The sequence below is a fragment of the Rhipicephalus sanguineus genome, chromosome 11 (genome assembly GCF_013339695.2).
Source record: "Rhipicephalus sanguineus isolate Rsan-2018 chromosome 11, BIME_Rsan_1.4, whole genome shotgun sequence".
NCBI lineage: Eukaryota > Metazoa > Arthropoda > Arachnida > Ixodida > Ixodidae > Rhipicephalus > Rhipicephalus sanguineus.
The window spans coordinates 112,534,183-112,606,271 of NC_051186.1; the positions used below are offsets into that span (position 1 = coordinate 112,534,183).

General features: G+C 47.5%; 1 protein-coding gene across 1 annotated transcript; it reads left to right on the forward strand.

Annotated features, from left to right (window-relative positions):
- The first annotated feature begins 32,847 nt into the window (after positions 1-32,847).
- LOC119375325 (translation initiation factor IF-2-like) lies at positions 32,848-39,992 on the forward strand. The gene is made up of 2 exons (XM_037645503.1): positions 32,848-33,107; positions 39,641-39,992. Exons 1-2 carry the CDS (start codon positions 32,848-32,850, stop codon positions 39,990-39,992), a joined length of 612 nt encoding a protein of 203 aa, XP_037501431.1.
- The last annotated feature ends 32,097 nt before the right edge of the window (positions 39,993-72,089 follow it).

Sequence of the window (72,089 nt, forward strand, 5' to 3'; positions counted from 1 at the left end):
GCCACAGATTACAGCACTCGGTATGCGATCACACGGGCTATCCCCACCAGTTGCGCAACCGACGTCGCTGACTTTCTCCTCGAAGACGTCATTCTTCGTCACGGCGCTCCTCGACAGCTCATTACAGACCGGGGCCGATACTTTCTATCCAAGGTAGTCCAAGACATCTTGCACTCTTGCGCTACAAAACACAAGTTCACCACTGCGTATCACCCTCAGACCAACGGCCTAACTGAGCGGCTGAACAGAACTATAACATGCTCGCCATGTATGTTTCTCCAGATCATCGTGACTGGGACGAAGCTCTGGCGTTCGTAACGTTTGCCTACAACACGTCTCGGCATGATTCCGCAGGTTTCTCTCCGTTTTTTCTCCTCTACGGACGAGAACCCACGCTGCCCTTCGACACGCTCCTTCCTCCCGTTCTTGATACGACATCAGAGTACGCTCGTGATGCCATCGCTAGAGCTGCAGAGGCACGCGAGGTTGCCCGCCTTCGTCTTAGCACTTCGCAGGAAAAACAACGACGGATCTACGACGCCCGCCACCGCGATATCCACTTCAATCCTGGTGACATGGTCCTTCTTTGGACGCCGTCACGGCGAGTTGGCCTGTGCGAGAAGTTGACTTCTCCTACTCTGGTCCGTACCGTGTCCTGCGCCAAGTCACCGACGTCACGTACGAAGTCAAACCTCTGGACACTACCATAGCGCGACCCCCTGAAATTGTTCACGTCACTCGACTCAAGCGGTATCACTCGGACCAATCAAGCACCGGGTCGGTGCCTTCGCCGCCGGGGGTGATGCTATGAAGCGCTACCGAAGATGAAGAGGGAGACGTGATGAAAGAGGACGACGTTCCCTGATTCCGCGCGGACTTGGCTCCATCTTGTGTGCCTGGCTTTGTCCTCTGTATATACCTTGTAAATATAACCTTCAACGCCTTTTTCTCCCCGTAACAATATCTTTTCGACCTGATAGCGCGATGAAGAATCACTAGAAAACTTGTACTCCCAACATCCACCTCTAAAGTAGAACTGATGAAGCACTCTTTTTTAACCTTGTGCCTTCAACGAACACATGATTTCAAAACCTTAGAAAAAATATATACTTCAGAGCCTGATGACAAACTTCTTAACAGGTGTTTTACAGACAAGATTCAGTTATGTTTCTAGAGCCAAAATTGTATCAGGGGGCATAAAAAAAAGAAAACGAAAAAAGGCCACACAGGGCCACGACACAATGTTTTAGCGCTCTTTTCAGCTCACTCAGTTGCCCCATAAGCTAATACTAACACTCTGCTCCCTCATGAAAGTTTTTTGTCTTAACACGACTCGGTATAGCTTCTGTGAAACGAAAAAAAAAACTGGTCATCAAATTATGCTGCATTAAAATATTTAGGGTACTCCGAACAATTCCAGTGTCTTTATACGATTTTGGACTATAGGACATTTATTCACAACTGCAAATAAATAACGGGTGCCAGTGCCTATCTTATTCCTAACATAAATTGTATGTCGAGCTTGTCATACAAAAAGCCTTAGGCATAGCTCACACCACAAAGGGCAAAAGAGTGACGCATACACAGTGTAGCATGCGTGTGGCCTGCATCGCTCTTTTGTACTGCTTCATTTGCACATCTGACAGCTAGTTGAATGCTAGTTATGCACTCTCGTGAGAATGTTGTCCTCCAATAAAGAACTAATATTCGTAAAATCAGACACTGCTTTGTGTAACACAGCACTAGAATGTCTAGATAAGGGAGTGGTCGGAACGGCCGCATTACAGAAAGTGAAGCCCAAACCGGGTCAATCCACTTGTGGCGCTGCAATCAGCGGCGTGCAACTCTTAAACGATGCATTGCAGACTACCGATCGCAATGGCACAAGCGGATGGACCCTGTTTGGGCTTCACTTTTAGAAGCTCGTTCCGAGCACTACCCTGTTCTAGTACACTCTAACAGCACCTTGATAGCGAACACTGAAAATGTAACAAGTTGCGCGTCCAGCTACACTTTAACTGACGCAAAATGTGCAGAAGCTTGCTGTTTGCCCAGCACTGGGGAAACCTGTCCGCCTTGACCACAACTCTGAAGCTGTCCTAGAGTTTGTCCAAATGCTGAGGGGTAGCTCAATGCGTCATCTGTTGTGGCAACTGCGGTTGACCTCGTGGAAGCCTCAGGTGTCTCAATACCAGTACTAGACCTTGCATCAGTTGTCAAGGTAGCTACAGATTGTATAGGTGAATTCCGTATCAGGTGCTTCACAGGGTCCTTGCAAGCTTTGTTCTGTGCCTGTCATTTGATGAACGGCGTCTCATGCGTGGTTAAAAGATCAGTAAGAACAGCCTGCGCTGCTGAATGTACCAGTGAAAAATGTGAACATCAAAACTGATTCGCAAACAGTGTACAGTACTCACGAATTCTAACACGAAATCAAATTTTATAGTATAACGACTGGTATGCGCAATTTTTCAACACGTCCTGTCGCGACGAATCTGGTCTAAAGATAACATGGGCTCTGATCAACGCATTCGAGTCAAAATTACGCCCAAACGACCTGGAATGAAAGACAGTGGGAACAAAAATGTGTGCGTTACTTAGCCCCAATTGTCCTGTTTCAATCCGTGAGTACTCTGCATGTTTGAGTGGTGGAGGCAAAAGTTTGTAATGGAACGTACGGCCTCAAACGGCTCACGCGCTTTGATTTGAGCAGGAGTGCTTATTTTCCTGCTGGAATTACAAGAACAATTGCTCTATACATTTATAGGCAGAGCACGGGGGTGATCAACAGTTTCGCGCATTGAGCGATTGCGGAGTGTTGTGAGCATGTCTTGCCATTCACTAGCATTAACTGATGTTGGATTTAAGAGCGCCTCTGCAGCCAGCATATCCATGATTGTATTCATGTTATGCGACCGCATCCGCTTAGCCTTAACTGCTGATACTGCTTCTTCCTCGATGCTGCTGTTATTACTGTTGCGAAGAAGGCTGATAAGTAGGGTAATGCGGGGCAGAACGCGACAAAAAATTGAAAATAGCGATTTTTTTTATTTCACTCGTTACCGTAAAATACCAACACAGGAACTTTTTTCTTTTGGGTACAAGGTATGTGCTACATAAATATGGCCATGCTGTGACGGTTCAAAATATTCTTTTAAAAAGAAAAAAAAATGCACCACATGTCTCATTTTGCCCCAACCTGCGGGGCAAAACGAGACGCTGCGTGAGGCAACACGAGACAGCGTGAAAAAATTTTATCCTTTCAGTTCTTGCAGTAGAAGCACTTCAAATTCACTCCGTGGGCCGCCACGCAGTCTTCATGTGCCCAGTATTTGTACTCCACGCATTGAATCCACACAGAACCCGGCGCTGTGCTGCTCCGATGCTCCTGAAAAGCATTCAGTCCTTTTTTCATGTAGTTTTCCTCCCAGGAAGCTCTATATGATATTCTCTTATACGTTTGCCCCATCCTTAAAAAATATCATATATAATGAGTGTAAATAAACGGTTCAATTAATAAGACGCTCTCTAAGGCAATTCAATGCCTTTTTGTCGCGTTTTGCTCCCTCTCACATGCCCGAATTAGAAAAATTTCCCTTTGGCCCACGGCATCAAATGAACTAAGCTTTTGCTTGCATGTAGCTAGTAGTTAAAATAACAACATAAATAATTGCGTTGTTTTACTGGTGCCGGAATAGCTTCATGCACGGATTCGAAAATTTGGCCGAGCAGAATTTCGCCCCTTTTTGGCGGGTCACGAACACACTGACATCAGCCGCGCAATTTTTCCCGGGCGAAAGCCCTGAGTGATCATCAACTTTTGCACATAAAATGTCGAAAACTACCGGCACCTATCGCTGAAATAGAGAAACAAAGAAAAGGTACTTTTTGTATTAGCTATAGAGGGCGGCAAAGACAAAATGTCGCGTTTTGCCCCGCGTCTCATTTTGCCCCGCCTTACCCTACATGCATGCGAGCCGCATTAAAATATGCATCCAACTGAGCAACAGATTCTCTCTTTTTTGCAAGCATAATGTTTGATTCATAGTACTTCACTATGCCATGAACAGACAATTGCTCGTCGTCCATGCGAGTCTTACAAAAGCTAAAAAGGTATTGCAAGTTCGCATGCAAGCTTTTGTCACAGTTTAAAGGTACAGTACTCGTCAAACCTACGCATTGCCCATATCGCCGCCAGAGCTTCTTTTGTCTGACTGTACCTGTGTTTCTTGGCCGTCGTGGAGCGAGAAGTAGTGGTGTGCGAATATTTGCTTCGAATCGAATAATAGCACCTAACCGAATATAGTCGAAACCGAGAATAACGAAATCGGTGGAGAAAGGAAAAATTTGCTTTTGCGAGAATTTCGTTGGCGCTAGAGTGAGACATAAGACACGAAACTGGCTAGAAAAAAAATTATTGCCAAAAGTCAGTGAGGCTACTCTAAGTAGCCTTTGCTTGTAGTTTCACAGCCCTGGGCTCGCACTACAAAAAGTGGTCCATTGCTACGTCGTCGTCGTGCTCGCCGAAGAACGAACGAATTGTCTCGAAGGCGTTCAATACATCCCGCGGGTTCGTGTTTTTTTTCTGGATGCTCCGTTTTTTTATCATCGGGATCGTCGCTTCGCGCACGTTGCTCATTGTCGCTTCGTCACTTATCTCTTCATGCATGACGTTTTCATCCACGCGAAGAAACTCTACGCTGAGGCCATTGGGAATTTTGTTTTCCACTGCGCAAACTTCATCCCATGCATTAGTCAGTAGTGCCGGCACTGTGCCGTCAACACCGCCGTTGCATTAGTGCACGATGGCTGCCGAGTGAGAATGAAGCCAGAGTGCTTGAAACAATTTGTGATTACAGCCGGGCCCGTTGCAGTCCAAGCGGCGGCCATCATTAGGTCTGTTTTCTCGGATCCGCCTCTGCTTTCACGCTCCGCGTTCGGTGTGAACGTTCCTTAAAGGGACACTAAAGAGAAACATTGAATCGGTCTAGATGGATAAATTGTGCTCCGAGAACTCTAATGTCGTTAATTTCGCCATCATAGGTTTATTAATAGAGGAGAAAATCATGTTCAAAGTTTCATTTTTAAATTTCGCACCGAAATCGCCCCGCGTGACCTCACAGATTTCAAAGTGTATTTATCGTATCTTGGTGCCATTGGCTCAACAAAATTACCCCAAACCTGGTATGTCAAGTCTATGGCCCCCTCAGAGGACAATGCACTTCATTTTTACCGATTAGAAACTATGCAGTCGCTAGTAGGCGCCGTCAAAACATGTGACATCCCGGCAAATTGTGCGCAAACTTCAAGGTGGCGTCGCCACCCACATTTTGTATTTGCGCTTTTTATCGCTCACTTAGCATCTTCTCGCAGCAAGGGTGGTGCTTTTGGTATCGTGAAAGAGTACTTTACTAATATGAGAAAAATCGTTTTGCTCTTTAGTGTCCCTTCAAAGAGGAGTGCGAGAGCACCGAGCCCTGTGGAGTGCTGATATTCCCCAGGCGCTTTCGGCCGCTGCAGACTTGCCCCATGCGGATGACGGCTGTTCTGCCCTTAAGGAACGCTTTGACGAGGTTGTGGAATTTAGATGAGAGGCTGAGGCTGGAGATTCGCGAAATGTTTGTGTTTAAGCTTGACGAAGGTTTTGGCGAGGTCTAGCGCTAGTATTGCCTTGGGTATCCTTTTGTTGTAAATGGCGTGTCTGTGAAGTAATGACGTGGTGTCGTGCGTGGACAGGGCCCGCTGCAAGCCTATGTGTGTCTGAAGAGCTTTGTCCTCGATGTGATCTGTGATACGGTTGTGTATGGTGTTTTGTGCAACTTTGCCTATGCACGAGGTGAGTGAGATGGATCCGAGGTTCTCGACACCGAGTGGCTTGCCAGGCTTTGGGATAAGGGAAACTTCGGCTGCGTGCCACTCTTGCGGCACTAATTCCTTTTCCCAGGCCTCGTTGATTTTGTTCGTAAGGATTTGGATGGCCTTCTCATCCAGATTGCACAGAAGCTTGTTGGATATTTCGTCCAGGCCAGGGGCAGACTGCTTGTTGTAGGGCGGCATAGTTGGTGCCAGCATAGTTAAAGGATCTATTGGCTTCAAATTTTCCACCCGGCATTTGTGTGAGTGCCTTCTCTAACTTTCCTGGACGCTGAGGAATGAAAGCCACGGAGCGGGAGGCTCGCATTGGCAGCCAGTTCAACCTAGCCTGGCGCGCGTGTTAGCCACGCCCCATCGTGACAGCGACGGGGCACAGTGATTCAGCCCACTACCATATACTGTGTTGTGGCGCGGCCACAGCGCGACTGTCCGGGATACTACTTCATCAAGCACTGGCGCCGCCGAACTGACCAGTGACATGGCCTTATGATTCGGGAAGGACCAGGCTGATCTGGACGTTTCTAAGTGAGCAGGCAGTGGAGGGGCACTAGCAGTTTGTACCAAATTCTCAACTGATTCTTGTGTGCCTGCCATAAAGTTTATCGTTTCAGCCTACGACAGGCACGGGAAAGTTTACAGGATGGAGCCCCCCCCCGGTGCCGAAGCCACACGAACCCCCTCCCGGTAGTCAGCCTGGAAGGGGTAGAGAGAAAAAAGAAAACTAATCTGTAGAAGGAAATTTCGAAAAGAAATTTCGGCCTCGCTGTCTTGGTTTTCCTGTTGGGGCCCTTCCCTATCGGAAAAAACAGCGTAGCCAGTGCTGCACAGTGCCTTTCAGCGCACTGGGTGGCACTGGAAACGCTGTACAGTGTGTCCCAGTGTACCACAGCGCGCTGGCAGGCACTGGGACAAACTGTGCAGCGTGGCCAGCGCGCTGAAAGACGCTGGGAATACTGTACAGTGTGGCCCAGTGTCTACAGCGCACTGGGAGGCACTGGCCACGCTGTACAGTGTCTGCCCGCGCACTGGGAACACTGGCAGCACATTGGAAAAAACTGGGCGCACTGGGTAGAATTCATATAAGGTTTGGTATTGGGTCGCGAGAAGTCGAAAGAAAAACTTATCGAATATCTTGAAAATATTATTCTATTCTGTGTCCAACACATATCTAGCTTTAGTTTTGTTAAACGATGGACGTACGTATACACTAAAGCAATCATCTGTCGAGCGCGCCCGCGCACGTTTTCTCTGAAGTGTGTGATCGAGAGTCGTAAATGTAGTTCATATAACTGCATCGAAAGAACTTATCATTCGCAACACAATATGACATTAGTATTTGTCTGATAATAACGTCAACCTACTCTAACAGCCAGTCCTTACATATGGGCTCGTACCGCTGAAAGCCGCACGTCACCGGCAACAGGGATCCAGCCAACGTGATGCTCAATCTCGGCGTTTTTAGGTTCTGATTCATGTAGTCGAAGGTGCTAATATGGCCTTGCTTGAGTCGGGTATGATCGAAACTACATTTGAGTGGTTATTAGATTCTTTGTAATTGAATATCCACGTTCTTCTCAGCGATCGTGGCGCACGGAGTGCAGCTCTAACCCTAATTCGGCTAGGATGAAGTACTGCGGATGTATGGTACGCGGAACGTAATCAAGACAGAAAATATGTTCAAACAGGTGACGAAAACTAGTGTTCAGTGTGCAGGTCAGATGCACATTGTTTTTACATAGGTATGACTAACTGCTTAGCGAGTCAGTGCGATTGCCGCAACACATCTGCGGTTACGCTAATATTTTTTTGCGGCAAAACGTGCCAGATAGACGTTCTGATCCTAGGCAGCACATAAAAAACAAATGAACTACCTTCTTTTAGGTTCTCGCGAGCACGAAGAGACTGAAATCTACGTTTCTGAACGAGAAAATTGAAAATACTGGCTACCGGAAGTAGGTATAACATGAAAAAAATGGCTGTCTCTCGTCTCCAGGTGTGGTGCAGCGGTAACGTGTCAGATTCGCAAGCATGGTACGTCGAGGTGGTGGGTGAAACTCCTGCTCGCTCGTGTTTTTTTATTCCCTTTGAGGGTTATTTTTGTCGCAGTGCTTGCGTATCAGCCCTAATTACGATCTGGGTATGACTACAGTTTTCAGAAACAATTTAAAAGCCCGATTTCGGCCCGTAACGGGTGGCCCATTTGCAGTGCCAGCATGCCTCGTGCAGCGTCTCAGTACCCAGCGCCACACTGGTCCAATAATCAGGTATCGCACTGGGACAATCCACTGCGTTTTCCAATAGGGTTGGTACGCGGGCTCCGGGCGAGCCAGTGGGACCGCCTTCGAGTGTTAGGTTGTTGATAGCGTATCAATAAGTCTTCACCCAATCGGACTCGCGCGCTTGCCGGTGCGCCAGTCCCTTCAGCACCAGCTGCGCACCGCTCCTGGAGGGCTGGTCGCTATCATCCCTGACGTGCTTTAGCAGTCCCACTTTCCTGCCTCTGCCTCTTAAGGGGTATTCACACGAGGGAGAAATCGGCGGGGGACACAGGGGGATGCGGATCACGTGACCGCGGCGTCAAGGACTAGAGTGGGCACCCCCCCCCCCCCGCAACTTCTCGGAGGAGACGGGGACCTTTTCCCTGACAGGACAAACGATCCCCCGGTGGTGGGGGATATGGCGGAATTTCGGGCTCTTGTTTGGCCACATTGTTGCACTTGCTCCTGTAGAGAGCGGCAGTGGGTGTCCAGTCTGCAGCTGCATGGTCGTCTGCAGCACGTCAAACGGGTGGTGCAAGCCACCAGAGTAGTCTAGTAACACTGGTCTCCCGCTCCGTTCGCCTCGTCCATGTGAGTGGGGGACATTTGTGAGGGATTCTCGCGAGCCGACGTCACTAGGCTCCGCCTTTATCCCCCGAAGATTTGTCGCCGGTTTGAATACCCCTTTACAGGCAAAAGTGGAGAATGTCCTGACCTCTGTCGTAAATTGGTCCCATCGTCAAAAAATTAAGGCAGCCCTCAAAGATCATTCTTTGTGTTTTTCACCAAAGATCATGTTGGCACTTCAAAACGGTCTCGAACGATGCGCTTGGATGGCGTTTTTCTCAACCGTAAGAGCACTATTCCATTATTAGGAATTTACATTCGGCATTCAGTTTTCGTTTGCAGACTGATTACAATAAAAAGAAGGCAGAGTTCGTGACCTCACGTTAATATTTCGTCAGACTGCATCACAATAGACAGCACCCTCATCCGACGGTTCCAAGTGCTTTCCCCATCCCTAACATACGCCTTCCCGGCGTAGTAACCAGCCTTCCCTACGCAATTCCTAAAATCCAGAGTCCTGTCAGTGCAACGTTCAATCCTCATAACCCCCAGAATGTTTTCCCTACAGGTTATAGCCAACATCCCTCCTTTAGATCTATACCTTGGCAAACTAAACGCCGAATTTTCGCTGTTCACACCTATGCAAACAACATATTATGGCGTCAACACTTACCACCCTGCCACAATCCTGTATCGTCCAGACCCGCTACACTCCCGCCCTCCGAAACAGTTTACATTTTTACACAAAATTAGACCCATGATCTGCATAACACCTTTCCACCATTGCAGCTACGCATATTTGTACTGATGGCTCTTCATAATTTCGCCTGTGTGGCTGATGTTGCGTTAACAGCAACAGTATCCATAACCAAGCTCGAAATATTTTGTCTCCTTAATGTAACTTGTGCTTATGATGCCGAAATTCTTTGCTTTGATGAGGGCTTGAATTTTGCCACATCACAGACGTCAGTCACACACCTACTTCTACACTTTTTCTAACTGCTCTTTCAAACGTCAGGGGCTCAGATCAAAGGATTACATACCTTAAAATGACATCGCCTAGAAAATAACACACCCGTTTTTCTCTTTCATGACCCAGTAACATGGGTGTGTTCAGGAATGAGCTGGCCAACATTGCGGCATCTTCAGGTACAGTATTGTGTTCGGTGCGCTGCATAAAGTCGTGTGGTAAATTCATTACAAAATCATTTTACAAAACACTGCTTTCGCATTTTCACTATCAATGGCTAAACAAAGGACCTCAAACTTATCTATTTTATTGGATCCCTAGCATTTGCCAAATTCCTCGTTTGTTACCACCAATTAAGAACCTCATTCACTTACTCACTGAACATGTCCACTTCCAGTATTACCTTAAAAGAATCTCAACACTACTATTTTATTGTGGCCAAGGAAAGATGCGGACGCCGGAACCAGGCAGGAACGAATGCATGTTTATTCAAGGAAGGCTCGGCATTTATAGCGCTTATCACGATAGTCATGTCATAGCCTGTTTGATAACCGATATCACGACCACAATGGACACATGCGCGCACGTTATTCCCTGCACGGATGAACATACACTACTTTAACATGCTCACAAACACCGCATATGTTCTCCCGGTTGCGTCTTCCAAACACTTCAACAGTTACACGCTAGAATGCCCTCGCTTTTTCTATTCAAAACGGTGTCGTGCGTTATTACTCCAACTTATCACAGTTATGAACAATTCCGCTGTAGTTACTTCACCGCCACATTGTAATCACTCCCCTGATGCCTTCTAAATGTCTTCTCTAATTTTCTATTCCACTTTTCCCGAACTTTGCCTTGACACTTTCACTTCAACACTTGTTATTATTACATATATCTGAAGCGCTTCCCTCTTCCTCCCGTTGTACCCACACCCCTACAGTTGTGCAAACAACAAACACCCCTTTAATTATCCAGCTAAATCAGGCTTCATGTCGCTGCCATCCATGTATGTTCAGCCAACAAAGGCGGGGTTAACCCTGCAGGGATGGCTGAGGCATCGCCGCATTTCTTCGTATTTCCATTGCTCATGCCATTCTTGTTGTTTTGTATTACAGCATTTCCTTCCCCTTCAGCAGTCGCGACTAACATCATCACATTCATCGACATCTCCAATGTCGCTAGGTGTTTTAGGCGTTTAACGCTTGCAACCACAACCTCCTGCCGTGACACGTGACCGTCCCGCTGACGTTCAACGTCATCGCATTGCGCCATTCTCGTTTCATCGACACAACTCGCATCGCTTTCGTGATGCCTTTTCATGTTTTTTAAGATTTCTCATCGTCCGCACGGATCTTTCAATAAATGCATGCCGGTGGACAGGCCATGCATCGCACAGTAGCCAGTGACACATTTAAATCGTGTAAAATCCTTCCCACAATTACTTTCTACAATAGCTTACTCTATGGAAACAAACAAAATGCTTTCTACAGCCGACCTACTCAGCCGCAATTCATATATATTGGTATACATTGGCTCACTTTTCCTATCAGCCCCTCTTAGTTGGGCCCTGCTGCTTACCCTCCATTCCTGTTTTTTTACCTAGAATTGGTTTTATACGCAAAAACATATTTTGGGATATTGCCCACTTTATTTCAATTTAGCATTACGTCCGGCATGCTTTTGTGGAACAGGCTTCCCCCCATTTTATTTTCATTTCTCGCATTTCAGGGGACTGACAAAAGCCTCTGCCATCTTGCTGTCGGCTTCGTCACAGACTCCGTCTCATTTCTGCGCGCTGAGCTTTCTGGCGTAGGTCTCCATTTCCTTTTTGAGCTCTGCGATGGCTGTTCGGAGGTGCCTACTAGCCTATTTTATTTCACCATTTTGCTTCGAGGGTGTGTCGCTTCTGAAGGAGGCTAGCCAGGTGGGAGTCCATGGCCTGCCCCTCTTGATCCGCTTCGTCCTCCTTGGTGGCTTCTTTTGCTGCATCCTGTATCTCTTAGAGCAGGGCCTCGTACGTGCTCTCCGCACATTCCTTCTCGTCCCTGACTCCTCGCTGCCCTTCGAACCACGGCGCAGCACTGCAACATCAGTGACATCGACACTGCGCTACGGGACTGATTAGTGTTTGGACTGCAGAATGAGGCAGTGAAGCAGCGACTACTGGTGAAAGATCTCTCACCAGTGCTATCGAGGAAGCGGCCACCACTGAGGCCATTGCCCGGGAAGGCAGTTTTACCTCGCTTCAAAGCACAAGTGCCCCGCGCATCGAGCCAGTGCACCAAGGAATGACGATGTGATGACGGCAAGAAAGGCTCCACTGAAGATGTTCTCCGGCTTCGTGCAGGCGCCGTTCAGCAACGGGTCGCCGAGAGACTGTCAAGTGGCTCCTGCGCCAGCTGCCGAGGCCTTCACGAGTGCCGCCTGTGTCGATTTCGTGCTGCCCAGAGCAAGGGATGTGGAAAAGGCAGGTACATTGCTAAGGTCTACCAGTCCCGGTGCCAGCCTTGCCCACGTGGAAGTTCCGAAGCCGATAGCCGGGCGCAGTGTTACAAGAGCACCCTTCGCGCAAACATTCCGTACTGCGATGACTTGGCGGTGACTGCTCTGCTCTATCCACGCAGTCTCAGCCTACCAAGAAGGTACATGTGGATGTCATAATCAAAGGCGCACAGTGCCAGGTGGAGGTGGACTCCGGATCAAACCATTCTATAATCTCAGACGCCACAGCTTGACGTTCCAAAGAGGTGTGTTCCAAACCTACAGTCACTTGACGTCATCGTGAGAGACTATTAAGCCAACCACATCGCTGTACGTGGGATTGGTACCGTGCTAGTGCAGTTCAAAGATTTTGATGACCTACTGTTCCTTGTCGTTGTCAAGAAGCGCCCATCTTCTGAGACTTGATTGATTTCCGGCACTCGGGATTGATATTACGGGGGTGCGACACATTGACCAACTGCCATCACCCCTTGATAACATATTCAAAGACTTTCTCTCTGTGTTTGATGGGACACTGGGCTGTTACAAGGGCCCATTTAACCCCGCGGTTGTGCCCATCCGCCAAGGATGTTGCTTTCCGTGTCCTAAACTGGGTGTGGAGGTGGTGGCCAAGCTGGGCTCAGAGTTCCCAATTCACATCATTTGTATTCAAGGAACATCAGCTGGGCGCCCACAAGGGATGCTTACTCTGGGCCGACCGTGTGGGGATTCCGCAGAAGTTGCGGTTCGGCGTCTTTGAAGCCTTGCATGCTAGTCGTCCCAGTGTCGTCAGAGTGAAGGCGCTTGCTCGCAGCTATGTATGGTGGCCTGGCATGGATGCAGTCATTGAGGAATGGGTGCGTCGGTGCCTTCCCTGCCAGGAAACATGGCCGGAGAAGCGTCGGGTACCGGTTCACTCATACGACTCCAAGGTCCTATGACCACGGAGTCCATGGTTCACCTGGACTCCATGGTCGCACCTGCACAGATTTTGCCTACCCATTCCAAGGCATGGGGCGATATCGGCAATACACCTTCTTCCTATCACGAAACCCAAACACTGACTCCCTCAAACTGGCAAATCATTATTCTGTATACATCTGACACCAGAACATGGCACTCCTTAATATCGGGTTCATTGGTCAGGCTAAGTTATACGCTGCCTTCAGCGGCCAGCGTCAATACACAACAATCACCAGTGAGTATTCACCTGCCTGTCGTGCTGCTTTTGCGAGCAATCTGTTGAAATCTATTTCCGTCAGACGGTGCCCTGTAGACATTGATTACAAAGAAGTCAGTTTCGCCGCAATGGCGAAGCAGTGAATGCAATAACAATAAATTGGAATGTAACGCGAAGAACGGAAAGCAGGTCGAAATTGCCACCGCGTCGTTTGAGTCTAAAGGACGCACGAAAAGAACTCACACAGGACGAGCGCGAACTATCATGCGTCACAGCTCGACACTTGAAGCGCACTGCTCAAGCATAAAGCAGGACCAGTGGCGTACCACCTTGTTCGCGAGGGGGGGGGGTGAGAGGGGGGGCTGGCGACGCTCACTCTGCCCGCCGTGTATATATTACATATATATACATGAGGTGATCTTTTTATATGGATAGAGCCGATGAGATGACTTGCTTTTGAAAACTTTGTTTTTAATCAAGGAAGAATCTGCACAAACAGATGCAGGCTGGGCCGCCCTATACCGCGACAACACGGCAGTGTTTAATAACATTTCGGAAACAGTACCGTGAAGTTTCAAAAATTCGGCAGATCCCATGCGTTGTGGGAATCGGTTTCATGCGCAGCAGGCACCGAGTAGTCCTACGCTGTATTTTATGGATTTGAGCCAAGCGTTACGAGGTGGATCGACGTGTTTTCGTAAGTGTAGTAGCTGTGTGCACATCGTGGGCTTCCCAGGCACGTCGACAACACTGGTGTTTAAAGGGTAACTTGCAGTGCGACGTAAAGTCAGCCCTCACGTTAGAATACATACATCAGTATTATCTAAACTAAGTACACTTTATGGTGCAATCATGTGAATATCATACGGAACTCGTATCATATCTTCAGGGCTCGAGCAATGCTTGAATATAGCTTGCTGAATCATACGAATACCAGTGTAATGTTTATTAGGCTGCTATAAAAACGGAGCCAACACTGGAACCACGGATGTGAATCTGATATGATGGGTGTATCATAGGAATACATGTGTAGTGTTTATTGCTTTTTTGTAAAATTGGGTAGCCAGCATTACAACCACAATTGACGTTTTTTCAAGGCTGTTTTTCCAAACCAGTTTATAGACCTGGCGTGGCTCTGTGGTGAAATACCTGATTGCCACGCAGAATGGTTTGGTTCGGTTCCTGCTGGGATCCTAATTTTTATTCTTTCCATTCGTCGCGTGAACGCTGCCGATGTCGGTTCTTAACGCTCTCGCATTTAAATTACCAATGTCTGTTCTCGTCTATCCTGGGTAGATATAAATTCTCATCACCTGTGGCGTATACCCGTACCCCGCGGCCCGTGGTAAACGCGTATGTGCCAAACGTGACTGGAGGAAAGAGTTTCCTACAGGATCTTCAGGTTAATCATGTCATGACCCGACAGTCATATGTGTAAATCTTCTTACCCTCCCATGCCACTTTTGGTCTACACCAAGTTAAGGAGGCGATCATGAGAGCACCCAGACGTAGGCGGATAGATAGATGGATACATAGATGTTGTATATGAAAGAAGATGAGGATGGTCGCGTGGGGACAGGAAATAACGATGACCCATGCCACTTTTGGTCTACACCAAGTTAAGGAGGCGATCATGAGAGCACCCAGACGTAGGCGGATAGATAGATGGATACATAGATGTTGTATATGAAAGAAGATGAGGATGGTCGCGTGGGGACAGGAAATAAAGATGATGTTCAGGCATCGGATGCATCGCTTCTCTCTGTTCTAAATACAACATATTGGCGATGAGATTTCAACCCATGCAAGAGCAAGAGTCCTGGTGATTTCTGCTGCATCACCACAACGAGCATTCCGGGATTGCAACCGCCACCGCCTTTCCTGCCTTTGCCTGGTCATCCGGCTGTCCCATGGGACCAGTGGAAGCAGGCCTTTCAGACGTACATGGTGGCTTCTGGAGCTTCAGAGCTTCCAGCCGAACGCCGAAAAGCTATCCTGCTCACATGTCTTGGTATGGAGGGGCAGCGGATCTTCTCTACACTGAAGCCAGCGGACTTGCTGTCTGGCTCTGCTTCCGCTACTAGTCCTTCGAGCACAGGTGACGCCGGGTCGACGAATGACGCGTATGACTCTGCAATTGCCCTGCTTTCGGACCATTTCAAGCGTTCAGTCAACGTCATCGTGGGTCGACAACGGTTCAGTCGCCGTGCTCAGCATGCAGGTGAGACAGCGGAAGAATACGTTGCTGCTTTACAAATCCTCATTGCCGACTGTAATTTTGGAAGCCTCGCTGATGAGATGCTACGTGATCAGCTTGTCTCGAAAACGACGAATAATCATTTACGTGAGCGGTTACTTTTTGAAGGCTCCTCACTGACGCACTCACGAGCTATAACAATTGCTAATCAGTACGAAGAAGCCGTGAGTCATGCTAAGGAATTTTTCGACGATGCTTCAGTTCATCACGTTAAAACAGCGCAAAGCTCTTCTCGGTCTTCTGAACAACCAAATGAACGCACAACTTGTAATAAGTGCGAAGCCAAAGCATCTGAGCATCCCGTACAGGGTACCACGAACCTTCGAGCTTGCTATCGTTGTGGAGCGACTGATCATCTTGCAAACAGTCCTGCATGTAAGGCCCGCAAGCGCAGATGTCGTCGCTGCGAGAGGATTGGCCACTTGGCTTTTATGTGTAGGTCGTCTGGATATTCAGCTAAAGTTCAACAAGTTGATGACGACGACGACGCTAGCTCCCAGAGTAGCGGAAAAACAGTTTGTGTTGTCAATGGACACAAGCATGGCATTTACGCATCCGTCGCTGTGGAAGGTCGCCCTATCTCGTTTCTAGTTGATACGGGATCTTCTGTCACTATTCTGGCTGAAGAACTCTTTCATCAGTTTTTAAGTGCGAATGCACTTTATAAGCGACCCTGTGTCCGCCGTCCCATAGCAACGGCGCGAGCAGAGGAGAGGAGCGTCTGTAGCAACGGCGCAGCGACGTCACGCCCCACGTGACTGCGCGCGTTCCGCCCTCCGCTCCGTGGCTGCGCGCGCCCCGCGCATTGCCTGTGGTGATGCAGGCCGGCGGCGAGACGCCGAACGGAAGCGTGCGAAGCGAGCCGAGCACCCCGAAGCCGATCTGGCGCGGGGACGCGCGATGCGCGAGCGAGCACGGGCCCTCGAATTCGATTGGCCGGACGCGCGCTTCAAGCGAGACTTCCTGGACCGCAGCTTCGGATATAGCTGCGCGGTGTGCGATCGACTGTGGTTCGACAACAACCTGAGCCCCATCTCGGGCGTGCGCAACGCCGCCAACAAGTTGAACGCGTTGCGGGTTCTTTGGAACGAGTTCGGAAGACAGATCATCATCATCAGTGAAAGTTCTTTGCACTTAAAAACGGCCAGACCTCCGTGGGTCGGCTGGCGCGTGCTCTCTCGCTGCCGTCTCCTTCGCTCGGCTCTGCAGTTTAGTCGTGCGCGCCGCCTCATAGCATCAGCCCGTGCTTCGCACTTCCTCATACTCCCCTTCGGGGAAATGCGGGTTTTTTTTGCAAGCACTTACACTTTGAAACCTACCTCAGGGCAGCTTTTCGACTACTCCAAGTCAAAGATGAGAGTTCGAGGATGCTTTGTCGCTTCAGCTGCGTTCCAAGACAGAACTGCTTGTATTCTTCTATATGTTGTATCTGAAGGCACCACTGTACTGGGCTTAGACGCCATTGCGGCACTACAGATGAATATTGAAGGTAAATCGCTTCAGTGTCTTGCATTGGCCTCCAGCACTCCTACATTGCCAGATGAGCTACGTTCAGAGTACGAACACCTCTTTGACTGGCAAGTCCGAGCTGTCTAAGGATTCAAACACAAGGTTAAGGTTCGTGATTTTGTTCCACCCGTTGCCAGCAAGCTACGACGACTGCCGTTTACCCTTCGTGAGCAAGTGTCGGCTGAACTGCAGAAACTTGAAGCCCAAGACATAACTGAGCGCGTTGACGCCTCCCAGTGGGTTTCTCCTATAGTGGTTGTTCGCAAGAAGGATGATTCTATACGAATGTGTGTTGATCTGCGAGAGCCCAATAAAGCTATAATTGTTGATAGCTTTCCACTACCACAGACAGACGAGCTGCTGCACAGCTTAGCTGGCGCCAAGCGATTCTCGAAGCTGGACTTGGCGTCTGCCTACCATCAACTAGAGCTCGATCCTGAGAGTCGTGATCTGACTACCTTCATCACGCTTGGCGGGCTTTTTCGCTTTAAGAGAGTATGTTTCGGCTTGGCTTCAGCCCCGTCAGCATTTCAAAAGATGATGCATCTCATACTGAAAGGGTGCAAAGGTGTACTTTTCTACATCGACGACATTATCGTATATGGTCGTTCTCGAGAAGATCATCTTTCAAATCTCCGCATCGTTTTGCAACGACTTTCTAAAGCGGGCCTGAAACTCAACCAGAAGTGCGTTTTCGACGTCACGGAACTAACGTTTCTGGGACATGTTGTGAACGGCAAAGGACTCTTTTCACTAGCGTCATCTATCCAAGCGATGAAAGAAGCTCCGGCGCCTTCAAACATCAATGAACTTCGTTCCCTGCTTGGTCTGGCGGGATTTTACTCCAAGTTCGTTCCCCATTTTTCGGATGTTGTGGAACCTTTACGGGCATTGCTTCGAGGCAACGAGCCATTTGCTTGGACGTCAGCTGCCGGAGAGAGTTTCGTCCGTTTGAAATCACTGCTGACAACTTGCAAGGTTCTATATTTCTTTGACCCGAACCTACCCGTCATCGTCACGACCGATGCCTCCGGGTATGGACTGGGCGCTGTGCTGCAACAAGATAACAAGGGGATTCTACAGACGGTTGCCTTTGCCTCCCGTACCTTGAGCCCACAAGAAAGGAAATACTCTGCAGGCGAACGTGAAGCCTTAGCATGTGTTTGGGCCTGTGAACATTGGCACGTGTACCTTTGGGGTCGCCCCTTTGTCTTGCGAACCGACCACAGTGCTCTTGTCACCTTGCTTGACTTGCTTTACCGTGGTGACAGGATCGTAATTCCAAGTACCCTTACTCGTCGTTTGATGGAAGTCGCACACGAATCACATCCGGGGATCAGTCGTACGAAAAGCCGTTTGCGAGAGTTGTACTGGTGGCCTCGAATGGATAACCATGTAGAACAACTGGTTAAAACATGTGTTGTTTGCCAGTCGTGTGACAAATCAGCACGGCCAACCACAGCACCTATGCAGCCAGTAGCTTTACCTGACAACCCTTGGGAGAAGATTGCCATTGATATTATTGACCCATTTGAGCAAGCTCCCATCAATTGCCGTTATGCAGTGACGCTTATTGATTATCACAGCAAATGGCCAGAAGTTTTTTTTGCAAGACAAGTTTCTACGGCGACGGTCAAGAACTTTCTGCTACAAGTGTTTTCTCGTGAAGGCTACCCGAGTGAAATGGTTTCCGACCACGGACCGCAGTTCAGCTCGGCTGAATTTGAAGAGTTCCTTCAGGAACGTGGCATACGCCATTGCTTTTCTTCAGTTTACCACCCGCAAGCAAACGGGCTTGTAGAAAGGTTTAACAGAGTCCTCAAATCTGTCGTCCAGATGGCAGTATACGAGCGGCGTGATATCCGTGTCGCCGTGACAGACTATTTGGGGGTCTACCGCTGCACACCTCATGCCACAACGGGAGTTGCACCCGCCGTTTTGCTGCACGGACGACTGCCACGAACACGCTTAAGCATTGTTGGATTACCGGATTCTTCATTTCACGAAAATCCAGCACAGGCGATGAAATGGCTGCGTCAGCGTGTCAGACAAAACCAAGCTTCTTCCAAACTTTACACAGACTGCCGTCGCGGAGCCCGTACAAGACACTTTGCCGTCGGCGACTACGTCCGCGTGAGAAAGTCGTCAGTTCACGGGAAAATATCGTCGCGCTTTTCGGAACCGAAGAAGATTATTGAGCAACGAGGGCCAGCTTCATTTCTTTTGGATGACGGGCGAGTGTGGAACGCCTCCAAATTTCAAGCGATACACCCAAAAGCTGCGGAGAAGTGCACAAGCAATCGACCTGGTATTCTAGAGTGGACTCTACCACTACCTGAACAACATGCTGACTGTCCATCTACGTCACGGCAAGAAATAGCAGCACAAGCCAGCAGTGAATCATGTACTCAGCCGTCTTCACTGCAGGACAAAATGACCGGCCAACCACCACGGAAGAGCGCACGAGTAAAAAAAACTCCCTTGAAGCTTAGGGACTATGCGTTACGCAAGCGATAGTTTTTTTTTATCAACCGGGAAGCGACTACACCAAGTTAAGGAGGCGATCATGAGAGCACCCAGACGTAGGCGGATAGATAGATAGATAGATAGATAGATAGATAAATAGAAACGCTCAAAATGCCAAAAGTTCGCTAAGAAATGCTTCGCATCTAAGAGCACACCCAAATTTAACCTATCATCTGATCATTGTATCAGCAAACTTCCCAGTCTTAGTTTGGCGTTCTAGATACGATGAGTATGAAGAACCCGCTCTGACTCTAAAATTCTCACTTATTTAACAAAACATGTGGCTGACAAAGCAAGGTACTTCGCAGAAGTCTTCAGGATAAGCGAAGTGCCAATTTCTTTACTGTTAGAGCCCTCTAATATAGTCTTTCTTAAGAAAACCAAGTTCAGTCGATTAGTACTTAGGCAAACCATATTGAGCTCGTTGTGTATAGTTATAAGATTATAAATAAATACGAATTTATATACTAGGTGTCGTTCCTTTCCCTCCTACTCTTCCCAGCTTGAGTGGGCGGTGGACGGAAAAGCGGTGAGGTTGCCCTTTACTCCTCCCCTCCTGTTCCTCCAAGTAAATAGCGTACGTAAACTGTGTAAGCTCAAATTTTTCTAGAAAAAATGTGGGCGATTATAACCTTAAACTACCCCGCATTGTTTCCTTCCGTATGAGTCGTTAGCTCCTAATGATTGGTCGAAATGTTCTGGGTCATGCTACAGCACCTGCTCGTAAAACGACGCCACAAATGACGCGTAAGTGACGCACCTCGTAATTACCACGTATGCATGGCTGTGCAAAAGTAATAATGAACTATTTTCAATACGGCGTATTGTTTGTCACTGGTACTTCGCCATTCGTCAAAAATTTTCAATGTGCCATAAAATCGCTTCCTTGTTACGCGACGTGAGAAGTCTGCGAGAACTCGCGGCGTCGAAATGAAGTGTGCACAATGAGGGGCGCACTACTGTTCTGAACAATGACTAATTTTTTTTTTTTGAAATAGCCAGACGGTGGGCAGCATTCTTGAATTAAGTTCAGAATGAGACACTAATCACATTGGCGGCGGCTACTTATAGCAGCGGGCGAGATGGATTCATATGTGTGTAACAGATACTTTCAGTTGTAGTATAACGACGTTGAGCTGATCTTGCGCATCCCCGCTACGGTGTTGTAGTGGTTATGACGCTCGACTGCTGACCCGAAGGTCGCGGGATCCAATGCCGGCCACGGCGGCTACATTTTCGATGGAGTCCAAAATGAGGCCCGTGTACTTAGAGTTACGTGCACGTTAAAGAACCCCAGGCTTTCGAAATTTCCGGAGCCCTCCACTACGGCGTGTCTCATGATCATATCGTGGTTTTGGGACGTTAAACCCCAGATATTATTTTTATTATTATTATTATTATTGTTCTTGCGCGTATGCAACTCTGTGAATTCATCTTTGCTGACAGATAGGTAGAGATAGCAATAAACATTAGGAACAGACACAATCCTTTGCAGGTAGGCAGCCTTCTTAGTCTAGAAAACCGTGGACGCTGATCACCTCCCTGGTGAGGTTGATATCATGTAACGGGGAAACATGAAAGCTGGGCTTCTCAATGTGCTCGAGTCCACTGCCTTGTTACAAGCCTCTACGATCGCTGCAGGCTACTATATGATAAGCCAAGTGAACCAGGCTAATCGGAGACTACCCTATTGAAAATCGTGGGTTGGTGGATGCTGGAATTCTTGGTGGACAAGGTGGAAACAATAGTGGATGTGGTGGAAACTGTGGTGGTCATAATGGCTGATGATGGCGAGAGTGGAAAAAATGGTGGCAGATGGTGGTGGTGGTGGCGAGCTTCTTTTGGTGTTAAGTGGAAAATGCTGGCTGATGGTGGCGAGAGTGTAAAAATGGTGGAAGATGGTGGTGGTGGTGGCGAGCTTTTTTTGGTGTTAAGTGGAAAATGCTGGCTGATGGTGGCGAGCAAAACGTGTTTCGGTGGATGGCTTGGTGAACAAGCTGGATGACGGTGGCATGATGGAAGTGCACGTGACATTATGTGAAATCACTGTCACTTCTAATGTTTTGCTGTTCAATGTGTAGAAAAATATGTTTACAGTTTAAAGAAGCCAACACCGATCATTAAGCTTTTCAGCACGCTTTTTTTTTATTCATGCGGCGTAACCGCCTCAAGATTTGTGGAGCACAGCAGCCGTGAATGTTTACATTTTACGCACGTACTTATCAGGTTTACATCCGCGATGTGCTGCTCCATTGTGATGTTTACAAGTCTAGAAGTGTCGGTGTGAACAGCGACAGTATCTGTTTTACATCGGCGCGCAGTTGCCGAGAAGTAAATGAGCCCTTTCAGCGGGTAGACCAGAAAACAGCCGCCGCTTGATACCGTCACGCTAGAAACGCAACTCTGGCAATTCTTGCACACTCACTTACCTCAGAGGCACTTTAAGGTAACAGTGAAAATGCGTGCGAAGCTAAAATGCACAAACTTTTACCTTCGACCTGCGTCGAGATAAGCCCGACCAAGTATCACTTCCACCATCATATTCTACCACCATCCACCAAAGGTTAGGCATAGCTTACCGACCGAGTCCGTCTACGTGTTAGCGGCACTTCTGGGTTTCAGGATACACGATTCCGATGAGTACGAATGACTTTACAGCACAGCTGTGGCATCGGCTAACCTAAATGATGCATTTTTTCTTGCGTACGGTGTCCGCACAAGAAGCGATCAGCATAGATGCGACGCGCTTCCAGCAAACGCCTCCGCTCACCAACCGCCACCGGTCGCACTCGCCGGCGCTTCTCTGACACGTATGCGAGAACATAGACTTGTCAATTCAAACGCCTTACTTAACCAATATGATGGCATATTTTTCCCGCGCACTGCACTTGCGTTTGGCCGAGCTGTTCTGCAATTGTAGCTAATGATACAGCGTCAGATCAGCGCGCTGGCACGGCTGCGCTGTAGGTTGTGCGAAAAAAGCATCACAATACTCAATCAACTGTACGCGCGTATTTATCGAATGAAATTTGAGTCGACATAAAGCCTCTGCACATGTCGCCCTTTGGAAAAAGCGAGAAACGGCAATTAAACTTAGCTGTAACATTCGGTTCACTATACCCGCTCCTCGGTCCACTTGACACTTTTTTTGGAGTTACGTTGCGAATTCTACAAGAAAGTTAGCGCTGTTGCCATTATCGACGTGCCATTCGTTACCGGCAGCAGTTTGTTCGCGTTTAATAACTATGTAAATTTTAGTAGGATGTGAAGATCGCGTCTGTCCAGTATGAGACATACAAAGCTGAAGCCAAACGGTGTATTCGTATGTTGACTAGTCATTTTGCAGAACTTAAAGCAACTGTCAGCGTGGCGTAGTGGTAAAGCACTCGGCTCGAGATCCGAAGGTCGCACGTTCGACTCCCGTTGGCGGCAGTTATTCTTTTTTTTGCATACGGCTTCTTTTTTCTTTTTTTGTACTAATGCTTTCTACATCACCTTCTATACAATTATTTATGTGTAACAGCTAATCACGATGGTCCCGATGCTGTAGAGCCGTTTTACGCTCCGCTATTTCCAGCATCCATCATACGCCAGCATCCAGCATACACCATGTGCCACCATCTTCCAGCACCATAATCCACCATAATTGTGGATGGTGGAATCCACCATCCCACATGGTGGATAAATTTTCAATAGGGTAGTCGGAATCTATTTTAGCTGTCCTGGCTAGCAGAGCAAAAAAAAAAAAAAATGGACACTTCTGCACACTCGTGAACTCACAGCAGCTTGAATATGGAGCAATGGCGATGCTGTTCGTTTTCAAAGAAAGAAACCGAATTTCCTGAAAAAGGGGAGCGTTTGATCAGGCTATAAAACGTTTACTGGTTCCCGCCCATATTTGCGTCGCGGATTACTTAAATTTCAGGCCAGACAGAACAAAATCATGACAGATTGCTGTAATGTTATAGAGTCCTTACTGAGCGATAGCCTCCTCTGCAAGCTCGAGCGCAAGACGCACAAGCCTGGAATAGGCAGCCCGCACCGCAGGTAGCTTCAGTGCGCGGTAATGACACACGGAGGACAGTCGTCACAGCAGAATCGTAGGACAAATTTTATTACAAAATTAAGTTATTGCTGCGTTCAAGTAAAACTGCCTTGTTTGTTTCCCAGTCTGCAGCCGACAATAACCACTGTCAAAAGTGGGGGGGCTCCGCCGCCCAACATTTCTCAGTGGGGGGGGGGGGGCGCTAGCGCCTCCCTTGGGCCACCCCCCTCGGTAGATACGCCTATGAGCAGGACGCACAACACGAACATGTACACGCAGGACGAGTGCGAACTGTCAGTTGTTCTGTTTGAACAGCGCGCTCCTTTCGCAAACGCGGCCGCTACAGCGAGCGAAGTGACCTGCGTACGCACTGTGACTTCAGCGCGGACATCGCGGGAAATCACAAGGCATACAACCCCCCGCTCCAACCCCCAGGCTGCCCCCTTCTTTCCTCGAGATAAGCGCACAAAGCCGACCACGCCCTGTAGGGCGAAGAGTAAGGGCGTTCGAAGGAGCGGGGCGACAATCTTTAGAGCGCGCCACGCGCGCACATCGTGCCATCTATGTGTTGAGTAAGAAAGCATGCTGAAGCAGGCTGAAAGATGGTACTGTTCATGGCCTAACTACTATAGCCTAACCGTCTAACGCCGCGCGCTGCAAAGCGGGAGGTCGCCCGTTCGATTCCGCGCGTCGGAAAGGTTTTCTGAATTATTTTATTTGTGGCTTTTATATATATAGTCACGGGGTCGTGACGTCGACGAAGACAACCGCTGGGGTGGTCAAGATGACACTCTTTATTTGGCCGAACTTGTGGCCGGGAAATGAAAACTCAAACTACAGCAATACACGCTGTACACTGATAGCGGCGAACTGGGCGTCGGCCGTCGAAAAACTGACAAGCGCTGAAGCGCGTCGGTATTTATACATGTGACGTCGAATATTCCGGAGTTATCGCTGCTTGCTGCGCAAACTAGAATAAGCTCGAGTGTTCGCGTCTTGCACGCAATATTCAGAAAACTATCTACAATAAGCGGGAAGCTTCTCGAACACTGAGGCGTGGTTTGCGCTGAGCGTTGCTGGCACTTTGCGGGCGAAAAGCGAATACAGCAAAAGTGATGAAAAACGTACGTAGCAATATATATATATATATATATATATATATATATATATATATATATATATATATATATAAATATAACGTGTGTAATACGGAGCATGGCGACGGCAAAAATCAGCCGAGACTGTCCATATAATTGCTATCGCAATAAAATGTAAAATGTTTTGCTTGACGATGAGCTCCCTGTATCGTCCACAGCAATCAGCTTCATTGGAGGTGTGGAGGCGTCAGCATATTCGCAATGCCCATAGACTGTCGCGCCGCCAAGCGGAATTCAGGAGCGTCCTCTCGAGGAGGGTTAGTAGACGACAAAATGGCAGCACTACGCAGTCGCTCCCTTGTTCGGCTGTGCTAACCTCAGTGTTAACGCATTGGCAAGGAAGGAACACTAGGACTTGGCATGTTCCCTGCATCAGTGAACAAACCGGGCCCTCCGTGACACGAGAAATCCGATTCGTTCTTGCGAGGCGCGAAGTTTTCGTGAAAATACCTGGCGACTCGCGCTTTCAATGCTAGCCCACAGCGTACGCATACTTTCAGCTTCGCGAGGCTTTCTGTAGCCACGTAGGTTAGTTAAATGTTATCGCCTGACATATTCAGTTGAAGCTCACCCTGCTTTACTTGTATATAGCATTCGTCAGTGTTTCTTGTAGTGCATGAATCCCATAACACTGTACGCGGGAGGTCACGCCGGCTCGCGATGTGCTCTTATAAAACTGAGCGATCTCAAGTTGTCGATACATTAAAATATGCCTCTATCCTTTGTCAGCAAAGCGCTGTTACTAATCGTGCGAGCGACGTTTCAATCATTCGAGGTCGCGTCTGCTCCACATCTTTCGTGGAGCGAACGCTTTCCAAGCCGTCCTTCGCCAGTGTGTTGGTTTCATAGCCAGCGCTGCGCCGCTTGTTTTTTTACGTTTGTTAATAGGTGGCAGCACACTGCAAGCGATTTGCTCGTTGACCGATCTGAGCAATCTGAGAGCGAAATGCGAAATACGTGGTGACGCGGAGTGGTCGAAGTTGTTCGGCGGAGGAAATTCTTCAGATTGCTTTCAGCAGTGATGTTGAAAGAAACCATCTTGACGACGAGGATTTTTCACTGGACGTAGAAGACTGTGAAGGCAACGATAGTGACAGCGACGGTGAACGATCAGCTGCTAACTCACGAGGAGCGAGTTGCACTTCACGTCCCCTCGTGCGTTAATGCTCATTCACGCTCGTAAGTCACTTTGATTGTATTTAATGTACAATATCCTTGAGCAAGATCAAAATAAAAGCATGGTTCCTCTTGTGCATTGCATGTATGAATTATTGTGGATATTATGGAGCGCCGCATGCCGCCAACACGCTTGAGCTCGACCAGAGAAGCGAAATGGTTAGAGCGTTGGAACGTGCAGTCACGGCCACATTCCACGCCTCTCGGCTAACTTCTTCGACGTTGCGAAAAGGATACGTATGCATTCTTTTCGATATTCGTGTTTCGATCGTGCTGATCGAGCCTGCAACATGCGAGTGAAGTGAATTGCACACGGCTAGAGTCTCAGCATGGCTATGACACAAAAGCGCTACTGAATGGGAAGTTAAATTCTCGTGTTCCGTTGAAGACGTAACTCCACGTTCCCGACTGCACAACTAATGACGACGACGTATTATGTTTGCAAACCATCACCACGTCCACGTTAAACGGGCGGTCCCGTGCAGCAGCGATGGCGCTACTCGCTGGCGGCCTACTACTGCGGCAAATCCGTAAGGTAGGCTCGGTACAACGTATCTATAAACGTTGGCTCGGCACGTACTACCTCGGAGTGCCGTTCTGCTCATACGTCAATTTTAGTTCATGCAGTTTTATGTAGCATGCACAGGATTTCGCAAAGCATCGTTATGCACGGTAACGGAGCTGAAATATAACCTTTCACACCACAGCAAATAATAAGGTGGCGAGTACTTAGCACTTTCCATGGTTTGGGAAAGTAGTTCAGTCTCATATCCAATTCAGCACAGCTCATGACTTCATCCGGTGAAAGTGGCACGGACCGTACGTCCGCACGTACTATCTGTTCCTATGCTAACAAACGGGTTGACCCTCCTCCTGGCGCCATCTTGAAAAGCACGGCGCGCCACCTATAGTTCGTGGGCATTGCGAATATAACACAGCTATGCGCAACGCCAACGTAGGCCGCATCCGGCCATTGCGCTGGCCACCTGGGCGGCCGCCTGACACAGAACAGAAACATACAAGCAGCGGAATCTGAGAGGTCTGCGTTACACACATCAATTAGCATAACAGACATTGCGCTCGTCGCCATAACTCAACAACCCCTTCCACACATACACACGGACTCGCGAAACGTGCGTGTGTTCTCCATCAGCGCGGACAAGTATAAGCCCTACGTATTAGCTTACCGCGTACGGCGTTGCTAATACCCACGTTGCTGTCGGCATCGTTGAGCCACTGTAAACAACTGGATATATAACACATGTGCGACTCTTCAAGATATGTGTGCGGGTATACAATTTGCACATATCTTTAGCGTCATTTCGTAAAGTTTCGCTCAATGTAAAATAATATGCCGCAGTTACCTAACCGCCGCATGCTGCGCTTAACATCGATTCCCATGGTAGGAGTGATCTGCCGATTTTTGTTAACGGTAAGCAATGTGATCCCTGAGATACTCGTTATATGCATAAATAGAAGAAGCAAAATATACGCCGCGTGGTACCTCGCTTTCTTTTGTGAATATTTCTGCATGATCTGTGGTAAGCTACTTGCCCATTTTTGCGCCTACAATTATTCAGTCGTTAAGAACTAAAATCCCTCGCATGAGAACTCGGTACATTTCTCAATCTCGAAAACAATACATTTCTTCTGCAGTAATCAATAGGAGAGCTAATGAAAGCATATCGTATCCGGCAGCGCGGCGCCATGTGTGTGAGCCAACTGTCGGGGCAGCTGCTTCAGAATGCAATAACATTCCTTAAAGCTTGATGATAACACCAAGGTACACTCTAAGCTAAAATCGAGTATTTTGGGAGTGTTTCTGCCACACAACAATCGTCATCCACCTCGCGTTATCACCGCGGTCGCGGCACTTCCCGGTCACGAACGGCGCGCGCGTTATCAGCGTGACATAGCATTCTTGACAGGAAAGTGACGAGAGCTGGGTTTTCAAGAAAGGAAACGCGAGCAAGCCAGATGACGATTATTGTTGTGTGGCAGAAATACTCCCCAAATACTCGATCTTGGCTTAGAGTGTATATGTAAACTGGTAGCGTAACTTCCGTAGAAGCCCACGTGTCAAGCCGGTGGCTAGTTGCAGAGCCATATATACCCTGCGGGAGAGTTTGGCGATTGTTTCATCTCGCCGCTCTCCGAGCGCCGCCCTCTTCTTGTGACGTAAACCCTCTCTGCTCGCCGGCGGCGGCGGGCGGCAGTGCCGACAGCGCGGCGCGGAGTCCGGCGCTGCCGCGACGGAGAGACGCCGGCGCGCCGCACTTACACGATCGCTGAGGAGCGCGCGTAGGTTACGAAGCTTTGTGCGAAGCCGCGCGTATTCATGGCTTCTGCTCCTCGCATTCAAGTGTGAATTTATTGCGTGCGATGGGCTGCTGTTGCGGTTGGCTGTAAACAGCAGCGCGCAGGGTTTCCGCATTTTAGGCTTCCCAAGGAAAAGAAGCGACGACGCCTTTGGATCAGAAACATCAGACGCAGCAAATGGACCCCGACCGACTGCTCCGTGCTATGAGAGATATGTACTTGAGTATGTAGCTTGAATATTGCTGGTATAAACAACGTACCATTAACACACACTTATTATTTGTTGTGCAATGGGGCCCTTTCAGGCGCACAAACTTTAAAAATAATTTTGTCACGCTGACAAAAAAAGGAGTTTTATGGCTCGCGTTTCGATCGCTTGGGCAGACTGAAATTTTGCAGCGATCACGCTGTGTCAAGCGTGATGTGTTGCGTTTACGTAATTACGTAAGCACGAGCTTGGGATGTTACCGTGATGTTGTGAGGGGAAGACATTTCGATATCGCAGGTTAATGCAGCCGCGCGTCAGCTGCGGTGGTTACCTGGCATGTGTTGTACGTTATGTACGTGGTCTGCGTTTCTGTGGCTGACAGCCTATGATGTCATTTACCGCTGTGTTGCCGCTTGTGTACATGCTACCAGTTTCACGTTTAATTCGTGCATGTAAATTAATCTGCGCCTCTGTGCTAAGCGAATGTGCCTTGCGCTTTTTAGTCATGCACGTATAGTGCACGATGGCTGTGCTCGTGCAGGAAGCTCTTCAATGAAATTTCATGATTAGGAAGTATAGAGCGCGAAGAAGTTGAGCAGAAAAATGATTTTGTAAAGTAAACCAACAGGATGTCCGCTATCAGACTAGCCGAACGAGGTATTGTTTTCATTTAACACGCGCCTACTAAAATTCTTTAAAAAAGAATTTTAGGGCTCGAGATCCCCAAGCCGCTTGTGTACGCCCGCTTTAGCGGTTTTGTGGCCTTAATACAATTACGTGCGCTGGAATCTCTGTTTCTTTTAAAAGCAGAGCTGTTTAAGCTTCATGTTGAAGCACAAAGCTTATAAGCGCACCCCGCAGGGGCGTCTGCGTAAGCAGGCGTTTGGTGTGTAGCGACACCACGGACCCGAGCTAACGGGGGGGTTTCGACCCCTTCCCACGGCCCGCCGTGCGTGGCTTTGCCGTGTCCGGGGAAAAGGGGATCCTGGGGGTTGAGCCGACGCCGGGTGATTGGACCTTTAAGGCCCCCCGGCAGAGGCAACACACCCCTTTGGCTCTGGCTTCACGTAGACGGCACCCCTGGGCTGACCCACCCAGGGGAAATCGGCAGTCGCCTTTTCCTATCTCTCTCCCACATCTTCGTCTTTCTCTCTCACTGTTCACCTTTCCTGTCCTCTCCTCTCTTCAATTAACTTCCGTTTTTCCTGGCGGCAAGGGTTAACCTTGTGCAAATAGCCAACCTTGGTCTAGACGCATTAGGTTATAGCAATGATGTACTGCTGACGCGTGCAAGTAATGCTAAACTCGTACCGTCCCCTCGTTGGGCTCCGTGGTGGGTGGCCGCCATCGTTGCCGAAAGAAATATACATGTCATGCATAAAGCGTTTCCCTTGCTAGCTGATCGCACCGCCACAAAGCGGGCGCGCACCGAAGTCTCCGTCAACTTCCTTTTCAAGCAGAATGAGTCTTTCCCCCGCTGTCATGTTATACATAGCAACAGACCTGAGAAGCCAGTAAGAGCGATTTCTCCATTCCTCGTGGCGAATTCACTGACACAAACAATCGGACCGGGATATAAAGCGAGCAAAATGGCAAGCGGCGACCTCCTTCTGGAGCTGTGTGACAAGGCACAATATGAAAAACTTGCTAACATTAGAGCTTTTGCTGACACATCAGTAACAGTAACGCCCCACCGATCTTTGAACACTGTCCGAGGCGTAGTCTCTGAAACTGTCTTGCTGGAACTTTCAGAAGCAGAGCTTTTGGATGGTTGGAAGGACCAGAATGTCATCACTGTAGAAAGAATAAAGATCAGACGAGAGAACACCGAAATACCAACAAAGCATCTAATCATAACTTTTGCCTCAAGCACCCTGCCAGAAACCCTCGAAACGGGCTACACAAAACCCGAGTAAGACCCTATATTCCAAACCCGCGCCGATGCTTCAAATGTCAGAAGTATGGCCACGGCTCTCAAAGCTGTCGAGGCCACCTTACCTGTGCAAAGTGTGGAGAGAAAGGCCACTCTTCGGAAAACTGCTCTGGCAAAGCCCACTGCATAAACTGTGATGGCGATCATCCTGCATATTCTCGATCCTGTGAAACCTGGAAGAAAGAAAAAGAAATAATCACCTTGAAAATAAGAGAAAACATATCGTATAAAGATGCCAGAAGAAGGTGCTCCATTTTTCATAAAGGAAGCTTTGCTGATGCGGCGCGTAACGGGGCAGCGTCGAACCAGCCTGCGTCACTCCCACGACCCGCCTGTAGCGAGCCGCTGGCTGTGGCGCCCGCCCCCGTGGTGGCAGTAGCTAAGGCTGCTCCACCGACTCAGTCACAGAGTCCCGTGACTCCAGGTTCGTCGGGCCTCAAGACCACGCCTCGTGAGGCTAGGTCTGAAGCACGGACTGTCAGCCTGCGTGCGCGGGTGTCCAGCGCCTCGCGGGAGGCAATGGACACAACACCGGCACCTCTGGTGCCTAAAGACCGGCGCAGCTCTATCGAGCGCGCCCCGAAAGGGAATCAGAAAATCCAGTGTCCAGAAAAGGACTCTTGATAACCCAATGTTCTCCAGTAGACGCAGAACACCCTCCTCTATTCTGTCATCATGGTCTACACAGATAATGCAATGGAACGTGAGAGGACTTATTCACAATCTCGATGACATAACTGAACTACTCTGCAACCATAAGCCTAAGGTGTTCTGTGTCCAGGAGACACATCTAAATCCGAAACAATTTAACTTTGTACAATTCGCTATTTTCCGCAAAGACCGTGACAATGCTAATGCCTCGTCCGGTGGGGTGGCGATTATTGTAGACAGGTCTGTTTCCTGCCAACAGATCACACTTCACCCCGCAGGGGCGTCTGCGCAAGCAGGCGTTTGGTGTGTAGCGACACCACGGACCCGAGCTAACGGGGGGGTTTCGACCCCCTCCCACGCCTAGCCGTGCATGGCATTGCCGTGTCCGGGGAAAAGGGGATCCTGGGGGTTGAGCCGACGGCGGGTGATTGGACCTTTAAGGCCCCCCGGCAGAGGCAACACACCCCTTTGGCCCCGGCTTCACGTAGACGGCACCCCTAGGCTGGCCCACCCAGGGGAAATCGGCAGTCGCCTTTTCCTGTCTCCCTCTTCCCTGATCTTCGTCTTTTTCTCTCATTTTACATCTCTCCTGTCTTCTCCTCTCTTCTAGTTACTTCCGTTTTTCCTGGCGGCAAGGGCTAACCGTGTGTGGCTCCCCAACCTTGGGTAGACCATATTAGGTTATAGTGACGGCGTACTACTGGCGTGATGCAGACTTTTTAACATGTCCTGCCACGCCCCCTTGTTGGGCTCCGTGGTGGGTGGTAGGCGCCGTTGCCGAACAAATGACTTTCTTCATGGGACCCTCGAACACCTCACCCAGCGATCGTGCCCCGAAAAGGACACGCACCGAAGCAACCTCGACATTCTATTTCAAGAAACAAGACACCTTCCCGAAATACCATGTCATCCACTGTGACAGTAACAAGAAAGCAACAAATATTTCACCATTTCTGGTTTCTAGATGCCTCACTGAAACCATTGGCGCCGGCTACAAAGCCACCAAAATGGCCAGTGGTGACATTCTAATTGAACTAAAGGATAACACCCAATATCACAAACTGAGCAACCTCGTAGCATTTGGAGATAAACCCATTACAGTTACCGCGCACAGAACAATGAACACAGTTAAAGGCGTTGTTTCAGATGATGACCTTGTGGACCTCACAGATGAAGAACTCTTGGACGGGTGGAAAGATGAAAATGTTATACATGTACAACGAATCAAAATAAGGCAGGATGACACGGAAATTGCTACAAAACACATTATAGTCACCTTTGGCTCCAGCACACTCCCTGAAGCAATCACAACAGGCTATCTTATGCTACGCGTCCGACCGTACATACCCAATCCGCGGCGCTGTTTCAAGTGCCAGAGGTTCGGCCACGCATCGCAGAGCTGCCGTGGGCAACTTACCTGTGCGAAGTGCGCCACAACTGGGCACTCCACCGATGACTGCAGGGCTGAGGATGAAACCCGTCGTTGCGCGAACTGCGACGGCGCCCACCCCGCATACTCTCGCTCGTGCATAGCCTGGAAAAGAGAGAAAGAAGTTCTTACAATCAAATTCCAACAAAACATCAGTTTTCGAGAAGCCCGACAGCGTGCAACACTGACTTTTCCCCAGAAACCATCGTTTGCTTCTGCAGTGCAACAGGGGGCAGCACTGCAGCGGCCACAAGCGGTCGCCCATGCCACACGAAGTGTGCAGAGGCGAACGCTACCCGCCCCCATGGCGGAAGCAGCCAAGGCTGCTCCGCCTACGAACGACACGGCCACACCAGCGGCTGCTGCAAGCCTTGGTTGCAGCCAGGGCCGGCCGGCAGCAGTAGAGGTCCCCTCGACCTCCGGCCTCGTGGGGCCAAAGGCTTCGTCTGTTGAGGCGAAGCCAACACAACGAAAACGCAACCCACTGGAGCGTGTGCCCGTTGCCTTGCCAGAGGCAATGGACACAACTTCCAGTGGGAAGGCGCAGACAGCGCCAAAGGAGCGGCGAGAACTCCTCGACCGCTCCAAAAAAGACAAATCCCTAATTACAGGGCCCGGTAAAGGCTCTGTAAGATAGACCAGCTTCCTTTAATGTCACCTACCGTTTTTAAATAGCTGAAAACTCTACATATATACATTTGCTTACTTTTATTGCTGCTACTTTATTATGGCTTTCATGGTTCAATGGAACTGCAGAGGGCTCATACACAATTTAGGTGACGTGAAGGACATCATAAACAAGTATTCACCAACAGCTTTCTGCCTTCAAGAGACAAATCTAGGTGCGAAACATACCCAAGTCCTTAAGGGCTTTACAGTAGTCCGAAAAGATCGCGAACGCTGCAGCCGACTGTCGGGAAGCGTGGCCATCGCTGTCCAGGGTGGCATCCCTACCCGAGATGTCGAACTGAGCACATCCTTTGAGGCAGTAGCCGTCACCATTTTATCCTACAAAACCATTACCATATGTTCGCTTTACATTCCATCCCGTGTGAATTTCAGCTGTAAAAACTTAGACAATCTAGTAGAAAAGCTGCCGAAGCCATTTATTTTAGTAGGAGATTTTAATGCTCACTCCACGCTTGGGGTAGTGAGAAAACCGACCAAAGAGGGCAGCTCATTGAAGATTTCATTCTATCGAATGACGTTTGCCTTTTAAACTCTGGTGCTTTCACTTTTCATCAACTTCGCGGACTTTTAGCTGTTTAGACCTTGCCCTCTGTTCACCATGCCTTTTTAACGATCTTAAATGGGAAGTCCTTAACACGTCATATGGTAGTGATCACCTACCCGCCATCATAAAACTTACACCATCATACCCAACCTTAGCGGAACGGCCTCGTCGGTGGATTTTACACCGTGCGGACTGGCCAACCTTTACAAAAAACGCAAATCTCGAAAAGGCCTTCGCACCAGAATTATCCATAAACGAGCTTAACAAAAAGTTTGTAGAAGTCATAGTGTCAGCGGCAGAGAAAGCAATACCGCGAACTTACGGGACTCTGCGTAAACGGATGAATCCATGGTGGACAGACGAATGCACAAAAGCAAAAAAACAGCAAAACAAAGCCTGGGGACTTCTCCGAAGGTACCCTACATACGAGAACCTCATCCACTTCAAACAGGTGAAAGCCAAAGCGCGTTACATTAGAAGGCAGGCGGAAAAGTGTTCCTGGCAAAAATACATTACATCCATTAAAAGCTCCATCCCATCTAAATGTCTTTGGGACAAAGTCAGGAAATTCAGAGGAGACTATTCGTCATACACTATACCGATACTTACAAGTCCACACGCACAAACAACAGTACAAGAACAGGCAAATATTTTAGGCGAACACTTCTACAACATTTCAAGCTCAGAAAATTACACAGATCGATTTATCAGGTACAAAGAATCAGCAGAAAACCAGAGACTGCCCTTTACGACCACTTCAAACGAAGCTCATAACAATCCTCTGACATTACAGGAATTAAACCGAGTACTCTCCGCCGGCAAAAAAACGGCACCGGGTCCGGACCGTATTCACTACACAATGCTTGCACACTTATCTGAAGCCTCTACAGTAGCACTCCTTCAGTTTTTTAACAAAATATGGGAAACTGGTATAATGCCAGAAGATTGGAAAAATGCCATAGTGGTGCCATTCCTAAAACCTGGCAAGCCTTCAACCTCCACTAGTAGCTACAGGCCCATTGCGTTGAGCTGTCTGGCCAAAACATATGAGAGTATTATAAACATCAGACTCACGTTCATCCGTTATTCGAAACGCCTAGTAGACCCACACCAATGTAGCTACAAAAAGGGTTGTGCTACCACAGATTATCTCGTCAGGCTAGAGCAGGAAATACGCGACGTCTTTCTGTACAAACAATACTGTCTTGCTGTGTTCTTTGACTTGGAAAAGGCGTATGACACGACGTGGCGATTTGGCATCCTCCGAGACCTAGCTGATTTAGGAATTCGTGGCAGAATGTTGAACTGTTTGAGCGATTTTCTATCGAATAGAACATTCCAGGTACGTCTGGGCACCGTATTGTCCCGCGTTTTTGTGCAGGAAAACGGAGTTCCTCAAGGTTGTGTACTCAGCACAACTCTTTTCATTATCAAAATGAACTCGATTAACAAGGTCATACCACACACAGTCCTGTACTCCATCTACGTTGATGACTTACAAATTGCCTGTCGCGCCTCGAACTTATCAACAAGTGAAAGGCAACTCCAACTTACAATTAATAAGCTGACGAAATGGGCCGACCTAAATGGGTTTCGATTCTCCACGCAAAAAACTGTCGCTATTGTTTACCCAAAAGAGAGGCCTACACCCAGACCCAATCTTGAATCTAAACAACGTCACATTGCCGATAAAACCACAGCATAAATTTTTAGGAATTACATTCGACCAAAAGCTAAATTTTCTTCCGCACATAGCTAATCTAAAAACTAAGGCGAACAAGGCTCTCAAACTTCTGAAAGTATTATCGCACAAACATTGGGGTTCCGACCGACTATGTATGCTGCGAATCTACCGCTCTGTCGTGCGCAGCACTTTAGACTATGGTTGTGTTGTTTACGGCTCAGCACGAGAGTCCTACATCAAACGTCCTGATCCTGTACACCATCTTGGCCTACGTCTGTCCAGCGGTGCTTACAGGACATCACCGGTACAGAGTCTGTATGTATATTGTAACGACCCTCCTCTATGTCAACGAAGAGCACTACTAACTCTGTTATACGTTCTCAGAATCAAGTCATCACCTGAACACATATGTCATGATATTCTTTCCAAATGTACCTCACGCACACATTATCTGAACAAACCACACTTAATCAAGCCACTCATCTTACGTTTTGAAGAATACCTCCAATCCAATTTCGTCCCTAAAGAGGTATTGAACGTTGCTCAGAAATCACCCAGACTGCCCCCATGGTTTGACTTCACGCAACTCTGTGATTTGTCACTCACCCACCTGAAGAAAAGAAACACGCCACCAGAACACATAATACAAGATTTCCGTGCACTACAACTTAAGTACAGCGATTACACGGAATATTATACAGACGGCTCCAAAACGAAAAACCATGTGGGCTTTAAGATCGTGACAGGGGAAAGTGCAATTGGCATCAGGCTACCTGAATGCATGTCCATTTTTACAGCTGAAGTCTACGCCCTGAGAGAGGCAGTGCGAGACCTAATCTCAAAGAAACACAAGAAGGCAGTCCTTTACACAGACTCGCTAAGCGCATTAAAAGCTCTTGAGTTCAGATCTGAGTGTGAACCACTAATAGGCGACATTCTAAATATGACAATACGTAACAACGAAGCTCAGATTCGGTTCTGCTGGGTACCAAGCCACGTTGGCATACCTGGCAACGAGAAGGCTGATAAATGTGCTTTTCTGGCAGCTCACAGAACAGTCACGAAAGCAAAAGTTCCCCTCAAAGATAGCCGGCGAGTAACAAAACTGGCCCTCTTAACAAAGTGGCAGCAACATTGGGACACATGCAAAAGTAATAAGCTCCATCTGGTAAAACCAGCGCTAGGAGAATGGAAAACCTGTCGTCACCAAGAACGGTTTATAGAAGTCGTGGTATGCAGACTGCGAATCGGACATACCTGACACACAACTTCTTACTTGCAAACGAGCCCCAACCAACTTGTCAATATTGTCAAGAGCCGTTAACAGTTATACACATACTAATCTCATGCCTTCACACTGAGACACAAAGACAAAAACACTTCAGTGCACTGTACAAAAAACACGTACCGTTACATCCATCCCTTCTTCTAGGAGATGACTCACTTGTGCCGTTTTCTGATGTGCTCAATTTTCTGAAAGAATGTGGTTTTTTAAGTAATTTGTAGCACCATATTCCTGTCATAGTCATATAGTTCTATAATCACGACCACATTGTCACTCATTGTCAAGAGACACATTTCACATCACACTCATGATTTTATTATTCATATACGTTTTACCCGCCTTTTGCGCGTGGAATTTTAGGCCCCTCTACAGCCACCTCACATAACCATCGCTCGCACTCGCTGTAATGTTATCATGAACATCTAGCTCAAGATCACTGTTAAGAGTCATCTCTCAAAGCCTTGTGGCTGGCGTATCATAGCCTGAGTTGCTTTTGCGCCAAAAAACCCGACTTAACAACAACAACAAAGATCACACTTCAAACCGAGCTTGAAGCAGTCTCAATACGAGGGATTCTCTTCAATCGATTAATTACTATCTGTTCAATATATCTCCCACCAAACTGTCAAGTGAGCAAGACAGAATTTTACAGTTTAATTACCAGCTTCCGGAACCGTACATTCTAGCCGGTGACTTTAACGCCCACAACAGCCTGTGGGGAGACTCCCGCTGCGACGGAAGAGGCAGATTGATAGAAAACTTCCTAGTTAGTTCCGGTGCCTGTCTCTTTAATATAAAGGAACGGACCTACTACAGTACGCAGCATAACTCTTACTCCTCAATAGACTTGACAATTGGTTCTGCAACACTTTTTCCACATCTAGAATGGGATGTGATCAGAAATCCGTATGGAAGTGACCACTTCCCTGCAGTGTTAAAATTAAGGGAGGAACAAAGCTCTCTGCCACAGTTTCCTCGATGGAAGCTAGCGTCGGCTGACTGGAAGGGTTTTAAGGAATCATCTCGCTTGTCTCAAGATTTCTTGAAGAATTTAAACATAGATGACGCAGTCACCTATTTTACTGCTTTTATCATTGACTCTGCACAAATGTTCATCCCCGAAACAAATGGTTATTCATCCAAAAGACGTGTTCCCTGGTGGAATGAAGACTGCAGAAAGGCGCGAAAGAAGCAAAATAAGGCTTGGGGCATACTACGCCGTTATCCGAACGCTGAAAATCTCGTTGAATTTAAACAGGCTAAATCACAAGGAAGACGTACCCGACGGCAAGCCAGGAGACAAAGCTGGGAGAAATTTATCTCTGGCATAAATTCGTATACGCAGGAAAGAAAGGTATGGAATGGGCTGAGAAGGCTGAAGGGACAGGAAACTTATCCGTTGCCCTTGGTAGATGAGCAAGGAAACAGTTTGGAAAAGCAGGCAGATGCCCTTGGTGCTCATTTTGAGAGCATTTCTAGTTCCATGCACTCCCCGCAGGGGCGTCTGCGAAGCAGGCGTTTGGTGTGTAGCGACACCACGGACCCGAGCTAACGGGGGGGGTTTCGACCTCCTCCCACGCCTAGCCGTGCGTGGCTTTGCCGTGTCCGGGGAAAAGGGGATCCTGGGGATTGAGCCGACGCCGGGTGATTGGACCTTTAAGGCCCCCCGGCAGAGGCAACACATCCCTTTGGGCCCGGCTTCACGTAGACGGCACCCCTGGGCTGACCCACCCAGGGGAAATCGGCAGTCGCCTCTTCCTGTCTCTCTCTCTCCCACGTCTTCGTCTTTCTCTCCCACTTTTAGCCTTTCCTGTCTCCTCCTCACTTCTTTTTACTTCCGTTCTTCATGGCGGCGAGGGTTAACCTTGTGTAGTTGCCCAACCTTGGGTAGTTATGGGTAGTTATAGTTATAGTTATAGTTGCCCAACCTTGGGTAGTTATAGTTATGGTTATAGCGGCGATGCATGGCTGGCGACTTCAAGTGTTCTACCTTGCAGCGTCCCCTTGTTGGGCTCGATGGTGGGTGGCCACCATCGCCGCCGAAATTTGAATGTTTATATGGCAAACACTTTTCCCGCACTTCCTGATCGCCGCCTCAAAAGGTGGCGCACCGATGAACCGTTCACTTTTGCCCAGCCTAAGCAGTCTTTCCCCAAATACCATGTGATACAGAGTCAGCACGAAACGAAGACCGTTCGAACTATTTCACCATTCCTCGTGTCAAAGTCTCTCACGGAAGCGATCGGTCCAGGCTATAAAATAACGAAGATGGGAAGCGGCGATCTCCTTCTCGAGGTTCGCGACAAGCCCCAATACGACAGACTATCCAAACTTGTGGCTTTCGGCGATATTCCTGTCTTAGTTGGCCCACACAGGTCAATGAACACAGTACGTGGCGTCATTTCAAAAGATGATCTCCTTGAACTTAGTGAAAGTGAATTACTGGAAGGATGGCAAGAGCACAACGTTGTCAAGGTTCAAAGAATAATGATAAGGCGAGACGATAAGCAAATCCTTACCAAACACATAGTTATTACTTTTGGAACCAGTGATTTACCCGAGTCAATCGAAACTGGCTACTGCAAACTTCGAGTCCGACCGTACGTACCTAATCCCCGCCGATGTTTCAAGTGCCAACGATTTGGACATGGGTCACAGGGCTGCAGAGGGCGTGCCACTTGCGCAAAGTGTGCGTCCAACGACCACTCATCTGACACTTGCACTTCAACAACCCGCTGTGCCAACTGTGAAGGAGACCATCCCGCCTACTCGAGATCATGTCCCTCGTGGAAAAAAGAGAAACAAATCATAGAACTCAAAGTTAAATTCAACCTGTCTTTCCAAGAAGCACGTAAGCGTTTTTTTCTGCACAACCAGTCCTCTCCTTCCCACAGCGATGTGACGCGTCGGGGCGCAGCGCCACATCTTTCGGCGGCTGCAACGGCCACACGTAGTGTGACTGCAGTCAAGCCATCCGCGCCCCCGGTTGGAGCAGCAAGTGCTGTTCCGCCCCTTGCCAATGAGGGCCAGCAGACTCCCACGTCTGCCGGACCCAGGGCCACTGCTTCGGCAGTAGGGCCCGAAAAACTCGGAAATGTGCCCGCTGAGCGGGCGCTCTCCACCACCTCAGAAGTGGATACCTCTAGCTCTCCTGCGGCGTCTCAGACGCCCAAGGAACGTCGAAGCTCACTCGAGCGCAGTAAGAAAGAAAAACTCCGCATCACGGGGCCTGAAAAGGTCTCGTGAGTGAAAGGTCTTGTTAACCCACCTTCCTTAGACGCACAGCATAAAACACGACAAAATGGATACCAAAATACTTCAGTGGAATGTTCGAGGCTTGCTCCACAACCTAGCTGACATTAAGGAACTCCTCTATAAGTTCAGTCCAAGGGTGCTGTGCGTCCAAGAAACGCACCTTAATTCTTCTCACAAGAACTTTCTCCGGCACTATGCCATTTACCGCAAAGACCGCGATAACGCCCTGACTTCGTCGGGCGGTGTGGCAATAATCGTAGATAAGCGAGTCACTTGCCGGCATCTGCAACTAAAAACGTCCCTAGAGGCCGTCGCGGTCCGCGCAGTACTTTTTAACAAGCTGATCACTATTGCATCGATATACATCCCCCCGAACTATACTCTGTTAAAAACAGAATTTGAAAATTTAATGTGTGAACTACCCGAACCTTATATGGTCGTAGGAGATTTCAATGCTCACAACACGCTGTGGGGAGATAGCCGTTGTGATGCCAGAGGGCGTCTAGTAGAAAGCTTCCTCTTTTCTACAGGTGCATGTTTACTGAACAGGACGGAGCCTACTTTCTTTAGTATGGCAAACAATACATCCTCATCCATCGATTTAAGCATTGCATCAAGTACACTCGTTCCATATCTACAGTGGAACGTGATTAAAAGCACATATGGCAGTGACCATTTTCCCATTATCATAACGTTAACAAAAGACGACCAGTGCTCTCCACGCGTTCCCCATTGGAAAGTCGAGTCAGCCGACTGGAAGCGGTATAAAGAACTTACTCACATGACCTGGGAAGCCATCTCGGAACTACCCATTGATGATGCAGTTGAACATTTGACGGCGTTTATCGTTGATATGGCATCAATCTGTATTCGCGAAACCAACGGATCTCCTTTAAAACGACGCACTCCCTGGTGGAATGATGAATGTAAGGAAGCTCGCAGAAAACAAAACAAGGCTTGGAATGTTTTTCGCGACTCTCCAACAGCCGAAAACTTGATCAGCTTCAAGAACATAAAGTCAGAAGGTAGGAGAACGCGCCGGCGTGCTAAAAGAGGAAGCTGGCAAAGATATGTCTCCAGCATAAATTCGTATACCGATGAAAGAAAGGCCTGGAACAGGGTAAACAAGATAAAAGGTCGAGAAACCCATCCTCTACCACTAGTAGATACGCAGGGCGACACTCTTGAAGATCAGGCTAATTCGTTAGGGGCACATTTTGAACACATTTCTAGTTCATCTCATTACTCGGACACATTCTTGAGGTACCAGCGAAGAGTGGAGCGGTTGCCTCTCCACCGGAAGGGAAATAAAAATGAACCGTATAACCGCCCATTCAACATGGCGGAGCTACAGGCTGCACTAAAGTGCTGTAATAAATCAGCCCCTGGAAAGGACCGAATAGTCTACGAGATGATCTGCCACTTACACCCTGAAACCCACAAAAGATTACTGTCGCTTTTTAACTCTATGTTCTCTGCTGGCTATATCCCGACTGCCTGGAAAGAAGCAATAGTAATCCCTATTCTTAAAGAGGGCAAGGACCCGTCCTCCGCCAGTAGCTACAGGCCTATAGCTTTGACAAGTTGCCTATGCAAACTCTTTGAGAAAATGATTAATCGGCGCCTGCTCTATTTTCTTGAAACAAACAATCTATTAGACCCATTACAATGCGGTTTCAGGGAAGGTAGATCCACAACAGATCACCTTGTTCGCATTGAGACTACTATTCGCAATGCCTTTGTGCACAGCCAGTTCTTCTTATCGGTGTTTTTAGATATGGAGAAAGCATATGACACAACCTGGCGTTTGGGAATTCTCCGCGATCTGGCAGAAATGGGAATCCAAGGCATCATGCTAAACGTGATTAGTAGTTACCTGTCTCACCGCACGTTCCGTGTTAGAGTCGGTAATGTCCTGTCTCGTCCATTTACGCAAGAGGCGGGTGTACCACAGGGTGGTGTACTCAGCTGCACTCTATTTATTGTGAAAATGAACTCGCTCCATAGTGTAATGCCAAGCACGATGTTTTATTCTGTATATGTGGATGACATTCAGATAGGTTACAAGTCATGTAATCTCACTACCTGCGAACGACAAATACAGCTTGGCTTAAACAAACTGTCTAAGTGGGCAGATGAGAACGGTTTCAAACTAAATCCTCAAAAAAGTACGTGCGTCCTCTTCACAAACAAGAGAGGCGTGCTTCAAAGCCCTGAAATCAATCTACATGGTGAAAGACTATCTATGAGCCGTGAACATAAATTCTTGGGGCTAATTTTAGACTCAAAATTGACTTTTATTTCACACTTGAAATATTTAAGAGCGAAGTGCCTTAAGACAATGAATCTGCTGAAGCTCTTGTCCCGCACATCCTGGGGAAGTGACAGAAGGTGCCTTTTGACCTTATACAAATGTCTCGTACGGTCGCGCCTTGACTACGGAGCTATAGTCTATAACTCTGCTACGCCTAGTATACTGAAAATATTAGACCCTGTTCATCACATGGGTATCCGACTCGCTACAGGAGCCTTCAGGACTAGTCCGGTACAAAGCCTGTACGTCGAATCTAATGAATGGTCTCTACATTTACAAAGAACATACTTAAGCCTTTCATATGCCTTCCAAGTAAAATCAGATGTACATCATCCATGTAACTCAGTGATTGAGGACGTATCCACGGCTAGGCTGTTCTGCAACAAACCAGCTACTAGACGTCCCCTGTCTCTCCGTTTGAAAGCAGTGGCAGAGGAAACGGGTGTCTCTCTTCTAGATAATGTCCTAATGGCCCCCACTCGGCTTCCACCGCCGTGGGAGTGTCAGAATATCCAGTGCGACATTTCTTTTATAGAAATATCAAAACGAGCACCTGAGACTCACATACGTTCGCACTTCCTCGAGCTCCAGGACAAGTATTCATGCGCAGAATTTTACACCGACGCTTCTAAATCACATGCTGGTGTTGCTTACGCAGCACTTGGATCATCGTTTTCCATGTCTGGTGCACTGAATCCACATACAAGTATATTTACAGCGGAAGCATATGCGATCCTCACGGCGGTTAAGTATATAAAGCAAATTAAAGTTACGAAAGCAGTTGTGTTCACTGACTCACTGAGCGTCGTTAGAGCTCTAATGAGCCTACGAAAACATAGGAACCCAGTCTGCAATGAATTATACAGCTTGCTATGCTCAGCGTATATGGGCGGCCAAGTCGTTATAATATGCTGGGTACCCGGCCACAAAGGCATAAAAGGCAATGTAGCTGCAGACGAAAGCGCCACCTCAGTAAACTTTGAATACACAGACACAAAGATAGCTATCCCTCCCACTGACCTGAAGCCTTTTCTGCGTCAAGAGTTGCGAAAATGCCCCGCAGGGGCGTCTGCGCAAGCAGGCGTTTGGTGTGTAGCGACACCACGGACCCGAGCTAACGGGGGGGTTTCGATCCCTCCCACGCCTCGCCGTGCGTGGCTTTGCCGTGTCCGGAGAAAAGGGGATCCTGGGGGTTGAGCCGACGCCGGGTGATTGGACCTTTAAGGCCCCCCGGCAGAGGCAACACACCCCTTTGGCCCCGGCTTCACGTAGACGGCACCCCTGGGCTGACCCACCCAGGGGAAATCGGCAGTCGCCTTTTCCTGTCTCTCTCCCCTCATCTTCGTCTTTCTCTCTCACTTTAAATCTTTCCTGTCTACTCCTCCCTTCTCGTTACTTCCGATTTTTCCTGGCGGCAAGGGTTAACCTTGTGTAGTTACTCTCGCTTGAGTAGTTATATTAGGTTATAGCGGCACTGTACGGCTGGCGTCTGTGGCCTTATACATCTGAGTGCTTCAGCGTCCCCTAGTTGGACTCCATGGTGGGTGGCCGCCATTGCTGCCGAAACAAACAAAACTATCATGGGAACACCCTCATTTCCCCGCCTACTTGATCGTCTCCCTCAGAAGAGGGTACGCACCGAAGAACTAACAAGTTTCAACCGACCGAGAACCTCCTATCCGAAATTCCACGTAATCCATAGTGAAGCTACAGACAAACAAGCTAGATCGATCTCCCCATTTGTTGTGGCAAAGTCTCTGACCGAAGTCTTTGGTCCAGGCTACAAGGTAACTAAGATGGCTAGCGGTGACCTTCTGCTTGAGCTCCCTGAAAAGCACCACTACGACAAACTTGGTGGTCTAGCAACCTTTGGCAACATCCCAATATCTGTTTCACCTCACCGATCAATGAATACCACACGCGGAGTCGTCTCAGAAGTAGATCTCCTTCAATTATCGGAACAAGAACTTCTAGAAGGGTGGAAAGACCAAAATGTCACCGATGTGAAACGAATCATAATCAGACGCGACAACAAAGAAATAGCGACGAAGCATCTCATACTAACCTTCGAATCCAGCGATCTACCACAAACCATTGAAACAGTATACATAAAACTAGCCGTCCGCCCGTACATCCCAAATCCGAGGCGATGCTTCAAATGCCAGCGATTCGGCCATGGTTCGCAGAGCTGCCGTGGTCAAGAAACTTGCGCAAGATGTGGAGGCCAAGGCCATCCCTCTGAAAACTGTACAAGCACACCCCACTGCATCAATTGTGACGGCGATCATGCAGCCTACTCGCGATCCTGTCCAAACTGGAAAAGAGAGAAAGACATAATCACCCTCAAGGTAAAAGAAAACATTTCTTTCCGTGAAGCGCGTAAGAGGTGCTCACCTTTCACACCACACCTTACGCTGATGCGGCGCGCCGGGGGGCCGCGTCGCATCGGCCGCCGCCACTCCTTCGGTCTGCGCAGAGCGACCCGTCGGCTGTGGCACCTGCCCCCAAGGCGGCAGTAGTTAGGTCACACCGCCAACTCGCGAACAGGGACCGGCGACTCCAGGGCCGTCGGGTCTCAAGGCCTCGTCTCACCAGGCGAGGCCCGAAACTCGAGCCACTAGCCCGACCGTGCGGGCATCCAGTGCCTCCGAGGAGGCAATGGACACGGTATCGGCACCACTTGTGCCGAAACACCGGCGCAGTTCTCTGGACCGCGCCAAGAAAACAAAAAAGCCAATTACGGGGCCGGACGACCGTCCTGCCTCCTGAAACAGCATTTCACTTGAACACTCCACAGTTCCGTATTGTGCACACAGCACCGTTGTATGATTAATATGTACACACAAATATTACAGTGGAACATCCGAGGCCTTCTTCGAAACCTCGATGACATTCAAGAACTCCTTCACGAACTCAATCCAAAAGTGCTGTGTGTGCAAGAAACACATTTAAAAGCACAACACACAAACTTTCTACGAAACTACCTCATTTTTCGAAAGGACCGAGATGATGCCACGGTATCATCCGGCGGTGTAGCCATTATAGTCAACCAATCAGTAGCATGTACACATCTATCACTACAGACGTCCCTGGAAGCAGTGGCTGTTCGAGCAGTTCTTCTAGATAAACTCATCACCATTTGCTCTCTATACATACCGCCACAATACCACCTACAAAAACAAGAATTTCAGTCTTTAATAAATGAACTCCCAGAACCTTACCTGGTCCTTGGGGACTTTAATGCACATAGCAGTCTATGGGGTGACTCTCGCTGCGATGCGCGAGGTCGTCTGATTGAACAGTTCCTCTTCACGTCCGGTGCGTGTCTGTTGAATCAGAAAGAGCCAACATATTATAATCTCGCCAACAATTCCTACTCGTCAATAGACCTCAGCATTACATCTCCATGCCTTCTTCCAGTCCTTAATTGGAAAGTTATTGGGAATCCCTATGGAAGTGACCATTTCCCAATAGTTCTAAGCGCAGCAATAACAAATCAATGTCCTCCACAGGTTCCTAAATGGCAGACTGAAAGAGCCGATTGGGAACAGTTTCGAAAACTTACCATCTTAAGCTGGACTGACATGTGTACCTTAAGTATAGAAGCTGCTGTGGACTACTTTGTAGCCTTTTTGATCGATGCTGCAAGCAAATGCATCCCACAAACAAGCGGACGGTCTCGAAAACAACGTGTCCCATGGTGGAATAATGACTGTCGAATTGCGCGAAACAAGCAATACAAGGCATGGAGGTTGCTTCGCGATTCTCCGACAGCTGAGAACCTTATCAACTTTAAGAACATAAAGTCCCAAGGCAGGAGGACGCGCCGACAGGCTAGAAGAGAAAGTTGGCAGAAGTTTTTATCAGGCATTAGTTCATATACACACGAGGGTAAAGTCTGGAACAGGGTCACTAGGGTAGTAGGAAGACAAGCGTATTCACTTCCTCTAGTAAGCACAGAAGGTGAGAGCTTGGAAGACCAGGCGAACTACCTAGGCGCACACTTCGAACAAGTGTCCAGTTCCGCGCATTACTCTGAAGTCTTCCAACGGTACAAAACAAGAATAGAAAAACAGAAACTAGAGCGGAAAAGCACAAAGCACGAGGCATATAACCAACCTTTCAGCTTAGCTGAGCTACAGGTATCACTAAGCTGCTGCAGTAATTCCGCCCCAGGACCTGACCGTGTGGTATATGACATGTTGAAAAACCTACCTGCCGAAACGAAAAAAACCTTACTTTCCCTGTATAACGCCATCTGGTTTTCCGGCGAGATCCCCTCGTCATGGAAAGAGGCGATTGTCATTCCTATTCTTAAACAGGGCAAAGATCCATCCTCTGTTACGAGTTACAGGCCCATCGCGCTAACAAGCTGTCTGTGCAAACTTTTCGAAAAGATGATAAACCGTCGACTTATACATTTCCTGGAAATGAACAATCTACTTGACCCGTACCAGTGCGGATTTCGCGAGGGCAGATCCACCATTGACCACCTGTTACGTATCGAGGCACAAATCCGTGACGCATTCGTCCACAGGCAGTTCTTTCTGTCTGTGTTCCTCGATATGGAAAAGGCTTACGACACAACATGGCGCTTTGGAATACTAAGAGACCTGTCCCACCTTGGTGTACGTGGTAGAATGCTAGATATAACAGAGAGCTACTTGTCAGATCGCACGTTTCGAGTCCGGGTAGGAAATGTTCTATCAAGACCATTTCTTCAAGAAACGGGAGTGCCACAGGGTGGTGTACTTAGTTGCACACTCTTTATTATCAAAATGAATTCCTTGCGCCTCTGCATACCACGAAATATGTTTTATTGCACATATGTCGACGATGTACAGGTCGGTTTTAAGTCGTGCAACCTTTCGATCTGTGAGCGTCAGGTCCAGCTAGGGCTGAACAAGATCTCCAAATGGGCGGACGAGAATGGTTTCAGCCTTAATCCTCAAAAAAGCACCTGTGTCCTGTTCTCTCGAAAGAGAGGCCTTCATCCTGATCCAGATATTGACCTGCATGGTCAACATCTCTCCGTGAAGACGGAGCACAAATTCTTAGGCCTAATTCTCGATAGTAAGCTTACGTTCGTATCGCACATTAAATATTTAAAAAACAAATGCCTAAAAACAATGAATGTTCTAAAAGTGTTGTCACACACTACGTGGGGTAGTGACAAAAAGTGTCTGTTGAATCTGTACAAAAGCCTCATACGCACTCGCCTTGACTACGGTGCAATAATCTATCAGTCGGCGACAGCAAGCGCCTTGAAGATGCTTGACCCTGTCCACCATCTAGGCATTCGCCTTTCTACGGGCGCCTTTCGCACCAGCCCCGTGGAAAGCCTCTACGTCGAATCGGACGAGTGGTCGCTACACCTACAGAGATCTTACCTATCTTTTGTATATTTTCTGAAGGTGAACGCAAACAAGGAACACCCCTCACACTCCACAATCAATGATTTGTCCAGTTCTGCCCTTTTCGACAACCGTTCTTCGGTGAGACAGCCGTACTCACTTCGTGTGAGGGCTCTAGCTGAAGAAATGGGTGTGCCAATTCTCGAACACTCTCTAATGGCTCCCGCTCCACGTCTCCCGCCGTGGCAGTGGCAGCTTATAGATTGTGATGTTTCTTTCGTGGAACTTACCAAGCACGCGCCACTTGCACATATCCGCACACACTTCCTCGAACTCCAGCACAAATACACGTGTCCAGAATTCTTCACAGATGCCTCAAAGTCCAATACTTCTGTGTCGTACGCAGCGGTTGGTCCATCCTTTTCCGATTCCGGTATTCTGCACCCAAACTCAAGTATCTTCACAGCGGAAGCTTACGCGATACTTGCGGCTGTTAAACACATAAGACACTCAAAACTACAAAAGGCAGTTATTTACACGGATTCCCTAAGCGTGGTAAAAGCTTTAAAAACTCTGAAAAAACACAAAAACCCTGTCCTTGTCTCGCTATACTCTCTTTTATGCACGATCTACACACTCGAACAACGTGTCGTAGTGTGCTGGGTGCCAGGGCACCGCGAGATTGCAGGCAACGTGTTGGCGGATCACCTAGCAGTATCCGCCCACGAAAACAGTCCCAATACACTCATAGCTATTCCCCCACTAGACTTAAAACCCTTCCTCAAAAGAAAGCTCAGGGCCTTTTGGCAGACGACATGGGATATGCAGACAAGAAATAAGCTACACGTTATCAAACCACATCTAGGTAATTGGCCGCCGGTATCGAAGTCACGCTACACAGAAGTTACACTTTGCAGACTGAGGATTGGCCACACACATAGTACCCACTCATATCTTTTGTCCGGAGGCGATCCACCTCTGTGTGATCACTGTGGCGATCCACTAACTGTACTCCACACCTTACTGCAATGCACGGAACTGGACGCTCTCAGAAAAAAGCATTTTTCACCCATATACCTACAGTACCCACTCCATCCTTTTATGTTCATTGGCAGAGAACCCCATTTTAAATATCAGTCCCTGTTTGCATTCCTAAAAGATGTACACAATTTTAACGTTATTTTTCCAGGCGCTCCGTAGCGCGGCCTCATGATTGAGGCTGCTGCTACGGTTTCCATCAAAGGAAGCACCTGCCTCTCGGCCTTTGGGATCAAAGGCCTGAGGAGGCACTCGTGCTGTTATCCCGCCTCTCACATGTAAATACCATGCTCACTCGTCATTTATCCCACACCCATAGATCACACCACTTGTCACTGCCATAATTTTATACTGTATACACATTTTTTACGCTTCTTTATAGCGCGTGATTTTAGGCCTTTATACAGCCACAATACACCCTGTCATCGTAATCATTGGTCATCGCTAACACCACATAACAGACATGGCGCTCTTTGGCCACCCATGGCCCTTGCGCCAAAAAGCCCCACTAATCATCTATATTACCTCAAAGTGAACGCAGACAAAGAGCACCCGTCACACTCCACAATTAATGATTTGTCCAGTTCTGCCCTGTTTTACAACCGTCCTTCGGTGAGGCAGCCCTACTCACTTCTCGTGAGGAGCTTAGCTGAGGAAATGTGTGTGCCGCTTCTCGAACACTGTTTGATGGCCCCTGCCGCACATCTCCCGCCGTGGCAGTGGCAGCTCATAGAATGTGATGTATCCTTCGTGGAAGTTACAAAACACGCGCCTATAGCACATATCCGTACATATTTCCTCGAACTACAGCACAAATACAGTTGCCCAGAATTCTTTACCGATGCCTCAAAGTCCAATACTTCTGTGTCTTACGCAGCTGTTAGTCCATCTTTTTCCGATGCCGGCATTCTGCACCCGAATACGAGCATCTTCACAGCAGAAGCATACGCCATACTTGCGGCCGTCAAACACATAAAACAATTAAAACTCCAAAGCGCAGTAATATACACCGATTCCCTAAGCGTGGTAACAGCCCTCAAAACTCTGAACAAACACAAAAACCCCGTCCTCGTCTCCCTGTACTCACTCCTATGCACAGTCTGCGCACTCAAACAGCGCGTCGTAGTGTGCTGGGTGCCAGGTCACCGCGAGATCCAAGGCAACGTGTTGGCTGACCAGCTAGCAGCCTCCGCCCATGAAAATGCTGCCGCCAATACACTCCTTTCCGTTCCTCCACTGGACTTAAAACATTTCATTAAAAGCAAGCTCAGGGCTTATTGGCAGAACACATGGGACACATACACACAAAACAAACTACATGTTATCAAGCCGCATCTGGGTAATTGGCCGCCAGTAACAAAATCACGCCACACAGAAGTAATACTTACAAGGCTAAGAACAGGACACACACACAGTACACACTCACACCTTCTATCCGGTGGTGAACCACCCATGTGTGAGAAATGTGGTGAACCACTCACCGTGCTTCACATTTTAATTCAATGTACAGAATTAGACACACTACGAAGAAAACATTTTATATTACCCTACCGACAACAATCACCATTACACCCAGCTATGTTCAACGGTAGGGAACCTGTTTTTAAACATCAGTCGCTCTTCGCGTTTTTAAAGGAAGTCCACAGCTTTCACGTCACATACCCAGGCAGTCCGTAGCACGACCTCTGAAAAGAGGTTGGTGCTACGGGAGCTACATTGGAGGAAGCACCTGCCTCCCTGCCTTTGGCCTCAAAGGCCCTGAGGAGGTATTCGTGCTCACAACATACGCTCATTTTTTATCGTCACAATCACTTGTCATTCATTCTATATGCACATGCCTCACGTCATCTCATAATTTTACTACGTATATGTTTTACCCGCCTTTAGCGCGAGGAATTTTAGGCCCCTTTACAGCCACCTAACATAACCATTGTTCACTTTAGCTATCATGTCCTGGCGCTCTTTGGCCATCACATGGCCCTTGCGCCAATAAAGAACATACATCATCATCATCATCATCAGTTGCGAAAATGTTGGCAAAGGAATTGGGACAGCGAAGTGTCAAATAAGCTACACACAGTCAAGCCAAGAATAGGGAACTGGATATTCGAGAAAGCAACAAGATATAAGGAAGTACTTCTTTGCAGGTTAAGGATTGGACATACTTATGGGACACACTCGTATCTACTCAATGGAAATGATCCCCCGAGATGTGACGGGTGTGGCGACACCCTTACAGTCCTTCATGTTCTCATCCAGTGCCCCGAAATAGAAACCCAACGTAAAAAGTACTTTCACCTCGCATACCGTGAACACATCCCTCTTCATCCGGCATTTTTTCTTAGCAATGAACCGCTTTTTGATTCTAAAACAGTACTGAAGTTTTTAGAGGACGTAAACAAGCTACAAATAATCTGGCCTGGTCATCTGTGACTTCAAGTACCCTCTCGAACACTAATGCTTTCCATAGATTGTACACTATCATGTCATTGTAATGGAGATTATATGCACATAGCTCACATCATTAGTCATTCTCACAGTTTTATTTCGTCGATGACTTCCGCAAATCCACAGCAACCAGTTTTAGGTCCCTATACAACCACGTCGCATCTACCATTTGCAACTGATTGAATCATCAGATATACTACTTTGTAAATCCGCTACCACATGACATGGCGCTCTTTGGCCATAGCCCTTGTGCCATTAAACACAACACATCATTAGTTCCATGCACTACACCGAATCATTCCGAAAATACAAAGAAACCGAGGAATGCAAGGCACTCAACCGCAACTGCCAGCAAAATGAGCCATATAACCGTCCTTTTAACATGGCCGAGCTGAGAGCTGCATTAAATACATGCAAAAGCTCAGCACCGGGAGCTGGCAGAGTCGTATACGACATGATTAAAAACCTCCATGCAGACACTCAGATGACACTGCTTGCGCTACTTAACAATATTTGGGCCACCGGATATCTTCCTGCCGCATGGAAAGAGGCTATCATTGTCCCCATTTTAAAACAGGGCAAAGACCCATCTGTATTAACAAGCTACCGTCCGATAGCGCTCACCAGTTGCTTATGCAAGCTATTTGAAAAAATGATAAATCGCCGTCTGTTGCATTATCTTGAATCGAACAATCTGCTTGATCCACACCAGTGTGGCTTCAGAGAGAGTCGTTCAACAACCGACCACCTTGTTCGCATTGAGGCTAACATACGCGATGCATTTGTTCATAAGCAGTACTTCTTGGCAGTGTTCCTTGACCTCGAAAAGGCATATGACACCACGTGGCGCTTCGGAATTCTGCAGGACCTGTCGGCAATTTGTATCCGTGGTAATATGTTAAACGTTATCGAAAGCTACTTAAGCAACCGTACGTTCAGAGTAAGAATTGGCAACGTGTTATCTAAGCCATAGTGCAGGAGACTGGGGTACCACAAGGTGGAGTACTAAGTTGTTCGCTCTTTATTGTAAAAATGAACTCCCTGCGCAATTTTATCCCACATAACTTGTTTTATTTATATGTGGATGATGTGCAAATAGCGTTTAAGTCATGTAATATCGCTATCTGTGAACGACATATCCAACTGGGCCTCAATAAAGTCTCAAAATGGGCTAATCAAAACGGGTTTAAGCTTAACCCCCAGAAAAGCTCTTGCGTCCTTTTTACAAGGAAGAGGGGACTAGTCCCAGAGCCTCACATTGAGCTTTACGGGCAGTTACTACCTGTGAGCACAGAACACAAATTTTTAGGTCTAATACTAGACTCAAAACTCACCTTCCTTCCCCACATTAAGTACCTTAAAGCTAAATGTCTAAAAACTATGAATATAATCAAAATACTTTCACACACGACATGGGGCAGTGACAGAAAGTGTCTACTGAATCTACACAAAAGCCTTGTAAGATCACGTTTGGACTACGGTAGCATTGTGCATGCCTCTGCGGCACCAAGCGCCCTGAAGGTATTGGATCCGGTCCATCATCTGGGCATCCGCCTTGCCACCGGTGCTTTTAGGACTAGTCCTGTCCAGAGTCTCTATGTTGAATCCAACGAATGGTCACTCAATTTCCAGAGGCAATACCTTAGCGTTGCATAATTTTGGAAGGTGAATGCAAATATATATCATCCTTATCGCTCTGTCATTAATGACACTGCATGCGCGGCCCTTTTTCATAACCGCACTACAGCTAGAGAGCCCTTCTCATTGCGCGTGAGGAGGTTCTGTGAAGACATGGATGTCCCACTTTTTACGCATGCGCTAATGGCACCAGCGAACCCTCTACCGCCCTGGTCATGGCAAGAGATAGACTGCGATATGACATTTGTCGAAGTTTCGAAACATGCCCCAGAGGCGCATATCCACATGCATTTCCTTGAACTTAAAGAGAAATATGCTTGCCCAGCATTTTACACTGACGCGTCCAAGTCGCATGCCGGTGTAGCATGTGCAGCGATTGGCCCGTCATATTCACAATCGGGAGTTATGCACCCGGAAACGAGCATCTTTACAGCAGAGGCCTTCGCTCTTTTAACTGCCGCAAAGCACATAAAAAGCCTTGAGTTAAAAAAGGCAGTAATATTTACTGACTCTCTAAGCGTAGTTAAAGCCTTAGTAAAAGTCCAAAAGCACAAAAATGCAGTAGTTCACAATCTGTACTCTGTTCTATGCGGCATGTACGTGTTAAACCAGCGCGTCACTCTGTGTTGGGTGCCGGGCCACAGGGGGATTGAAGGAAACGTCCTTGCCGACGAACTTGCTACATCAACAGGGATGAAAGGTGGCAACACTTCCTTAGCGGTGCCTGTTACAGATTTGAAACCACTCCTTCGCAGTAAACTTAGAAGCTGTTGGCAGAACGTGTGGGACAGAGAAACATCAAACAAACTTCACCTAATTAAACCCTATCTAGGTAACTGGCCATCAACGACGAAGTCCCGTAGACGTGAGGTCCTGATCTGCCGCTTAAGAATAGGTCATACCTATACTACCCATAACTACTTGCTGACTGGTGAGGACCCTCCCACCTGCAATAAATGTGGTCAAGGGCTTACAGTTCTTCACGCTCTCCTAGAGTGTCGGCAAACTGAACCTGAAAGAAAAAAGTATTTTCAGCAGGCTTACCGAGAAAACATTCCCTTCCACCCAGCAATGTTCCTCGGAAGAGATCCAATATTTGACACAGACACAGTCCTGAATTTTGTTGACAGAACTACCACACTGCATATTATTAATCCTAAAAATACGTAGCACGGCCTACCTTGAGAGGCCGCTGCTGCGATGACTGTACACCTTATAGCATCTACTCGGCGCCCTTGTCTCCAAGGACCCTGACGAGGTATGAAGTGCTACCTTCATACGAATCTCCTTTGATAAGTTCATTTATGCATACCATACTAGCACACTCATTGTATGTCTCAGTAATCATAACATTCTTTTAACAGCTATTCATGTCTTACGCACTTTACAGCAAACGTTTTTAGGCCCATATACAGCCAACGTTACACACTGCCATTGTCATTGACCGCATCATCTCCTACACATCAAATACCTTTTGGCGCTCTTTGGCCATCATTGGCCCTTGCGCCACAAAACAACACATATCATCATCATCTTATAAGCTAACATAAAACGAGCACCGAAGATATAAGAACTTGACAGTGGCGAATAAAAATTGTCATCATCATGAACCGGCACGCAATCCGTCCTCTTCTTTATCTTCTTTGCTGCCAGAACGCGTGCACAGACTTTTCCGGCATGGTATGCAATGATTCTCACGTAACACTTGTCACGTGACATGTTCCAAAAATCACACCTGTTGTATATGCTCGTCACAGAGTCACATCACGCAGTACCAATTTTGCTGCATATCAATCTGGGGGAACGGCCGCCATCATGCTGTACATGACACGCGTGTCATGACATTCACATTAACTCCCGTTATTTATGTTCGTCACACAGTCATGTCGCGCAGTACCAATTTTGGTGTATATCAAGCAAGCGAAACGGTCGCCAGCGCACTCCATGAGTGTGGCACGTAAGTCATGTTGTACATGACACGCGTGTAATGATTTTCACATTAACTACCGTTATTTATGTTCGTCACACAGTCATGTCGCTCACTACCAATTTTGGTATATATTAAGCTAGCGCAACGGCCGCCAGCGCACCATGAGCGTGGCACGTAAGCTATGCTGTACATGACACGCGTGTTATGATTTTCATAATAACTCCTGTTATTTATGTTCGCCATACCCTCTTGTCAAGCCATACCAATTTTGGTAAATATCAAATTAACGAAACGGCCGCAAGAGCACCAAGACTGTGGCATGTAAATCATGCTGTACATGACATGCATGTCATGATTTTCATGTAATGGCCAGTCATTTATGTTTGTCATACAGTCACATTATGCCATACCAATTTTGGTGTGCACCCTATGAACGAAACGGCCAGGAGAGCACAAATTCGTAGGCGGCTAGATAGGTAGATAGACAGATAGCGAACTTCTGCGACTTTGAGCGTATCTAAGAAATGCTTCGCATTTAAAAAAACAAAGATAGGCGCAAACCCACAGATCTTCATAGCTCGAAAAGTCACCGATGATCACGATAATCCGTCATGCGAATTCTGAGCGCAGCTTTGTGTTGAGGCAACGTGAACTGTGTTCAAATTTCTGGCTATCCGCATTGGAATATTCGTTACATATTGATATTGCCACAGAAACTGCCAGTGCTGGAGTGCTACGCACGCCACTCTGTGCATTGCAGGCGTCATCGACATCCACGTCACGACAAGCGGGACAGTAGCAGCGCACCCACCAGCCCTGCGTGCGCACGAGCTCCGACCGAAGGGCGAGCACGCATAACGGAGGAAGAAAGCGATGCAGTGGCTCGTGATATCGACAGAATCCACGTTCGCTGTCTTTCGTCCTCGTTCGCTCTATCGGTTACGCCGACTACGCAACGGCGATGCCGAACAACGCAGGAACGGACGCCTAAGAGCTGCGCCCTAAAAGCACAGCGCGTATCGTAGAACGTCGTGGACTCGAATCGGCGTGCACAACTCATTTTCACAATGATATGGACACGCCAAATTCACTCCATATTCTTCATTAAATTTGTGCAACAATGTTCTTGCACAATTTCGCTTTCGCAATTTGTTTAGGAGCGCTAGGTTTCACGAATGAACAGCGCGTACATAGCCTCATCCGTGCGCCCGTCGCGCGGAAAGACTATATATGGCGGACGCCGCCGGAGCGGAGGCGTGTCAGTGACGTGAACAGCGTCATCGCCGCGCTGCGACGTCACTGCCCCGCCCATTCGCCAGACTCCCCATCGACTACTCTGGCTAGTTGTTGCAACAGTCGCCATCTATGTGAGGAGGGGACAAACAGAATTTAAAAAAAAGAAAATGATGACGTCACAACCGGAAGCGGAAATGAGGTCACGTTTTAACGCGATGGGCGCGAAATTACGAAATTTTTTGACAGGGCGCCGCTTCTTACTTTTTTTTTTATAGCTGCACGTCCTTTTTCTTATCACTATGACGGCTCCATAATGGAAGCCTGCAAGATAACGGGCAGACGAAAAAGACAGATTTGATAAATGAGGTCTATTTTATTGGCGAAATATTGCAGTTGAACAGGATAGTACCCCAAAATATATAACACAGAAATCAGAAGTAGCATAACAATTCAACGTGCACACAAACCTTGCACACGTGTTGCTCTTGCATCCGTAGACAGCGCAGCGTTTCTTCGCGTAGCGTGGCGGACTCATCTTTGGACTCATCGTCCCGAAGGGCGACAGCACGCCGGCCGTGCGCTGGCAAAACAGTCACTGAAACGGTTCCCGATGGCTGCGATGGGCTATATTACCTTCTGCCAAGTACCACGACTAGAAAACAACGCTTATGCGTGGAAATTACCTACGGGCGACAGGCACAAACCTACTGCGCAGAGACGAGCGACGCCATTTGCATCTGAAAATGCTGAAAACCGTTGCCCCATGTTACCAGACTGCCTGCATGTGCCCGCTGTTTCTGAAAAGAAACGAAAAAAATTGGCCACTCAACCACATACCGAAGACTAAAGTTTGATTAAAGTAATCTACTAATTTAATTCGTGACAAATAAAATAAAACTAATGAAAATAAACGTTTAATTTTTGTTTTCATTATTTGTCCCCCCCTCACCTAGTAGCGCGTTAATGGTCACGCGGGTGTTGATGTTTGTCGCAATAGGTTTACGACCACTTTTCGTTCCTACTTTCGCGATCTATTTAGATTGACCTTGATAACACCATGCCGCTGTTCTGACCGATACCCATAGTACTGCTGTTTTCTTTGCAGTTTGTTTACCTTTTACCGTTTATTAGCCTACTATACATGTGCGCATGCACGTTTCAGCCTATTCAACGGGAGATACGAGTAATGCATGGTTTCAGTCTGTTATCTATTATGAGAGACATGTAGCATTCGAACAGTATATATTACACGCGTGTTTCTAAATATATGTTGCTTTATTATCAGCGCCTGTCTCGTCTAACGTCTTCCCTAATATTTTACAGCACTAGGAAGACCGGTGGCGTGCAAATTTTGTCATATAAAGGTAGATGCGAATACAATCTTACGCGCTATTTCTACAATCCAGTAGTACGTTATTGCGAGAAGTTCACTTATGGAGGCTGTGACGGAAATGGCAACAACTTCAAGGACTGGCGCACCTGCAGTATACTTTGCGGTAGCAAGTAACATTTTTTGGAAAAAGGTTCAGTCGCGCTGGCAAAAAAAAAACTTTAAAGAGGTGGTCATCGAACCTACGAGAGTGAAAGAGAAAGCCAAGAAGCTGTTGCAAGATATGAACAGAACGGCTATCTAGGGGAGTGTCTCAGACACAAAAAACATAGTTTAGATGTATTTTTCAATATAAAAACACATAAGCTTGAACTTCCTTTCCGCACCATCCTCTCAGGAACACTTGGCAGCATGTGGTTTCGGGGTACTTGCAAAAACACCTTACAGGGCTTCGCATAGAAGATCCCTTTAGGGTAAAGAACTCAGTAGATGTTGTCGATTTTTTACGTAGAGCAGAGCTTCGATGTTTCACAGCCTTAAACCCCCGCAGGGGCGTCTGCGCAAGCAGGCGTTTGGTGTGTAGCGACACCACGGACCCGAGCTAACGGGGGGTTTCGATCCCTCCCACGCCTCGCCGTGCGTGGCTTTGCCGTGTCCGGGGAAAAGGGAATCCTGGGGGTTGAGCCGACGCCGGGTGATTGGACCTTTAAGGCCCCCCGGCAGAGGCAACACACCCCTTTGGCCCCGGCTTCACGTAGACGGCACCCCTGGGCTGACCCACCCAGGGGAAATCGGCAGTCGCCTTTTCCTATCTCTTTCTCTCCCCACATCTTCGTCTTTCTCTATTACTTTTTAATCTTTCCTGTCCTCTCCTCTCTTCTATTCACTTCCAATTTTCCAGGCGGCGAGGGTTAACCTTGTGTATCATATCCAGTCTTGGGTATGAATATTTGGTTATAGCGACGGTTTATAGCTGGCGTCTGCAGGTTCTCGAAACCTGTAGCGCCCCCATGTTGGGCTCGGTGGTGGGTGGCTACCACCGTCGCCGAATTTCGAAACCATCCTATGGCAGACGCTTCCCTCATCTTCCAGATCGGCCTGTAAAAAGAGGTCGCACCGAAGCACCTTTCCACTTTGAACTCCGTACCAACTATGACAACTTTCCTCGTTTCCACGTCTTGCACAGCGAAGGAACATCAAGCATGCGTAAACTGTCCCCATTCCTGGTGGCGAAATCTCTTGGAGAAGCTATTGGTAAAGAATACAAAGCATCCAAAATGAGCAGCGGAGATCTTCTAATTGAACTGAAAAAGAAAGAACAAATAGAAAAGCTATACGATCTAGTCAGCATCGGCAACACTGATATCACCATTACCGCCCATCGTTCGCTGAACACCTGTAGGGGTGTTATCTCCGAAGAAGACTTCCTGAACCTCAGTGACGAGGAACTCCTTGAGGGTTTCCAAAACCAAAATGTCATAAAGGTTCAAAGAATAACAATGAGACGAAACAATGAACAACTCCCAACTAAACACATCATCCTAACTTTTGGGACAAGCACTCTCCCCAGCTCTCTGGAAGCAGGATATCTTAAGATAAATGTCAGACCATACATACCGAACCCGAGGCGCTGCTTCAAGTGCCAAAGGTTCGGCCATGCATCACAATCATGCAGAGGCAAGGAGGCATGCGCCAAGTGCAGCGCCAATGGCCACTCAGCTGAGAAGTGTCAGGAATCCCCCTGCTGCGTGAACTGCAAACGCGACCATCCAGCCTATTCTAGATCATGTCCTGTTTGGAAGAGAGAAAAAGACGTAATTGCGCTGACTGTCAAAGAGAAAATTTCATTTTTTGATGCAAGGAAGAGGCTTGGAGTCTTGCCTCAGAGAAGTTTTGCCAGCGTGGTGCGGCAGGGGGCAGCACCACAACAGCTTCAGGAGCATGCAGCGGTCACCACCCGCGGGCCCGTAGCAGCTCCACCTGCCCCCGTGGAGGTAGCAGCCAGTGCTGCTCCATCATCATCAAAGGCGAGCCCACAGACGCTGTCTGCACAGGGCCCGCGACTTAACCGAACACCAAGGCCCGAGACGCGCGTCTCCGGGCCAAGCCCTCGATCCTCCAGTGCCTCTGAGAAGGCTATGGAGGTCGATGGAAAAACCATGGCGTCATCGACGCCGAAAGACCAGCGTTCTTCGGAGCGCACTAAAAAAGAAAAAATCATCCTGAACACACAAAAAAAGGGACGGGAAACCTGAATGGTTACCGATCTCACTAGCAATAAATATCTGTCACCAACACAGGTCACCTTTATATTTTGACACCAACTGCTCATCTAAACCTGATCGCTTTAGTCTTTTCCTTTTTTCATCACTATGGCTTTTATCACACAATGGAATTGTAGAGGCCTCATCCACAATTTAGGTGACATTAGGCACATTATGAATACATACTCACCTGTAGCATTCTGTCTCCAGGAAACAAATCTGGGTCCAAAAAACACTAACTTCCTGAAAGGTTTTAGCGTATTTCGAAAAGACCGCGAACATGCCAACCGACTATCGGGAGGAGTCGCCATCGTAGTAAAAAGCGGCTTTCCCACCCGAGCCATCACATTAAACACCTCTTTTGAGGCTGTAGCAGTTAGGATTATCGCACACAAAACCCTGTCCATCTGCTCAATTTATATTCCCCCGCACGAGCATATAACTGTGCGAGAACTCGAGGATCTAACAGCGCAACTACCAGAACCATTTGTCTTAGCAGGGGATTTTAACGCTCACAGTACGCTATGGGGCAGTGAAAAAACAGACCAGAAAGGACAAATAATTGAAGATTTATTTTGTCAAACAGCATATGTCTTCTAAACTCTGGCACACCAACATACTTCTCATCGAGTACTCGCAAGTTTAGTTGCCTCGATTTAGCATTTTGCTCGCCATCAATTTTTAACGATCTTAAATGGGAAGTCCTGGAATCTTCATACGGTAGCGACCACTTACCGGCAATAATAAAATTGCCATCGACACTCCCCACCCTCACCTCGAAACCACGCCGTTGGCTGATCAATCTTGCAGACTGGCCCCTATTTCAGGAGATTGCAAAACTAGAAGATATCTTTTCGCCAGAAATGAGCATTGATGACATAAACGATAAAATCACAGAAATCATAATAGCAGCCGCTGAAATAGCAGTACCGCGATCATCAAGTCATGTCCGAAAAAAGCGAAATGCCTGGTGGACAAGGGAATGTAGCGAGTCAAAGAAACTACAAAATAAAGCCTGGGGCATCCTGAGGAGGTACCCCACCTACAGCAACCTCGTGAACTTCAAGCAGGCTAAAGCCAAAGCCCGATATATCCGGAGGCAGGCCGAAAAAACATCATGGCAGGAATACATATCCTCTATCAATAGCACAGTCACATCTAAATAATATGGCAGCAGCTGAGAAAGTTCGGAGGCGACTATTCAGCCTATACCATACCCATTCTTACAAGTCCAGACACTCAAACAACAATACAAGAGCAGGCAGACATCTTAGGGCAACACTTTTACAACATCTCCAGCTCAGCCAACTACTCGGATACATTCCTGAAACACAAACAGTCTGCAGAAAAGCAGAAACTGCCTCTCACTGGTACTTCACATGAAGCTTACAATAAACCACTAACATTACAGGAACTAAAGATCGTACTCTCAAATGGCAAAAAAACGGCTGTGGGACCTGATCGCATACACTATTCCATGCTAGCACATCTCTCCGAAATATCCAAAGAAGCTTTACTGACATTTTTCAACATGATATGGCAATCTGGAAAAATGCCAGAACAATGGAAAAATGCAATAGTAGTTCCCTTTCTAAAAGCTGGTAAACCCCCTACATCGCCGAGCAGCTACAGGCCGATTGCCCTAACCAGCTGCTTGGCAAAAACATATGAGAGCATCATAAACTGCAGATTGTCTTTTATCCTATACTCAAGAGATCTGATAAACAAACATCAATGTGGATATAGAAAAGGTTGTTCAACTACTGATCATCTTGTCAGACTGGAGCATGAAATACGAGAGGCATTTCGATACAAGCAACACTGTCTCGCGGTTTTTTTCGACCTGGAGAAGGCCTATGATACCACGTGGAGATTCGGCATTCTTCAAGACCTCGCTAACCTAGGCATTCGTGGTAAAATGCTGAACTGCCTATCCGATTTCATGACTAACAGAACATTTCAGGTGCGGTTGGGCACTGCACTTTCACGCACATTTGTCCAGGAAAACGGCGTGCCTCAAGGCTGCATTCTTAGCACAACTCTATTTATAGTTAAAATGAATACTATTAACGAGGTCATACCACCCACAGTTATGTACTCCTTATATGTTGACGACCTCCAAATCGCTTCCCGTGCGTCGAGCCTATCAACCTGCGAGAGGCAACTTCAAGTTACCATAAATAAACTGGTGCTCTGGGCGGACAAAAATGGTTTCCGATTCTCATCACAGAAAACTGTCGCTGTTCTGTTTACGCTAAGAAGAGGATTACACCCTGACCCAGTTATGACATTAAACAGCATTGCAATTACGATAAAACATGAACACAAATTCCTAGGCGTCACATTCGACAAGAAACTGAATTTTGTGGCTCACATAAATGCACTGAAAATCAAGGCACACAAAGCGCTTAATATATTAAAAGTCTTATCGCATAAGCACTGGGGTTCCGATCGGATATGCCTACTGAGGATTTATCGTTCGGTAGTACGCAGCATTCTAGATTACGGGTGCGTTGTTTACGGCTCGGCAAGACAGTCATACATTCGGCGCCTGGACCCCGTACACAATCTCGGTCTGCGTCTATCCAGTGGCGCCTATAGAACATCCCCTGTGCAGAGTTTATACGTAGACTGCAATGAACCTCCGCTAAGCCAGCGTCGAGTATTTTTAACCGTCTCATATGTTTTAAGAACCAGGTCACTACCGCAACACATATGCCATGACATTACCACGAATTGCTACTCACGCTTACACTACTCTAACAAACCACACTCCATCAAACCACTCATTCTACGCTTCGAAGAGCACTGCCAGGCATATGACATTTCTAATGATGCTCTAAATATCACCGAGAAACCGCCGAGACTGCCGCCGTGGTCCGATCTGACGCAGCTTTGTGATCTTTCACTGGCTCGTCTGAAGAAAAAAGACACCGCACAAGAGCACCTAACTCAGGAATTCCGCGCACTTCAGGATAAATACAAAGATTATACCGAGGTTTACACGGATGGCTCGAAAACTAAAAACCACGTCGGAGTCGGAGTTGTGACGGAGGAAAGCGCTATCAGCGTTAGAGTGCCTCATATTATGTCCATTTTCAGCGCCGAAGTCTACGCCCTACGGGAAGCAGTGCAAAAAATAATCACAGGTAAACACAAAAAAGCAGTCATATACACTGATTCATTAAGTGCACTACACGCGCTAAATCTAAAATCTGAGTGTGAACCATTAATCGGTGATATTTTAAACATGATTGTTTTAAACAGTATCGGTGTGACCATCCGTTTTTGCTGGGTCCCAAGTCACGTAGGCATCCCAGGCAATGAAAAGGCAGACGAATGTGCATCTCTAGCAGCACAAAAAGCCATTAAAAACATAAATATTCCATACAAAGATAGCCAGCGTGCTATCCGCTTAGCGGTGTTATCGAAATGGCAGCAACAGTGGGACTCCTGTACAACTAATAAGCTTCATCTGGTGAAGCCCACAATAGGCGAATGGAAGACGTGCCATCATCAACAACGGTTCATTGAGGTTATTCTATGCAGACTTCGAATTGGGCACACTCACCTCACACACAACTTTTTGCTTAGAAAGGAAGACATGCCGCAATGTGAAAAATGCCAGCAGCCATTAACAGTTTTACATATCCTTATCACGTGCCCATATGGCGAAACAGAAAGAAAAAAGTACTTCAGAGAACTATACAAACATCAGATACCTATGCACCCGAGTCTACTTCTAGGAGATGATGCACTGGTTCCCCTGTCAAATGTCATCGATTTCCTAAAAGACAGCGGCTTCTTACATAGGCTTTAGAATTACATATAATGTCCTGATTACTACAAAACACCCTGTGTCTGGCGCAGCTTAGCCTCAGTTGCTTTTGCGCCATTAAACCAAATTTAACTAACTAACAGCCTTAAACGTTGATGTTACAGACCTTTATTACTCCCTTCCGCAAGAACAGCTGACGTCTAGTGTCAGTGTATCGCAGAAAATGACGAGTTGAATTTCAGGAATGATAGTGGTGTGCCAGTGGAGTCCTTTCTTGAGCTCCTGTCGTTTTATATGCAGTCCACTTTCGTCCTTTGGGGTGAAAAAGTAATGATTCAGAGGCAGGGCGTGTGCATCGCGTCTCAGGTAGCACCCGTTCTGAGTGAAATTTTTCTCGGCAAGGTTGACCGAATTTTGGAAGGCACTAAGACAGCGGAGATAGTGAAAATCTTCAGGTTTGTAGATGACTACTTAATCATTAGGTGATCGAAAAAATGGGTCTGGAGACGTTAACAAGATAGTTGCTTCCTTTCAAGAAGGCGGACTGGGTTTGGCATTCACGTACGAGTTGCCTTCTAATAATGAGATCCAGTTTTTAGACTTGAAGTTAAAATTCAGTCCGCAGCACTTGTGTTGGGAATACAATCCTAGATCATGTAAGCCCATAGTAAATTTTTCGTCGGCTTATTCCAAACTGGTAAAAAGGGGCATAGCGGCGACATGCCTGGGTTCCGCCCTCAAAACGTCGTGCCACCACGTCGCGCAGTTTAGCTTTTCTCGGCAGCTAGACAGGTTAAAAGAAGCGGGTTTCCCACAGGCCACAGTTGTTTCCGTTTGTGAAGGGCTCCTAAAAAAGCTTAAGAAAGGCAATCCTCAACATGACCAGGCCTTAAGAGAAAAAGGAAAAATCGCCGTTATCCCTTACGCACACCGGATGGCGCACGGCTAAAAGAAGGTAGCATCTAAATATCAAGTTCAAGTGATATTTTCCGTGAAGAACAGCTTATCCAGCTTATGCCATCTGGCCAACATACCTAAGCGCAAGCCAATCATATCGTGTCAGGTTAAGCTCACGCGTAAGTTCGTTTCTTGTTCCTTTGGGGTAGTTTATGCAATTCCGCTCTCTTATGGCAAGGTGTATTACGGGCAAACTGGTCGATGTTTGAATATTCGCCTCAGAGAACACATCGGTGCTGTAAAAAATTCTACGACCTAATTTGGCCGCCCACTGCAGCAGATGCAAATGTGAACCCTTGTTTCAAGAAACAGCCATGATGTACAAAAATAAAGATCAAACAAGCCGTGAGATAATCGAGGCTTATCATATACACGTGGATGCCGCTCGTTGTATCAGCCAAACCTCTATCGCACTGCACATAAAAGAAATACAATTTTTGAATGGCATGTTCCCGCGCTTCTCTTGTTTATCTGGCAATCACCATGTAGTTTAAATATTTTTGTTTTATGTTTGTGCACGAAATAATTTTCAGTTGAGAGTCAGCGCTCGTGTTGTGCGTTTCTTGTCCTTCGTCCGTGCCGCGCTGCACATTTTCCCGAAGATGTTAGTACACCAACTCGCCCAGATCGCCGTATTAGTTCACGCATGTACCTTCTTTTGCCATTTTAATGTAGTTGGTTTGTTACACATATGTAGTCACCGCCTTGCGCAAACGGTGCCCGAATGTCTGGGAACCTTCCATATTATTTCAGAATTTTCTCCGACATAAGCGCGCAAACGCGAACAGATGAATTCGTTCTAGAACTAACGCGGCCGCAAGCGGTAAGGCTCAAATATTTGATGCCGTATATATAAAAACCAGCGCGCCTTACCGCACATCAGTTTATCGACGGGCGACGCTCTGTTCTCCGCTATCAATGTACAGCTTCCATTGCATGTAGTTCGACTTTTAGTTTCCCGGGCACAGCTTCGCCCAAATAAAGAGTTGCGTCTTTATTAGGGCGACTGCCATCTATTTCTCCGTCACGAACACGTAAAAATATAAAGCAGTAAGCCATACTTAGCGGTTGTTCGAATACGTCCTATAGATGACTGCACGGAATTGCATCTGTTGCGTATAAGGATACCCAGCAACTATAAAGTGAAATTGATACCAGCGTAAAATGAAATCAGCTAACCCTATGAAATAAATGAGATACAAAATAAAATAAGATGAAACCTGTAAACCAGCTTTAAGTGTTAATTTATACACATAAAGATTCTTGTGAATTAAATACATATTTTATTTCGAAGGAAAGTAAAAAAGCCTGAAATAGCAAGAGCGATCGCGAACACAAAAAATAATACTTATGGAACCACTGAATGGTACATCAGTACTATATCGGCAGAGCAAACTTGGTCGTTTTTAAAGTGTAAGATGACGTTTAACGTACTACGATAAATAACATATATTATTCCTCAAAATCAATACCTGCGTGCGGTGTAAAATGCTCACACGTGAAATTAAATTACATTTCTGGTCACATATTTTGCACTGTCGAAATAAATTTTCGCTTCGCATTATTGCACTCTCCAACGTAAGAATTTTGGGTGGTTAGCCTGCAAGCCATACGTACACTGAACAAATTTTAACCATGCACTTTGAGGACGCCCTTTGGTTCCAAAATATACTCCCTGAAAGCTTCGATAAAACTGGCTGTTCCACCTACATTTATGTGTTGCACAGCCATACGTTCATATCATCGTCATCATAATCCTGTCTACGCCCACTGCAGGGCAAAGGCCTCTCCCATGTTCCGCCAATCAACCCGGTCCTGTGCTTTCTGCTGCCACGTTATACCTACAAAATTCTTAACCTCATCTACCCACCTAATTTTCTGTCTCCCCCTCACGCGTTTGCCATCTCTTGGAATCCATTCAGTTACCCTTAATGACTACCGGTATCCTGCCAACGTGCTACGTGCCCAACCCATATCCATTTCTTCTTCTTGATTTCAACTATGGTATCCTTAACCCCCGTTTGTTCCCGGACCCACTCTGCTCTCTTCCTGTCTCTTAAAGTTACACCTATCCCCTGCAGGGGCGTCTGCGCAAGCAGGCGTTTGGTGTGTAGCGACACCACGGACCCGAGCTAACGGGGGGGTTTCGACCCCCTCCCACGCCTAGCCGTGCGTGGCTTCGCCGTGTCCGGGGAAAAGGGGATCCTGGGGGTTGAGCCGACGCCGGGGTGATTGGACCTTTAAGGCCCCCCGGCAGAGGCAACACACCCCTTTGGCCCCGGCTTCACGTAGACGGCACCCCTGGGCTGACCCACCCAGGGGAAATCGGCGGTCACCTTTTCCTATCCCCCTCTCTGATCTTTCACTTTCCTATCTTCTTTCGTAGCGGTCCTGTCTCCTATTCCCTTCACTTACTTCGCAATTTTCATAGGTGGCTTGGGTTAACCTTGTGCAAGAAGCCAACCTTGGTCTATGCGCATTTGGTTATAGTAGCGATTTACGGCTGGCGTCTGCATGTTTTCAATTCCGTGAATCTTGTAGCGTCCCCATGTTGGGCTCCGTGGTGGGTGGCCGCCATTGCTGCTGAATCTGCCTGGTGAAGCGAAATGCCTGGTGGACAAGGGAATGTAGCGAGTCAAAGAAACTACAAAATAAAGCCTGGGGCATCCTGAGGAGGTACCCCACCTACAGCAACCTCGTGAACTTCAAGCAGGCTAAAGCCAAAGCCCGATATATCCGGAGGCAGGCCGAAAAAACATCATGGCAGGAATACATATCCTCTATCAATAGCACAGTCACATCTAAAATAATATGGCAGCAGCTGAGAAAGTTCGGAGGCGACTATTCAGCCTATACCATACCCATTCTTACAAGTCCAGACACTCAAACAACAATACAAGAGCAGGCAGACATCTTAGGGCAACACTTTTACAACATCTCCAGCTCAGCCAACTACTCGGATACATTCCTGAAACACAAACAGTCTGCAGAAAAGCAGAAACTGCCTCTCACTGGTACTTCACATGAAGCTTACAATAAACCACTAACATTACAGGAACTAAAGATCGTACTCTCAAATGGCAAAAAAACGGCTGTGGGACCTGATCGCATACACTATTCCATGCTAGCACATCTCTCCGAAATATCCAAAGAAGCTCTACTGACATTTTTCAACATGATATGGCAATCTGGAAAAATGCCAGAACAATGGAAAAATGCAATAGTAGTTCCCTTTCTAAAAGCTGGTAAACCCCCTACATCGCCGAGCAGCTACAGGCCGATTGCCCTAACCAGCTGCTTGGCAAAAACATATGAGAGCATCATAAACTGCAGATTGTCTTTTATCCTATACTCAAGAGATCTGATAAACAAACATCAATGTGGATATAGAAAAGGTTGTTCAACTACTGATCATCTTGTCAGACTGGAGCATGAAATACGAGAGGCATTTCGATACAAGCAACACTGTCTCGCGGTTTTTTTCGACCTGGAGAAGGCCTATGATACCACGTGGAGATTCGGCATTCTTCAAGACCTCGCTAACCTAGGCATTCGTGGTAAAATGCTGAACTGCCTATCCGATTTCATGACTAACAGAACATTTCAGGTGCGGTTGGGCACTGCACTTTCACGCACATTTGTCCAGGAAAACGGCGTGCCTCAAGGCTGCATTCTTAGCACAACTCTATTTATAGTTAAAATGAATACTATTAACGAGGTCATACCACCCACAGTTATGTACTCCTTATATGTTGACGACCTCCAAATCGCTTCCCGTGCGTCGAGCCTATCAACCTGCGAGAGGCAACTTCAAGTTACCATAAATAAACTGGTGCTCTGGGCGGACAAAAATGGTTTCCGATTCTCATCACAGAAAACTGTCGCTGTTCTGTTTACGCTAAAAAGAGGATTACACCCTGACCCAGTTATGACATTAAACAGCACTGCAATTACGATAAAACATGAACACAAATTCCTAGGCGTCACATTCGACAAAAAACTGAATTTTGTGGCTCATATAAATGCACTGAAAATCAAGGCACACAAAGTGCTTGATATATTAAGTCTTATCCCCCGCAGGGGCGTCTGCGCAAGCAGGCGTTTGGTGTGTAGCGACACCACGGACCCGAGCTAACGGGGGGGTTTCGACCCCCTCCCACGCCTAGCCGTGCGTGGCATTGCCGTGTCCGGGGAAAAGGGGATCCTGGGGGTTGAGCCGACGCCGGGTGATTGGACCTTTAAGGCCCCCCGGCAGAGGCAACACACCCCTTTGGCCCCGGCTTCACGTAGACGGCACCCCTGGACTGACCCACCCAGGGGAAATCGGCAGTCGCCTTTTCCTGTCTCTCTCTCCCCCACGTCTTCGTCTGTCTCTCTCACTTTTAATCTTTCCTGTCCACTCCTCTCTTCCATTTACTTCCGTTTTTTCTTGGCGGCGAGGGTTAACCTTGTGCAAATAGGCAACCTTGTTCTATGCGCATTTGGTTATAGTAGCGGTGTACGGCTGGCGTCTGCATGCTTTCAATTCCATGAATCTTGTAGCGTCCCCATGTTGGGCTCCGTGGTGGGTGGCTGCCATCGCTGCCGAATCAGATTCATTTACTATGCATAGAGCATTCCCGTTGCTACAAGATCGTACCGCTTCAAAGCGCGTACGCACCGATGAACTCGCCTTTCTCACTCGAACCAAAGAAGTATTCCCTCACTATCACGTAGTGCACTGTGACAAGACTGACAAAACAGCTAGAACCGTGTCCCCATTTGTTGTATCCAGAACACTGACAGCCACCTTAGGTGCTGGCTATAAAGTTACAAAAATGGCCAGTGGTGACCTGCTTCTCCAACTAAATGACAAAATACAATTTGATAAACTAAAGAACCTCCGAACTTTTGGCGACATTCCTATTAGCGTTACACCACACAGATCCATGAACTCCGCACGCGGAGTAGTATCAGACTCAGATCTGCTTGAACTATCAGAAAGTGAACTCCTGGAAGGCTGGAAGGACCAGTACGTAACCGATGTGAAGCGAATTGTAATAAGGAGAAACAATCAGGAAATCCCAACCAAACATTTGATATTGACCTTTTCTACTAGTGAACTTCCACAGAACATAGAAACTGGATACACAAAGACAACCATCAGGCCTTACATCCCAAACCCTCGCCGATGCTTTCAGTGCCAAAGATTTGGCCATGGCTCCCAGAGCTGCCGTGGTCGACCCACCTGCGCAAAATGCGGTGTCCAAGGCCATGCCTCGGACACCTGCAACGAAACCCCACACTGTGTTAACTGCGACGGCGACCACGCCGCGTATTCTCGTTCTTGTCCAAGCTGGAAAAAAGAAAAAGATATCATTTCACTGAAAGTACGCGAAAACATCTCATTCAAAGAAGCACGAAGAAGGTGTTCGCCATTTTACGGTCCAACTTATGCTGATGCGGCGCGTCAGGGGGCAGCGTCGCATCGGCCACCGCCACAGCCCCGGCTCACACAAGGTGAGCCACCGGCCGTGGCGGCTGCCCCCGTGGTGGCAGCAGTTAAGTCTGCTCCACCTGCCCAGCCAGAGATCCCGGCTACTCCAGGGTCGTCGGGTTTCACGACCACGCCTCGCCAGGCGAGGTCGGAAAAACAAGCCAACAGCTCGCGTACGCGGGCGTCCAGTGCCTCACACGAGGCAATGGACACGACTTCGGTACCCCTGGTGCCGAAAGAGCGGCGTAGCTCCTTGGAGCGCGCTAAGAAAACGAAAAAGCCTATAACAGGGCCCGCCGACGGCTCTGTTACCTAAGTTCCAACCTTCTGTCTGAACAACAAATTCCCGTACATACACACAGCACTACTTAACTTCCAATATGGAAGCACAAATTCTGCAATGGAACGTCAGAGGACTCCTCAGAAACCTCGACGATATCCAAGAACTTTTACATAAACATTCACCAAAAGTGCTGTGTGTACAAGAAACACACTTAAAAACCAAACACACCAACTTTCTACGCAGTTATATTATTTTCCGGAAGGACCGGGATGACGCTGTGGCGTCATCCGGTGGTGTAGCGGTTGTCGTTAATCAAGGAATTGCATGTACACACTTACCTCTCCAAACGTCCCTTGAGGCAGTGGCTGTTCGAGCGGTTCTTATGAACAAACTCGTGACCATTTGCTCTCTTTACATACCCCCACAGTACCAACTGCAAAAACATCAATTTCAATCTTTAATAGATGAACTCCCAGAACCATATGTAGTCCTTGGGGACTTTAATGCACATAGCAGTCTGTGGGGTGATTCTCGCTGCGATGCACGAGGACGTCTGATCGAACAATTCCTTTTCTCTTCCGGTGCGTGTCTATTGAATCGGAAAGAGCCAACATATTATAGCCTAGCGAACAAATCCTACTCGTCCATAGACCTCAGCATTACATCTCCATCCCTTCTTCCCCTGCTTAATTGGAAAGTTCTCGGGAATCTTTACGGAAGCGACCATTTTCCAATAGTTCTAAGCGCACCAACAGGAAATGACTTTCATCCACAGATTCCTAAATGGCAGATTGAAAGGGCCGATTGGGAACAGTTTAAGAAAATTACACTTTTAAGTTGGTCGGAGATGTGTGATTTAAGCATAGATGCAGCCGTAGACTACTTTACAGCTTTTTTGATTAACGCTGCCACCAAATGCATCCCTCAAACAAGTGGACTGTCTGGCAAACGACGTGTCCCATGGTGGAACACTGAATGTCGAAATGCGCGAAAAAGGCAAAACAAAGCGTGGAGGTTACTTCGGGACTCGCCGACAGCGGAAAATCTTACAAATTTTAAGAACGTAAAGTCACAAGGCAGGAGAACGCGCCGACAGGCAAGAAGGGAGAGCTGGGTTAAGTTTTTATCGGGCATCAACTCATATACACAGGAGGCTAAAGTCTGGAACAGGGTTAGTAGGGTAGCAGGACGACCAACACATTCACTCCCTCTAGTAAATACACAAGGCGACAGCTTGGAAGACCAGGCGAACTTCCTAGGCGCACACTTCGAACAGGTGTCCAGCTCGTCGCAATACTCCGAGGCTTTCCAGAGGTACAGCACGAGAATAGAAAAACAGAAATTAGAACGCAAATGCACAAAATACGAAGCCTACAACCAACCATTTTCCTTAGCTGAGCTTCAGACATCGCTAGACTGCTGTAATAATTCCGCCCCAGGTTCTGACCGGGTATTATATGAAATGTTGAAACAGCTACCTTCTGAAACACAAGAAACACTGCTCTCTCTTTACAATGTCATATGGTTTTCCGGCGAGATGCCTAGTTCCTGGAAAGAGGCTATAGTGATCCCTGTTTTGAAACAGGGAAAGGATCCAACCGCTGTTACTAGCTACAGGCCTATCGCGCTAACGAGTTGCCTGTGCAAACTCTTCGAAAAAATGATAAACTGCAGGCTAATTCATTTCCTCGAAACAAACAAGTTACTTGACCCGTACCAGTGCGGATTTCGAGAGGGGCGATCTACAACCGACCACTTAATACGGATTGAAGCACAAATTCGTGAAGCATTTGTCTATCGGCAATTTTTTCTCTCGGTATTCCTGGACATGGAAAAAGCCTACGATACAACATGGCGGTTCGGAATACTGAGAGACCTATCCCATTTAGGTATACGAGGTAAAATGTTGGACATAATAGAGAGTTACCTTACGGATCGTACATTCCGTGTCCGAGTGGGAAACATTCTTTCACGACCGTTTGTTCAAGAAACTGGGGTGCCACAAGGTGGTGTCCTCAGCTGCACACTTTTTATTGTAAAAA

Bases quoted from the DNA above. Each gene is read 5' to 3' on its own strand.
- LOC119375325 (XM_037645503.1), top strand. From the start codon at position 32,848: ATGGCGGAAGCAGCCAAGGCTGCTCCGCCTACGAACGACACGGCCACA. The intron at 33,108-39,640 runs GCGAGAACTCCT...TCCTTCCCACAG, and splicing joins CAGACAGCGCCAAAGGAGCG to CGATGTGACGCGTCGGGGCG.